The sequence below is a fragment of the Lethenteron reissneri genome, chromosome 9 (genome assembly GCF_015708825.2).
Source record: "Lethenteron reissneri isolate LAM-NWPU_2019-01 chromosome 9, ASM1570882v1, whole genome shotgun sequence".
NCBI lineage: Eukaryota > Metazoa > Chordata > Hyperoartia > Petromyzontiformes > Petromyzontidae > Lethenteron > Lethenteron reissneri.
In genome coordinates, this window is record NC_083787.1 from 8,821,974 (window position 1) to 8,893,906 (window position 71,933).

The window sequence follows — 71,933 nt, forward strand, 5'->3', positions numbered from 1 at the left end:
ACGGGTACGGCCGGGTACGGGTACGTGTACCCGTTTGCGACCCTGGTGCGGCCGGGTACGGGTAAGGAATCAAGGAATCAAAACCCGTTTGCGACCTCTGCCTCACGTGCTCCCAGCCCAAGCACCGCTCGCTCTGGAGTTACTGGAACAGGCTACCTTCGGCCAGATACACCAAACTCGACATGGGAAATCAAATTAGGCAAGTAATCGATTACTCTAGCAATTACCGCGTAAATTCTTCGACCACGGTTTGGGAAGAGAGAAGAAACACCAATCTCGCCTCCGTTCCTACGTGTGCCGCTGGACGGGAGGTGACGGGCGGGGCTTGGTGACGTCATCGGCATCACTGCCCGCGTCACGCCAGGCGTGGCTGGTAAGGGGTTTCCTGCCTACGCGAGGCAGCGGCGCGTGTGGGAGGGGAGGGGGTGGCAGCATTTTTAAAGGGCCCCGAGTAATCGATCACGGAGCAGCCGATTACAATTAGCGGAAGATGTTATGGACATGCACGCACGACGTACGCCACACACACGCACGCACATTGGCCACACTCACATACGTCAGATGCCCTCCCATAGGTATTAACAAAAAAACTACGGAGCTGGTGTTGGCCAAACGCTGCTGAAATTTCTCAGTTGGGATCGCACATCAGCAGCAGAGGCAGCGTCGGTCCCCTACTGCACAAAAAATAAATACTTGGCTGGAACCCTCCCGGAAACAAAAATCTTGAGCCTCAAGCGAGGCTTTCGCGGGTGAACCGAGCGACCACAACGTGGTGCACTGCTCACCGGCACCGAAAATGTCGAGCGCCGTGGCGACGACGCGCTCGTCGCTGAGGCCCACCTCGCGCAGCGCGTCCTCCTGCTCGGCGCACATGGCGATGAGCGCGTCCGTGATGTCGCGCACGTGGCCCTGCACGCAGCGCGACGTCACACCGACTTGCAACGGCGTTCACATTCAAACATTCAACGTCGGGACGGGACGGGGGGGGGGGGTAGCAGGACACGGGCCGTGGGTAGAACAGCGATGGAGGACGGCCGCGAGAGGAATGTGACAGAGACGAGGGGAAGGGGTCTACTGCGCAATAGCATCGGAGTCTGGTTCTGGTGGTCATGCAAGTGGAGGTCATGATCGTTGTGGTGGTGCTGCTGCGAGCCATGATTGTGGTGGGAATAGTTGTGGTGGCCAGGTGGTGATTGTGATCGTGATGGTAGAGGTGCTAGTTAGGGTGGTTATTGTGGTGGTGGTTGTGGTGATGATGGTGGTGGTGGTCATCCTCTTCACGTGGCCTCAAAGTGCACCTGGCCTGGCACAGGCGCCGTGGTAACTCAGTGTCGAATGGCGGCTATTGGCATTGGTCATCCTTTATAGCCTGACGACGGTTACGACAGCACGTGGAGCAAAACGTCGGGCATCATGTCAAACGGCGCGCAGTAAAACCCGAAAACACATCAGAGAGCGATTGCTATTAATTTCTAAATTAAAACAAAACCATTGGCATCACCGCACCTCTTGGTAGGAGTGGTAGTGTTCCTTGATGTGGCCTTCCATGAAAGCCAAGAGCCGGGCGGAGAGGACTTTGAGTGCCCTTAGCTGAGCATTCGGCACGTGACGCAAGACCGGGAAGAAATCCACGAGGTTCCCGGCGCCCGACAGCTGCGACGCCTCTTCGTTGAACCCCACGATCTGCAGGAACTTCGGGTCCCCGTGCGGGTAGCGCTTCCCGAACACGAGCGCGCACATCACGTTGGCCACGGCGCACGTGATGGAGGGCACGGGGTCGAAGCCGCCGGGCTGCGCTCCGCCGCCCTTGCAAGCGAGCAGCAGCCGTTCGGCCTCCTCGCATACGTGCTCCTCCAGCAGGCACGCGTAGCCCGCGGCGCGTGCCGGCGCGGCGCAGAAGTTCCGCAGGGCGCTCCGCGCCAGCCTCTTGTGCGCCCTCCAGCAGCCGTCGTACGCGCGGGTGAACGTCAGCGTGTCTCCGTTACCGACCAAGCTCAGCGAGTAGAACGGCGGCCGCCCCGCGAACGCGTCGCCGTTCTTCACCAGCGCCCGCTTGATCGTCTCCAGACCGCTGAGGACCACCACGGGGACGGAGCCGAGGTGAACGCGGAACACGTCCCCGTAGCGATCGTGCATCCTGGTGAGTTTGAGGTGGGGGTTGGGCCACAGCTGGAGGATGTTGCCGACGATGGGCCAGCAGATGGGGCCCGGGAGGGGCCTCGCGTCGCCGTGGCGCCGATGCGCGGAGCGCCGGCGTCGGACTAAAGCGACCGCGAGCAGCAGGCCGAGCGCCAATAATGAGAGCGTGAGCCGAGGGGCGGAGAGGAGGGCGTACTCGTCGTGTAAGCTCGAACTCTCCATGGCGTGACTTCCTGCGGGAGTCGGCCTGCTCAAGCACAAAGAGGAAAGCGACGTGAACGTTGATTACAGCGCAATAAGCGCGCGAGGCACGATTTGCACGGGAGAGAAATGATGCGCGCATTGGCAAACGTCCATTCGGCCGTAGGGTGCCCACGATGTTTTACGCACAATCAATATTTGGAGTTTTGTATTCCTTCTAAAGGAATGCTATTTAATGAAATGCGCGCTCTTCGTCTTGTTTGTTTGCATTCCTTTCGAACTGTAATTATTCACTCGCGCACAGTATTACACCCTGGAGTGAGATGTCTGTGAAGGTTTCCCTTCACGTCGATTAAACGGTACCGAGTTAGGGCTGGAGTGGTGGCAGAGGAGCGAGCACACCCTGCCCCCCTGAGTCCCGGAAATCCGAGTTCGATTCCCGGCACACGGCGAATATCGGTGGCGAGCGTTGTCTGAACCGTTCCTGTGGCTCCGCTCTTGACTAAATATGCACTTGAACGGCGTGCTTTATTTGCATGTTCATATTCTTGGTTCTTTCGGTAAAGTCATGTAGAAGGGAAATAATAATATAATAAAAATAAAACAATACAATTCTAACGACGTTTCGATTGCAACACAAGCAATCATCATCAGGTGTGAAAACCACAGCAATAATTTTTTTGAAAAAAGTGGCGGTTTTTTAAAAAAATTCTAGCTGTGGTTTTCACACCTGATGATGATTGCTTGTGTTGCAAACGAAACGTCGTGAGAATTTACTGGTTTTATTTTTATTAGTTTATTATTTCCCTTCTACGTGACTTTACCGAAAGAACCAAGAATATAAATCCCTGCAGTCACGAAAGCTTTAAATCGAAATGTATTTGCATGTTGTTTAACTTTAAATCGGAAAGCAAATGTACGATCACACACCTTCCTTGGTGCACCTGCCTTACACAAACTTTGTATTTCATTTAACAGCACTTTCAAATACAGCAGCTTCAATATATTCACACACACATACCTACCTCGGTCTTAACGATGCACCGTGATCAACATCGACAGTGCTGCTGCTTGACGTTTTGGGTCTTCACTCACCAACTGCGTGACCACAAGAAGCCCTTGCAGTGACACAAGTGGCTGATAAAAGTAAGCCGCACAATCGTGTTGCCAGGTCGAGAATATGCGCCCTCTAGAACCCAATTGAGTGCCGCTGGGATGCTTTCAATGTTTGACTCGTGGCGGAATGGTGGGCTTCAGGGTACCTTACACAGTGTTCGTGTCGATATTGCACGTCTGCAAGTACTGTACTATTAGAGCATTGTAATAACGACCACCTTCATTTCTAATTTGTTTTTAAACCATACACGGATTAATGTTCATATCCACATCAATTACAATTGCCCGTTCAAATACGAGCGTTGGACAGCCCCTGCCGCCAGCGGTATACATTCCAGGGTTCTTATAGCGTGGGTCGGTTCTCCCACATGATACAGCACAACTCTCCTGTACACTTTCTACAACGCGGTACATATTTTATCGCCCTTCCGAGGGTGATGATAACCACCACCCGCCAGTGAGACATTTCATTTGTTTAAAACCCGCGATTATTTACGCGCGACGAGCACCAACCACTCAGCCAAATGAACAATAACATCGTAATATATTTTTTATGCGTGTTTAAAAAATATAACAATTTAAAAGAACATCACGTAACTCACCGAGCGCACAGCGAGACGCACTCGGAGTGGTCACCCCCCCCCCACGCGCCGCCTTATATAGACTTGGGGGGCGTGGTCACGGCACGGTAGGCGGTGCATCTAGCGGTTCCCCGACCAATGGGGTTGCGGCCCCAAAAAAATCACCATCGACGTCATCATCAGCATCATCAGTAGCGTCACAATCCCACGAAGACGCAGAATCAAACGAGAATATGAAAAAAATATATGAAAAATAAGAAGAGGGCTTTAGCTTTAGCTCTCTTCTTACTTTTCTTCTTACGAGAGGTGGTGTTAAGATGATCAAACACTACATAGATACCCAAATAGGTGCCGGAGACAGCCTTCTAAAGAAGGGCTTCGAAATAAGGCTGCTCTCTCTCTCTGATGTCGGCCAATACGTTTCAAAGGCAATGCTTAAATAATCATTATCAGAGGATGTTTGTTTGACATGTTCACCACAAGTTAATGCAGAAACGATTCCTTGCAAAAGTTTTTTTTATTTGGTGTTTAAAAATCTTTACACCGCCTGTATTATTGCCAGATAGAGTAAGAGCTTTTCTTATTTTTCATACTTTGATATTGGCAACAAGTCCCATGATCACTATGGGGACCTCATTTGCCAGTAAAAATATGATAATTGGTTCTTTACCCTTCTATCTGGCAACAAAACTGTCAGTTTTGATATCAAATGAGAATATTTATTCTTGCTGCAGGAGGAATCTGATGAGCCATAATTATTTCACAGGTGTCCAGTAAAGGGGGGCAGGTCAGAACGTTACGACAATAAACAATAAAACACGATAGAAACACAAACTATAGGATACGATATAAATTATACGATATTCACGATCACGATATGACGATTATCGCGATATCCTCGCAACATTACAAATTGTACGTTAACGATGTTTTTGTTTTGATTTTACTTCCAGGCCGCATACTGCACTGTAGAGGTTCACTACAGAGATGTGTCACTACTTGAATATTGCATCAGCGCCTTGTGGATCTGGTGGCTCTAACTGTGTGAAAGTCACGCGTAAAGCATTCGCTAAAATGAATATAATTTTAAAAAATCGCATCTGCAAATGGGCTCAGTAACAGTGCACGATGGAAAACCATGAGTTTCCAACACCACGGCACGGAAGTGTGTACAGACATTGTTGTTGTTATTGTTGTTGTTATTGTTGTTGTTTGTTATTGTTATTGTTTGTTTGTTGTTGTTTGTTGTTGTGTTTTATCATCAAGTACAGATTAAAGCACCACGCTTGGGAAGCGACTGCATGGCGGGAGGGGGAGGAACGCGGCTATTTTTTTTGTCAGTGCACAATTTCGCTCCTGGAAGTTTCAAAAATTATCGAGGCAGAATTGCAGGAAATAGCAGCTGTCAAATTTAATATAATTTTTGAAATGTGAGCGGCATACAAAGCCGAACAAAAAGCAAATGACTCTGCAGTGATTAACTCTGAAAAGATTCAACAGACCAATCAATGCATGTGCTCTTACTCCTGCAGTTCTGGTGATGGTTTTACCCTCACAGCGAATTATTTTTTTATAAATCTCTCACAGTCCATCTCGACACTTAGTGAAGAGGCCAATTCAAGCAGTCGGCAACAACTCAGAGAATTAAAAGTTTAACCGGCTACGAATTCCCTCGCGAGCATTGATTTTCTTTTACTCCTACAACAATTCAGACTCCGATGGCAGCCTCCAGCTGCCCTCTATCCTTCACAGGACAATAACTCAAAAGAAACCCAGAACTTAGTGTCTCGCAGAAATGTCCATTCAGACGTTCCCACTGTTACATCACTCGCGCGTGTACCCAGCTCACTCCGAGGCTAACCACGCTCCCTTATACACTGAGTGGTGCGTGTACAAACACATGCAAAGGTCCCCCGTGTAGCCTCAATAGACTGTTGGGGCAAGTGCTGTGAACGAACACCTCGGTGAGTGTGCTCGCACACACATATACATACATACAAAGGCAAAAGACAAATATCCCCCGTGTAGCCTTAACAGACTGTTGGGGCAAGTGATGTTAGCGAGCATACAAACTCTGCGGTGGGAAGGATATCCCTAAAGTAATTTCTGCTATTTTGTCCAGATAATTTTATAAATGTGAATTTTGATTAATATGTTTTTTTTCTGACTTTATGTGAACGAAAAGACACAAATTCGCCAGTTTTCCCATTGAAAATAGGTACATTTCTAAATATCACTGTCCTGGTCACAAAAGCAAAGTTTGTGGGGAATAACAGCCATTTTCTATACTTTTTAGGCATAAGCATTTACGAAATAACACTTATACTACCCAGGCACAAAAATTGTGTTACATCGTGTAATGCGATCATCCTTCAGGATGCTTTACATTTGTTCTCCCCGCCTCAAGTTAGGAATCCGACACCGCGCATGTGCGAGTAACTCGTATAGACTTTGAAGTTCCGGACGTGTTTACTTTAACTGCGCTCGAAACTCGTGTTTAAAACTTGCCTCCTCCCCCAAGAGGCTTGGGCGCATCGAGGTCACAGCTGTGGAACCAAGCGGCTGCCGAGATCCTGGGATTGACCGGCGCGTGCACCCTCTGTGTGTGCGCGTGATTCGGGTCTCACGCTCACCGTGTTTGCGGGTTCTCAGCCCCGCCATCACGAATACGTGAATTTGGTTTTGCACTCGAATTTTGATTTACAATATAGGTGTAGAGGTGTAATTGCGCATGGCTACGAAAGGTGTCGTGTGATTATGCATGGCCACGGATGGCCAACAAACACAAAGGGCGGGGTTACGGCCGTACACAGGGGTGGCGCTCGCACCGACGTCCGCATGTACATCCCCCACGGGCCCCCCCTTGGGGGCAAGTCCTATAAAAGGGGATGAGCCGAAAGGCTCGGGAGTGGGGACTCAGCTTTAACCAGAGAAGAACGAAGACCTGCTAGTATAGGCCCCGGAGCTCCCCTGGCTCGCTGTCCTTCTAAGGGCCGACCAGGGCAAGCCGGTGGCGTGGCCCCGAGAGCCCAGACGAAGCTGGTCTGGTGACTCAGGGAGCCGGGATCCCAGCTTAACCAAGCTGGGACAGATAGCCTCCCCTAGTCCCGTAGTGGAGGAGTTGGTATAAGTTAGAGGGGTTAGCTGTCGAGAAATCCCTGTAGCCAAGTGACCTGTACAACTGTGTTGGTGTAATAAATAAGTGTGCCTCCGATCCTGTCGTCAAGCCTCCATATATACTTACTACATCTGGGGTCAGAAGTAAACGTCCAACGATGGACACACGAGGGACGACACGTACCAGGGAGTCGGAGATGGAAGACGCCGCGGCCGAATCTCCACCAGTGATGGCCGGGGTCGAATCGGAGCAGCCGGGGCCGAGTACGCCCGCGCCGCTACGACAGGAGGAGGGGGATGCGTCGGCCGAAGGACTCCGGCTGGCCCACTCCCGCCTGGCGGACCTGCTCTACGCCGCGGCCGCCGCGTTGGAGGAGATCACGCGGCTGGGGGCTGGAGGAGCAGCGCGGGTCGACGACGGCAGCCGGCGCGGGGCGACGTTTCCCGCCACCCCGACGCGGCTCGCGGTCAAATTTCCCGCCATCTCTACAGTACGAGCGGAGGGCGGGGCCGGCCCGCGTCACGTGTCTGCTGAGCGCCAAGCACAAGCCGTGACATCATCAACGCCGGCCGGCGCGTCAACATCAGAGCGACCGGCGATGCCATGTGCACGGCCCGCCCACACTGTATCATCGGCGGGGAGCGACGGAGAGCGTTCTGCGGCCACGGACGCCGCCTTACAACAGCGTCTGCCGCCTCTTAAAGAATTTGTCGGCGCTGACGGAGACTGGGGCGGCTTCAAGAGGCGGTTCATCGCTCATCAAGAGATGGCGAACTGGTCGGACGCCGAGGCTCTACGCGCGCTGCCAGCGATGCTGGACAACGACGCCCTGGCTACCCTCACCTCGGCGCCGAGGGAAAAGCGCGCCACTCTACACCTGGCGTTGCAGCTGCTGTCAGCCGTCTATGGGCCGCCTTCGGACTGCAGGCAGCTGTTCCACGATCGGAGTCGGGGCGCCAACGAGTCACCCCTGGCCTTCCGGACGGCTCTCCTGGCTCTGGCAAAGGCTGCTTTCCCAAGGATGGACGAGGAAGGAGTGGATGCCATGGTGGCTGAGAAGCTGCTGCTACTCGCTGACGAGCTGGACGTCAACGTCCTGGCTCAGGACGACGCGGAGATGTCGTCCCTGCTGGTCGCGCGCCACATCCACGGGGGCTTGCGGTCCCTGCGTCGGAAGGCGGCAAAGGGGGCGGCCGGCCATGCCATGGCGACCACCGCCCTCCCATCGGAGGAGGTCTGCGGGGTGGAGCGGCGAGGGGAATGGAGATCGGCGGCACCGCAGGCTCGGAATGGACCGAGCCGCCAGGAGCAGCCCAGGTCATCTGGGGCGCTCACACGCTGCTACAACTGTGGCCTGCAAGGCCACGTTGCGTCTGGATGCCGGGCTCCCCGTCAGCGCGGGGCGACACCTCGTCAGGACGCCACGCCGTCTCCTCCCAAGCTCCAGCAGAGAAATACGGCGAGTCGCGGCACCTCACACGTTTGGCCCACGCACACATCCGACACACACTCACGCGCTCAACTAAACAGGGCTCCAAATTCCCCGTCCGTCGCGCGCGATTGTTCGGTAATGCGGCGAGCGCTCCAACCGGGTCAGTGGTCGGAGCTCGCCCATCGTGTCGTTGCTGCGTCGGCGGGATCATCGGTCGTGGTCGGTCACATTGATGGGGTAGAGGTGCGGATTTTAATTGACACAGGGGCATCGGCGACCATTATATCTGATTTAATTTATAACATCCTTCCCGTTCAAAGTCGTCCCTTGCTCCCTGTTGACGTGCCGTGCTATGCCGCTAACGGGGGCTCTCTGGGCATTATTGGCCAAATCCGCGCCACTATCTGCATTGGGGACATTAAATTATCCGGCCCTGTTTTGGTTTCCTCCTCACTCGCGGTTCCGTGCCTGTTGGGGACGGATTTTCTGGCCAAAATGCCCATCCGTATCCTTATTGACCAAGGGTGCATTGAGCTCCCATCGGGCCGACGCGTTACATTTCTGTCTTCCCCCACCACGGAGCGTCGGGCGTTTGCCACCGTGCAGGCGCTCGTCACAAAAACTGTGCGCGTGCCTCCGGGGGCTCAGATGCTCGTCCCTCTTAGGTTGCGTCGGCCGTTTGATGCAGGGGTTGCGGATCGGGGGGTCTTGTTGGGTCCATCTCGGGCCGGGGTCAATGGACCCGATTTGCTCGCGGCTCAGACTATGGTGAGAGGGGATGGGGACCCCTTCATTGCAGTCCTTAATGTGGGATCGCGAACGGCCGTGGTTCCTCAAGGGACCGTGCTTGCACACGCAACGCCGGTGCCCTATGAGGAACCACTCGTGGGTCAGGTATCCACCGATCCTCCGTCGCGACCGCATTCGGACTCTGATGACGGATGGCTGGATGCGCTTTGCGCGGGTTCAGTGGACCTGTCTGACTCGCAGCGCGCGCAGCTGCGAGTTCTCCTGAGCGAATTTGCTGACGTTTTTAGTCAACACAAATTTGATATTGGTTGTACAAAATTGCTGCGACACCATATTGACACGGGTGACAGCGCGCCAATCCGCCAAAATCCCTTTCGGTTGAGTCCCGCCAAAAAGGATCATGTCAAATCGGCTGTTGATGACATGCTAGCCGCCGATATCATTTCCCCTTCCACCAGCCCGTGGGGCGCGCCGATCGTTTTGGTGAAAAAACACGACGGCTCACTGAGATTTTGTGTTGACTTTCGGCGTCTCAACAAAATCTCTGTGGCAGATGCGTACCCGCTTCCTCGGATGGATGAGTCGCTCGACGCCTTGGCCGGTGCGCGATTCTTTTCCACCCTTGATTTGCTATCTGGATTCTGGCAGCTTCCTCTGGATGACGAATCGAAACCTAAGACTGCTTTTCGTACACCGCAGGGCCTCTTCCAATTTAACCGCTTGCCGATGGGTTTACATTCTGCGCCGGCAACTTTTCAGCGGTTAATGGAATTGGTCTTGGCAGGTTTGCAATGGGATTCGTGTTTGATTTACTTAGACGATGTCATCGTCTTTAGCAAATCCTTCGAGGAACACCTCCAGAGGTTGCGTGCTGTTTTTCTCAAAATGCGGGCTGCCAATTTGAAATTTAAACCACAGAAGTGCCATTTACTCCGCGAATCGGTGCGATATTTGGGTCACATTGTTGGGCGCTCGGGGATATCCACTGATCCCGCCAAAACGGAATGCGTCAGCTCCTGGCCGACTCCCACCTCTGTGGGAGAGGTCAGGAGTTTCATTGGGTTCGCGTCGTATTATCGGCGATTTGTGGCTGACTTCGCTACGATTGCGAAACCATTGCATGCCTTGACGTCCAAGGGAGTCAGGTTTCATTGGGGGCCGGAGGAGGAGGCTGCTTTTCGCGCCCTCAGAAATGCTTTGGTGGGAGCTCCGCCGTTGAATTACCCGGATTTTTCACAACCCTTCTTGCTCGATACAGATGCAAGTAACACGGGCATCGGGGGCGTGCTGTCCCAGCTCATTGGGGGCGTAGAGCATGTGGTGGCTTACGGTAGTCGGGTACTGTCTCCAGCCGAACAGCGGTACTGCGTTACCCGTCGGGAATTATTGGCGATTGTTTATTTCATTCAGCAGTACCGCCCGTATCTGTACGGTCGGCGGTTCACCGTCCGTACAGATCATGCGGCCCTACAATACGCCCTGCGGGTTCAACAACCATCGGGCCAGTTGTCTCGATGGTTGGAGATTCTCCAAGACTATGACTTTGTCACCACATATCGTAAGGGTCTCCGCCACACGAACGCTGACGCCCTGTCGCGATTGCCACCCACTTCAGAGTGCGCGTGCCTCTTGGGTTCGGGGCGTTGTAGGCCTCCGAACGTCACCACCGAGTCGGTCCTCGTGGCCGCTGCCGATGCACCTTCGGTTTCGGGTCCTATTGAGCAAGAAGGGAGGGATTCGTTGCTGGGGTTGTCGGTCGCGGAATGGGGTCGCCTCCAAATGGAGGACACCTCCCTCCTCGCTCTGCGCCGTCGCGCCGGGGGGGTTGGCCAGGGGGTGGAAAACGTTGACTCGTGGGGGTTGTTCCAGGGACTTTTAATGCACTGGGATGGTAAAACCCGGCGCCAGCGGCTGGTGGTGCCTGCTGCTTTAAGGGGTAAGGTGGTATGGGCTGTTCATGAGCGGCTTCTGCACTTGGGAGTTCATAAGACCTTTGCCACGCTCCAGCTAGATTTCTTCTGGCCGGGCATGGAAAAGGACGTGGGGGATCTCTTGGGGTCATGCACGCAATGCGCGCAGAGGAAGCCACCTGCTAGGGGGTCCAACCCTCCGCTGCAGTCCATAAAAGTTTCCCGGGTTAACGAGCTCGTCGCTCTGGACATACTTGGCCCATTTCCCGCGACGCCCAGGGGCAATAGGTATTTACTAACGGGGGTTGAATACTTCACGAGATGGCCTATGGCCTGGCCCCTGGCGAACCAGTCGGCAGCAGCCATCGCGGAGGCCTTTGTCCAGGGCTATGTCCTCGACAAGGGTGCTCCGGAACGGCTGCTTACTGACCAGGGTAGGAATTTTTCTGGTAAACTCCTACGTGAGGTGTGCGACCTCTTGGGTACGGAGAAGGTTCGGACCTCTCCGTATCACCCACAAACTGACGGGATGGTGGAACGGCTGCATCGGACCATCACGTCCATGCTGTCCCAGCAGGTGTCGGTATCCCAGACGGATTGGGACCTCCGCATAGCCGGTGTGTTGCAGGCCTACAGAATGGCTCCTCATGCGGCCACCGGATTTTCCCCTTTCTTTTTAATGTATGGGCGCGAAGTTAACCCCCCTGTGGCGACCCAGCTGAAGCTCTCGGCGCTCCCGGCGAAGTCTAATTTGTCCGAACACGTTAAATTTAACATCGCTAAATTGTCTGAGGCACGGGAAGCGGCCGTGCAAAATTCTGAACTCCGCCAGAAGGCGAACGAGAGGCTTCGGTTGGGGCGGGTGCAGGTGGTCAAATGGGAACCAGGGGACAGGGCGTGGTTGCACTGTCCTCAGGTGCCGCTGGCAACCTCGTCGAAATTGGTACGGCCGTGGCGGGGGCCAGTGGAGGTCGTGCAGGTTTTGCGGCCGCAATGTGTTCGCGTCAAATGGGGGAGGCGCCGGTGGTATGTGCACCCCTCAAGGTTAAAACCATTTGTCGCGCCGCCCCGTGGTTCACACACACACACGCATGGCCAAACGTGTGAGGGTGTCGCCGACTCCCCGTCGTCGCTGCACTCGCCTAACCTGACGCCAACTGTTCCGTCCCCAGGTGAAACAGGAGTGACGGGCCCACGCCCACCAACCCCTCCCGGTGGGGTCGGGGGTCACTCGGCAGCGACGCCTGACTCTCTGGCACCCGGACCGTCAACAACCTTCACTGAGCGTGCCAGGACGGGCCCTTGTGACGGGCCCGCCGCGAGAACGCGCGCCAAAACGCGCAGACTGTTGTGAGGTCGGCCGTTGGGGGGCCTTGCGGACAATGGAGAGGGTGTTGTGAGGTCGGCCGTTGGGGGGCCTTGCGGACAATGGGAGGGGTGGCGTCCGGAGTGTATATATATGTGGGTTTTGGGGTGCTTATTCAGGGAGGGCGCGTCGGGATATTTTTTTTCTCTCTCTCTCTCTCTCTTCCTCTTGTTGTTCTGTTAAGGTTCTCTTGTTCTTGTTGGAAATAATTTACGCGAGGCACACACACGGGGGGTTGTGAGGGATACACCTTTATTCAGATTTTTTTTGCAGCCAGGGACGGCTGCGAGCTGTACAGGGGGGGGTGATGTAGAGGTGTAATTGCGCATGGCTACGAAAGGTGTCGTGTGATTATGCATGGCCACGGATGGCCAACAAACACAAAGGGCGGGGTTACGGCCGTACACAGGGGTGGCGCTCGCACCGACGTCCGCATGTACATCCCCCACGGGCCCCCCCTTGGGGGCAAGTCCTATAAAAGGGGATGAGCCGAAAGGCTCGGGAGTGGGGACTCAGCTTTAACCAGAGAAGAACGAAGACCTGCTAGTATAGGCCCCGGAGCTCCCCTGGCTCGCTGTCCTTCTAAGGGCCGACCAGGGCAAGCCGGTGGCGTGGCCCCGAGAGCCCAGACGAAGCTGGTCTGGTGACTCAGGGAGCCGGGATCCCAGCTTAACCAAGCTGGGACAGATAGCCTCCCCTAGTCCCGTAGTGGAGGAGTTGGTATAAGTTAGAGGGGTTAGCTGTCGAGAAATCCCTGTAGCCAAGTGACCTGTACAACTGTGTTGGTGTAATAAATAAGTGTGCCTCCGATCCTGTCGTCAAGCCTCCATATATACTTACTACATAGGAAAGGGACGTGATTACAGATGATGAAACGCTTCTGAAAGAAGATACAACAAAATCGTATTTTGCATGAATAAAGTTTAATAAAATAAAATTACGTGTGCCCCTTTGTCAATCCACTGCTGGATGAAGACCTCCCCATGCAGCGTGTTTAATATTCACCACGCTGGTCACTCAGCGTTGTTAGAGGGGTGTCCAGGTGTAGAGATCACACCCCACTCATAATTAGCCATGGCCAGGAATCAAACTCAATTTGCCAGAATCGTAGTGCAATGCACTAACCACTGCACCACCGCTCCACCATGCAGAAAAGCAAGCGAGGTTTTTTTTTTTGTTTCATTACTGTGAACTGTTTTTGTTTTAATTAGCGCAGCATAACGGTTGCGTGCATACGAATAACAAGATAACAAGGGCATTAGGGAGATGCCTCTGTAATCGTTGTAAACGTTGTCCACGGGATGTGTTGTGGACCAAGCACGCCCACACGCGTCCTCGTGGAAGACACACGGATCGCTACCACTAACAACCATCACCGGAGTCATCGCGCGGCAGACGCGGCTCGCTACTCCGGTCTCAAACCATGGACCACCCAAAGTAGCTTCGGCCGCTGCCCGCTTCTATAACTCACCGGCGGCGAACGTGGTGTCAGATGTGCGCCACGAGGCAACCGCTGAAGGCACCCACCCACTCGCTTCACTCGGCAACCTCGAAATGAACGTCAGAGCATGGCTGACGCAGCCCCATCGTACTAGAGAAAGATAATAATGTACAGGGACTCCTCCAACTTACGAATATTCAACTGAAGAAGCTGCAGAGATACGAACAAACCTGTCCGTATGTCAAATTTGCCTGTTCGGACCGAGAGTCGTAAGTTCAATTGATGGCGGTGGTGGCATCGACATCTGCAGAACATGAATAACCAGTGGCGTCTACATCTACAGGAGATTATGCAACTTTTAAAGCCATGCCCGGTTGTTTGGTCTACATGCCGTACAACATGTTTGAAATGGACAGGAGTAAAGTTGGACTTATGAGCAAATCGACTTACGAACAGACCTCTGAAACCAACTCGTTCGTAGGTATAGGGGTCTCTGTACTGGAGGGAGATGACCCCCACCCCACACGCACACTGTGGGGTTGGTACTGCTATGGACGACATCATAAACCACTGTAAGTCTGATCTCCTTCGATGAAGGAGGAAGAGCAAACGACACGAACTCTCCTCTGAAGCCCTCTCGTGGCCAGCAGACCTCGACATTGTCATTCAGCTACTGAACAGATTGCCATCATGCGCAAGAATACAATCGTGCTGTATATGTGGGAGCTGGAATGCCATTCACTCTCTGTATTTGCTGTGATTTGTAGCCATTCCCTGCGATGCCACTTTTGCGGATGAACGTGTGGAGGTTTTTCTGGGGACAGTCTGCGAAACGCAATGGGTCTTTTGTGCTTTCTGCTGAGCGAACTAGATTTCCCACTTACAAATTGATATCAAACACTACACGAAAGATAGATAGATAGACAGGACGTAATTCAAGAAATTCTCACCTGCTGGACAGGACACTAGCTTATAGGCAGCACTCAGAGACGCGGTCACATCTATGCACGTTTAAAATACATATTGAATTGCAGCACATTAGGGGACGGCTGAATAATTCTCGAATAAGTACACATCAGGCTTTAACGTAAATGGGATCAGTAGCGTGGTAGTCCACGTGTTTACACAGTTATGTTTATTCCTCAAGCAAACTCAAATGAGCAGAGGAAGAGAACTGCCACAAGTGATCTCTGCACGGGTTCACGGAAGGGTCGCGGGGCGCAGACGCCAGTCACGTGTGCGCGCTCGGGCAATGTTTTCGGAAGAACAAAAAAAACTCCCCGTCCACGTGTTTATTTTTACAGTAGCACTCGGGCATGCGGGCGCACACCAGACGAGGGAGATAACTGACTTTTTTGTGGCATTAGTTCCGGTTAAAACTACGAAAACAAGTTAATTCTACACAACGCGCTTCTTTGCCATTAATCTTCCACTGCTTGTTATTATTCTGAGAAAACGAACCCGTATTTTTGTCCATAAGAAATTAGCAAATATAATTGTATGATGCATCAATTCCACGTGATCGTTTTCGGTGAAGTGGAAAGATTAAAGGAATGACGAATTCCCAGATCGGTTTACATTTGTAATGGTGGTGCAGGGGCATGCTGAAGTTGGTTGGGGGAACACGGAACCACGTGTCTGCGGTGTGGGTTACTTGGTGTTGCGGATTACTGGGGGTGCGGGTTACTGGAGGTTCGGGTTATTGGGGGTGCGGGTTTCTGGGGGTGCGCGTTACTGGGGGTGCGGGTTACTGGGGGTGTGGGTTACTGGGGGTGTGGGTTACTCGGTGTTGCGGATTACTGGGGGTGCGGGTTACTGGAGGTTCGGGTTACTGGGGGTGCGGGTTTCTGGGGGTGCGCGTTACTGGGGGTGCGGGTTACTGGGGGTGTGGGTTACTGGGGGTGTGGGTTACTCGGTGTTGCGGATTACTGGGGGTGCGGGTTACTGGGGGTTCGGGTTATTGGGGGTGCGGGTTTCTGGGGGTGCGCGTTACTGGGGGTGCGGGTTACTGGGGGTGCGGGTTACTGGGGGTGCGGGTTACTGTGGGTGCGGGTTACTGGGGGCGCGGAAATGTGTTTTCTTCAGGCACATTGCCGTTGCTTTTCAATATCAAATTCGGCTTCGCAAAGGTGCCAACCTTCATTACATCACGTGGATGATCACCGATTCCGGCAAAGAGAATGGAACAAAAGCTGGCTAGTGTTCGCGAAAAGCGCACGGAAGGGCGCATGCTTTGGACTGACCCTGAGAGGCGTTAAGAAGACCACGCGGATTTGGGGAACGTGCACACGTTTAGGGACAACCAATGGAGGAAACGGGTCTATTAGAGGGACCCATAACGAGAAGAAACGATGGCCGATTGACGGAGAATGATGACGGGAATGGCAGCCGAGCGGAGGTGGAGCGACCAGGTGGGTCCACGTGGGCGAGACGGACTGAGGCATCGCAGAAGTGTGAGGGACGCAGTGGCACGGGGAGACTTTCATCCAGCAGTGGATAGACATTGGCTGATGATGATGGCGATGACATCGACGGACGCTTTATGCTGCATTTACAATAAAAAGACGATGATTGTTTTGATAGCGGGGGACAGTGGCGAGTGACATCCAAACCAGTTCTGGATCGGAAAGGTAAAGTATGGTGAAACATTCCCCGTGAACAACGCGGTGTGGGGGAGGCCTTCATCCAGCAGTGTAATTGATCAATGATGATATACAGTACGTAAACAACACTATAGCATTTTGTCATTCTTAATGTATTCTCAAAAATATGATCGTTTAATACATTTAAAAAATATTTTCACTGAAAGAAAGACGGAGTGTTCGCAATGACAGTGGAGTGGGACTACTCTTGAAGGTCACGTCCCAGAGTCTGATGTCCAGCTTAGAGCCGACACAAATATAAACCTTGTGCGATTGGTAAGTTGGCCACACAAAGTAGAGGATTGCATCGAGTGTGGTAAATTATTGATAAGTATGAGAGCGTGCGCGTGTGTGCCAGGAGTGATAGGGGAGCAGTGGCCTCGTGGTTAGCGCACTGCGCTACGAACCCGGCAACCCGAGTTTGATTCCCGCTCGCGGCCGACACCAGCGAACTGAACCAGTCCTGGGCCTGAAATGAGCATTGCACCTAGCGTGATGAGTAGCCATCGCCACTCGGGAAAAGTTTTTTGGTTTTGCCATGTTTGTTTGATGTAGTACAGAGTTAGAATGATGGCTTTAATCTAAGTTGTCTTGTGGTTGTTGTTGTTTGACTTGCATCCCACTGGGAGTTTTGCACAGCGTTGGTCTACGGTGCTTTTTTTCTGGAAGACTTTGCAGTTTTTTCCTAGATTTTTCTGTTTGCGCATAGTCACTTGAATATGTTTTCTTGTTTATGATTTTTGTTTGTTGCGGTTGTACCCGATTCAAGAGCCAATGGCTCACAGGGATATACCTAATAAATGAAACTGAAACAAAGGCGGCCGGACGTGGTGCTGGCCACCCACCCCGTCGCGTGCCGTGCCGGCCTTCATATATGCTGGCAAAGAGCACTTGCCCTGTCCAAGTCTACACCTACACGGGGGAACTTTTCCTGTGTCTTTGGGGGTGATGTTCTTTTCCGTTTTGTGGGGCCACGAGTGAGGTAGCGTCCACTGTTCGGGGCCAGAGCGGCGCCAGGGGGAGACGAACGGGGATGGAGGAGAGCGAGAGGACTGAAGGGATTGGGGTTCGCGACCGGACCGATTGATGCTCGCGTTGACCCTTGGGGATCGAGCCGTGGGGGTTTGAGACGGGAGGATTGACGGCGGGATGTGGGCCACCAACGCGTGACGGCCCGTCGAGTTCAATTCCGACTTTGCTCACCATCACGGCCATGGAATTGTTACACGCGAAAGCGAGTGCCCCTAGAGATCGTGGCATTCCAGATCCGCATTATCACACCGTGTCAACCCACACGGTTCACCCCGTATTCTTGTACAGGGAAATTGAGTTTTCAGTTCCATACGGCGTACAGCCGTTTCAATACGGGCCACACATTTGCGTGTCTATTTGTCTTTGTGTTTCTCCCTTGTGATGGATGAACGTTGAGATGTATAAGGGCACGAGTGGAGACCAATAAGGTCTGCACTGGTCTGTAATAAGGTAGGGGGCACTGATAAGGGGTTTACAGGAATGGTATTTAAACAGCACTACCAGCACGGCTGGGGGAGGCATTGAGTACTGTATCTGCTAAAGTCTCAGCCACCCTTCAAAATTATTACAATCAAGTCAAAACGAGCGGTAATCATCACATGTACAATTTCAAGGGTGTATTTTTTTACCATGATGTATGTATATATACTTGAATACGAGGATTATTCCAGACCGAGTAGATAACTGCACATTTTCAAACTAAATGTAGATTTTATTTTTGTTATGTATACAAAACACGGGCAGCGCGGGCTCACAGAGATGAACAAACCAGTGCAGCGTAGCTTACAAAAATATATAAAATAGTAAAAGTGTCGTCTTAACCATTACGTGTTTTATCGAGAGAGAAAACTATTTACGTCCTCTAGTGTTGTAATGATGGAATAACCTTGTGAATTACAAAAGGTTACAAGTGAAAATAACGACGGTGATTTTGACTGTCACTCAGAGGAGAGGTATTCATCTCAGCAACAGCAACCTCTGCCCGTCCTCGTGTTTAATTATCCCGTCGTCAACGTCACGTAAGCAGTTTATACATTCACACAAGCAGCAACTTAACGCCTTATTGATGGGCCATGCATATATGAGTGTGCGTGCAACACCTTCCTGCGGAGGGAGCTGGTAGGAACGTTGGGTTGCTCGGTCAATGGCCAGGGTCAACGGCGGCGTGGTGTATTCCGCAAATATGCCCGACTGCGAGGGCGGGCACAAGCCGGCGTGAGTAGGTTAAACGTTGAGTTTTATAAGGGCACCACGGGGTGACCAGCCCCTCAAAACCCAGCCCCACCCTCCCCACCCAGCCCCTCCCCACCCTCCCCTCTCCACCCAGCCCGACCCCTCCCATTTTTGGATGCAAGACGGACGGACGGACACAACAATCCCCTGTGGGCTGGTGGAACCAGGTGGTTCCTACCAGTAATATTACAATCGGTGAAGTGGAAGCGGCCCACCGCTGCTCACCACGGATGCTGCAAGAACGGTTACCCCGCTACCGCACATTGACGAGGCCTTGCTGACGATTCACCCCATCGCGATTATGCGACTCCCCACGGACGTGGAGATTTGTCTCATTTGATCGAATAATCGATTAATTTGTCTTGTCTGTCTTACCCGACTTGCCTGTACTGCCTCAATCATCCCATCGGCCTTTGTATATCATTTTCATTCACCGTAAATCATATTTTCTGAATGCACGATTTGATGCATGTGCTGTTTACATAAGAATCTATTCTGATCGACGATGTGCTTGAATGATTGTTGTTCTGTCATGGCTAACCAATGAACATTAATACCTGCTCTGACTTGCACGGGGATGAACTATATGACCATATGCTCTTTTTTGCTCGGGGACACAAACTAAAGCACAATAGTTGGTGACCAGATTCTTCAGCAATATGCACACTGGAACATGTTCCAGATGCCATCAATAACGGTGGGGTTCTACACCAGGGGCATGAGTACAGAAATTTGCTGATAAAATCGGGCAGGCAGAAATTGTAGAATGATGCAAAATGTTGTACGGCAAAACACAAACAAATTCGAAGGAAATATGCGAGCCTTAGCACGATTGGCAATTTAGAGGCGTGGCAGGAGTTGCTAGGGATTATGTAATCACTTCTACTGCGCCGGCCAATCAGCTGCCCGGAAAACATCTCCATGCAACATGACCGCCGTGACATAATCACTCCGTGCACTTTAACCAGTCTGTTGCTGAGGTAGGTATATATTTTGAATGTGTATTATATTCATTAATGTTATTAACATGAAATTGTTCATGTAATTAATTATGCCGTATTATTTTAAGTAAAATTTATTTCACTTTGACAATCGACGTGTGAATGATCCTGACCACCCCCAGTTCTCTCTTAACTTTATGTGGCTTATCGTCTTAACTCCTTTATTAAACCGAAGTGATGACAAGTCTTAGCTTGCACGATTACCTATAACTGTGTAAGCGGTTCTGCAGTCATGTCCCAGATTAACATAGCTTCAAAATTTCTTGGTCATGAATGGAAATGATCTTAACATTGAGGAAGGAAATATATGTTTCTTTTATATAGAAGAATGTGCATTCACAGCCTGTTCTGCTCGCCGTTTCCGACGGTAAACTCCGGAGAGGTGTCTCAGACCCTCGGGGTGATGCACACTTTGTAGCGAGCGGGCTTCAGCACAAGGGAGTAGATCGGGGTGGGGTCCGGCTTTGGCAGCCCCGGTGGAGATGTAGTGGAGAGGTTCTGTAGCAGCGTCGAGAGGAAGATGAAGAGCTCTTGCTGAGCCACCGTATCTCCGAGACACCGGCGCTTGCCAAGACCGAAGATCTGCACTTTCTCCGTCAGCTCCTTGTTCACTTCGCCGCTTTCGCTCGACAAGAAACGGCTCGGATCGAAGCTCTCGGGATTTGTCCAAATAGTCCTGCGCAAGACAACAGTGTTAGTACAAGTGTAGAGGTGATATGCGCTGGGATTAGAGATCGTATGCCAGCGCGTAATGATTGGCTGTGTAGGTGGTGACGTGCGCTGACGGTGGAGGATCAGGGGTCAGCGCGGGGTCGTGGGTTACGGGGTACTGATTGGCTGTGGACCGGTGACGTGCTGAGAGGGAGTGATCGGGTGGCAGCGCGGTGTGATTGGTGGAGGAGTGTTAACACGCGCTGGGGAAAACGGATCGTAGAGAGAGTGCGTCGTGATTGGTTCATTAAGGAGCGATGCTCACGTTGAAGTACGCATCAGCTCCGCCTCTCGTGAGCAGGGGCTATAAAAGGGGATGCACACAGGCGTGAGGGCAGTGTGTAACCAGCGAAGAATGAAGACGGGGATGAAGACCTAGGGCCCTGCGGTACCTAGTCCCGCTGTCCTAACGGGACCGGGACTCTGTGTAACCCAGAGGCGAGTGTAGTGTGTGTAGCCATAGGCGTAAGGTCTACACGAGCCGAATGCAGTGTATTGTGTAGCCAGGGACATAGGGTCTACACGAGTCGAGTGTATTGTGTAGCCAGGGACATAGGGTCTACACGAGTCGAGTGTATTGTGTAGCCAGGGACATAGGGTCTACACGAGTCGAGTGTATTGTGTAGCCAGAGGCGTAGGGTCTACACGAGTGAAGGGTTTCGTGTGTAGCCAGAGGCCTAGAGTTTACACGAGAGTAGTGGAGTGTGAAGTCGGAAGAAAGGAGACTACACGTTGTATTTTGACACGTAAAGATTTAATAAAAAGTGTGTTCCCGTCAAGAAGTTCCTGCCGTCAATTCCCATACTTCACAAGCACACGATTCTACTCCAGCGACGGTAATAATCAATAATTGTTTGTTTTTGATAGAGCGCCGTTCACACCAGAGCATTTCGGAGCACTTAAGATGACATAAGCGACGCACAACTCATCTCAATACTTTCAAAAGGCACCCCTAGTGGCAGCTGTCCCCGTGTGGAAGGTGGCTGCATCTGGTCTGCAAGTGGGTGTGAATCTGCCACTATTGCGGTTGCACCCAATTCAAGAGCCGAATGGCTCACAGGGCTATACCTAATAAATGAACTTGAACTTGAACTAGGGGTTGTGTGTGCGTAATTAGTATTATGCGGGTAATTAAAATTATGCTACTTTGGGCCATTATGCCAGCACACAATGGCCTATTCTTTTCGGACGACGTCAGGAATCTTTAAAAGTCCACTGTGAAGCAGATAGCATTATATCTTACCGCTAATAAACCTGCAGTACTAACCAGGGCCACCTGCCCGATTACAACCCTGGACCTCTGCAACGAGCAGCGAGCATGCTACCGCTGGGCCATGTCACCGCCCCAGTGGTGTGGAGATTCCGATGGGAAGTCGGGCGACTGGGACAGGGACATCGGAAGACTCGGTAGGTGGATGAGGGGTTGAACAAAACCACACAGGTTGGCAAAAGAGTAGCAAGCGGATGAAGGGGGGGGGGTGTAGTGAATAAGGAGCGAGTTACGGGGAGAGAGAGTTGCGGGAGAGAGTGCATTTTTGGTGAGAGGGTGGCGGAGACAAACGCAGAGACGTCACAGAAGCAGGGAGACGCGCCCCTGGCCGTGGCTACCACAGCCTACGCGTGCGTGTGTGCACACGCACGCACCGCTGGGCATACGCTCGCCACGCGGTGTATACGGTGAGATACGGTGGAGGGTCGCCCCACCGGTGTCTCCCTCGCCTAGTACACAGGAGGTCGTGGGTTCGATCCCGGCCCTGACGCCTGCTGCTGTGTATTTGGAGTTTGCGTGTCTCTCTCTCCCTGTGGTCACGTGCAATTTTGTCCGGGTCCTCTGGTTTTTTACCCTCTAAATTTTGAATCAAGGTGCGTTTAGAGTATTTGGCTACTGCTATAAATGTCCACGTGACAAGCCACTTCGTTGAGCTTTCATTTGCGGCCAGGTCGCTTCTGAAAAAGAGCTATATAGCTCAGTGGGCCTTACCTGGTAAAATAAAAAGTCTACACATGCGACACGGCACCCCGGTGTGCGTCGGCGCGCTGCCCTGTGCCGTCGCGTCAATGCAGGTGTAGGGCTGTTACAGAGGGTCTGTTTGTGTAGGGCTGTTTACATAGGGGCTAATGGAAAACAGACACAGTGGGCGGGGTCTCCGTGAGCACACGGGGTGGTGCCCGCAACGACGTCCGTACTGGACGGCGTGAGGGGGGTTTCGATCCTCTAACGGGGTATAAAAAGGGTTGAGCCAGAGAGCTCGGGGCTCAGTCTTAGAGTAGAAGAGAAGAGAGAAGACCAGCCAGATAGGCCCTGGACTCCCCCTGGGACGCCGCCCTTGTAAGGGCAGTGCAGGCTGGAGCCAGTGGCGTGGTCCCGGAACCAGAGTCAGACCTCTGGGATTCCGGGTACCGTAGCCCGACTAACCAGTGTCGGGCCAGACAGCCTCCCCTAGCCCGTTAGCGGAGGACTCAGCTAGGAAGGCTAGCTAGGGGTGAATTCCCAGTTGTACGGGTGAGGGGGCCGATACATCCCTCTAGTACTGTAAGCCCTTTGTATAAATAAATACGTGTGCCTTACCCCGTTGTCCACGCGTCTTCAACGACACTTCATCTGGCGTCAGAAGTACCAAGAACATGGACACGCGCCAAACAGCTCGAGCCAGGGAACAGCGGGCGGAGGACGCCGCCGAAATTGCCGAGCCCGAGATGGCTCTACTAGACGACGTGCAGCCGGGGCCGGATGCGGGCTTACCGGAGCATCGCCATGAAGAGGAGCAGCGGGGAGACGACCTGAGGCTGGCTCATGAGAGGCTGGCGGAACTGCTCTACGCCGCTGCCGCTGCGCTGGGGGACATCACACGGCTGGCGGCTGGTGGTCCACCGCGGGGCGAGAGGAACCGGCGTGTGGAGCGTCTTCCCGCCATTTCTGAAGATTTAAATTTTGAAATTCCCGCCATCGACGCAGCGACCGCTAGGGGCGTGGCCAACCTCAACCTGGGGTCCGACATCGCCCGCGCTGGGGCTGCTGCATCAACGACGGAGGAGGGCGCGTCATCAAAGCTGCGACAGGCGATGCCATCTGCCATTCGCGCCGAGACGCAGCCGAGTCGGGGAGGCAGCAGTCCACGGGACTCCACGGCAGCCGCTGCGCTACACCAAAGGCTGCCCCCGCTTAAAGAATTCGTGGGCGCAGAGGGCGACTGGAGCGGCTTTTAAAGACGCTTCCTCGCCCACCAGGAGATGGCTAAATGGACGGACGAAGAAGCTCTCAGCGCCCTGCCGGCGCTCCTGGACGGCGACGCGCTTGCCGCCCTAACATCGGCACCCAAGGAAAGGCGCTCCACGTTACCGATGGCGCTGCAGCTGCTGGGAGGGGTCTACGGACCGTCGGCGGAATGCAGACAAGAGTTCTACGACCGCAAGCGGGGAGAGAAGGAGTCGCCCCTAGCGTACCGAACGAGCCTCCTGGCGATGGCCAAGTCGGCCTTCCCCCGGATGGATGACGACGGCATCGACGCTATGGTAACGGAGAAGATACTCCTCCTGGCCGACGATCTAGACATCGCTGTCGTCGCACAGGAGGACGCGGAAATGACATCGCTCCAGGCGGCGCGGCTCCTCCACGCAAACCTCCTGTCGCTTCGACGCAAAGCCAGCAGGGCATCGGCGGGGCGTGCGGTGGCTGCAGCCACCCTTCCGACGGAGGAACTCTACGCCGTCGACCACCGACGGCAACAGGCGACGAGTGCACGGCCGGGCCAGGACGGGTCAGGCCGTTCCGACCACTCGTCACCTCCGACATCGCTCCCGCGGTGTTATAACTGCGGCGTCCGGGGCCACGTCGCCTCGGGGTGCCGCTCTCCTCGTCAGCGCGGGACGACACCTCACCGGGACGACGGGCCTCATCCCAAGCTCCACCGTCAAAAACCGGCGAGTCGCGGCACCCCACACGTTTGGCCCACACACACACCCGTCACGCACTCAAACACCGCGACGAGAGGGGGGCCGGTATCACGCACCATCGCACCACCACGCACCACTCCGGGTACCCATATCGAACCCGGCCAGTGGTCCGTGCTGGCCGATCGTGTGGTTGCCGCATCGTTGGGGTCGTCGGCCGTTGTAGGATATATCGACGGGGTGGAAGTGCGCATCCTGGTCGATACGGGGGCATCGGCAACTATTATTTCGGAATTAATTTACAATATTCTCCCTGTCCGGAGCCGTCCTTTGATGCCTGTTAACGTACCATTCTATGCGGCTAACGGGGGCTCACTTGGCATCATCGGACAAATTCGTGCCCAAATTTGTATTGGGGAAATTAAATTGTCTGGGCCGATTTTTGTTTCGTCCTCGCTGGCGGTTCCGTGCCTGCTGGGGACGGACTTCCTGGCCAAAATGCCGATTGTAATTTTGATCGACCAGGGGTGCATAGAGCTTCCATCGGGCAGACGCATGGCGTTCCTGCCATCACCAGTTGCGACTCGGACGGCGTTCGCGACGGTGCCGGCGTTCGTGGAGAGAACGGTACGCGTTCCTCCGGGAACGCAAATGTTGGTGCCCTTGAAGCTTCGGCGGCCCCTCGTTAAGGGTGCCGGGGCGCAAGGGGTACTGTTGGGACCGTCTAGGGCCGGGGTTAGTGGACCTGATTTACTACCGGCCCAGACCATAGTGAGAGGGGATAGTGAACCCTTCATCGCGGTCCTAAACGTGGGCTCGCAGACGGTGGTGCTCCCACAGGGGACCGTGCTTGCTCACGCAACGCCGGTGCCGTGTGAGGAGCCCGCCGTAAATTCCGTCAACACTGTCCCTGCGTCGCGACCGCGTTCGGACAGCGATGAAGGGTGGCTCGAGGCGCTTTGTGCGGGATCGACGGACCTGTCCGATTCAGAGCGTCAACAACTTAAAACGCTATTGCGAGAATTTTCCGACGTTTTTAGTCGAGATAAATATGATTTGGGCTGCACTCACTTGCTGCGTCACCATATTGACACGGGTGACAGCGCGCCAATTCGCCAAAATCCGTTTCGGTTGAGTCCCGCCGAAAAGGAACATGTCAAATCGGCTGTTGATGACATGTTAGCCGCGGACATCATTTCTCCTTCCACCAGCCCTTGGGGAGCGCCGATCGTCCTGGTTAAAAAGCAGGACGGTTCGTTGCGGTTTTGCGTTGACTTCCGGCGTCTTAATAAAATTTCGGTTGCCGACGCATACCCGCTCCCTCGGATGGATGAATCGCTTGACGCTTTGGCGGGAGCGCGATTCTTTTCCACACTCGATTTACTTTCGGGATTCTGGCAGCTTCCTCTGGATGATGAGTCTAAGCCTAAAACTGCTTTTCGTACACCGCACGGCTTGTTTCAATTCAACAGGTTGCCGATGGGCTTGCACTCAGCGCCGGCAACTTTCCAGCGTTTGATGGAATTGGTTTTGGCTGGACTGCAATGGGAGTCGTGCCTCATTTATTTGGATGACGTTATCGTCTTTAGTAAAACTTTTGATGACCATCTCCAGAGGTTGCGGGCAGTTTTCCTAAAGATGCGGGCTGCTAATTTGAAATTTAAGCCCCAAAAATGCCATTTGTTGCGTGATTCGGTGCGTTATTTGGGGCACATCGTGGGACGCTCGGGTATTGCTACCGATCCCGCCAAAACGCAGTGTGTCAGCTCCTGGCCGACTCCCACTACAGTGGGAGAGGTCAGGAGTTTTATTGGGTTCGCGTCGTATTATCGACGGTTTGTTGCTGATTTTGCAACAATTGCAAAACCCCTGCACGCTCTAACATCTAAAGGGGTTCGTTTCCACTGGGGTCAAGAGGAGGAGGCTGCGTTCCGCTCCCTTCGGGACGCCCTGGTGAAAGCCCCTCCCTTGATCTACCCTGATTTTTCGAAACCCTTTTTGCTCGACACCGATGCGAGCAACACGGGTATTGGGGGTGTGCTTTCCCAGGTGGTTGATGGCGTTGAACGGGTGGTCGCATACGGTAGTCGGGTGTTGTCTCCTGCGGAGCAGAGATATTGTGTTACCCGTAGAGAACTGTTGGCAATTGTTTTTTTCATCCAACAATACCGCCCATATCTGTACGGTCGGCATTTCACCGTCCGCACAGATCATGCGGCACTACAGTATGCCCTGCGAGTTCAGCAACCATCGGGACAGTTGTCTCGATGGTTGGAGGTTCTCCAGGATTTTGATTTTGAGACCACTTACCGTAAGGGCGTTCGCCATACCAACGCGGACGCTCTGTCCCGCATGCCAACCGCCTCGGAATGTGCATGCCTCCTGGGGTCGGGACGTTGCAGACCTTCAGGGGACGCATCGGTCCCGATCCTGGCAGCCACCGACGATGACGAGCCACTGGCTGATAATTCTATCGAACAACAGGGAAGGGATTCCCTGTTGGGGTTGCCCGTCACTGAGTGGGGGCGCCTCCAAATGGAGGACACCTCCCTCCTCGGGTGGCGTCGTCGCGTCGGGGGTGCTGGCCGGGTGAAAGGTGATTCGGGTGCATGGGAAATGGTACAGGGTCTGCTCATGCACTGGGACGCAAAATCACAGCGACATCGGCTGGTCGTCCCTTCGGAGTTGCGAGGCAAAGTGGTGTGGGCCGCGCATGAGCGCCTGTTACATCTGGGGACTCTAAAGACCCTCGCACTAATACAGCTAGATTTTTTTTGGCCTGGTATGACAAAGGATGTGGGGGATCTTCTGAGTTCATGCCCGCGGTGTGCGCAGCGGAAACCGCCGGCGCGGGAGTCTAACCCGCCTTTACAATCGATCAAGGTGTCCAGAATAAATGAGCTGGTTGCACTGGACATCTTGGGCCCATTTCCCGCCACCCCCAGGGGCAATAAGTATTTGCTGACAGGTGTCGAGTATTTTACGCGCTGGCCCATGGCCTGGCCCCTTGCCAACCAGTCGGCAGCAGCCATCGTGGACGCCTTTGTTCAGGGTTACGTCCTGGACAAAGGTGCCCCGGAACGGCTGCTGACCGACCAGGGTAAAAATTTTTCCAGCAAATTACTTAAACAAGTCTGTGACCTCTTAGGCACAAAGAAAATTCGGACCTCCCCGTATCACCCACAGACTGACGGAATGGTCGAGCGCCTGCATCGCACCATTTCGTCAATGATGGCACAGCAGGTCTCAGATTCCCAGACTGATTGGGACCTGCATATTCAGGGGGTCTTGGCGGCATATCGGATGGCACCCCATGCAGCTACGGGGTTTTCCCCCTTTTACCTTATGTACGGTCGCGAACCCGACCCGCCTGTTTGCGCCCAGCTGCAGATCCCCGACCAGCAAGGTAAAACAAAATTGGCTGACCACGTCAAATTTAATTTGGCTAAGTTAACAGAGGCACGGGATGCTGCGAGGTTAAACTCGGACCTCCGTCAAAAGGCGAACGAGCGCCTCAGGTTGGGTCGAGCGCATGTCATACAGTGGAAACCGGGGGACAGGGCATGGTTGCACTGTCCCCAAGTACCCCTGGCTACCTCCCCAAAGCTGGCGCGACCGTGGCGGGGGCCTGTGGAAGTGGTCGAGGTCCTGCGACCACAGTGCGTGCGCATTCGTTGGGGGAAGCGGCGATGGTTCGTGCACCCCTCTCGGTTGAAACCTTTCGTCGCGGCACACAAACCCACTTCACACATGCGTGGCCAGACGTGTGGGGGGTCGACCGACTCACTAGGTCCGTCCCCACCGCGCTCACCTAATGCCTTGCCGGCCGTGCCACCTCCAGGTGCATCGAGACTGACGGGCTCACGCCCGACCACCCCTTCTGGGGATACCAACAGTCACGAGGCATCAGAGGAGGCCCCGCTCCCGGACGGACGATTGCCACCTGACGGTCCGCCACCCGGGGTTCCCCCGTGTGAGGGGCCCGCCGCAAGGACACGCGCAAAAATGCGCAAACTGTTGTGAAACCGCAAGGACACGCGCAAAAATGCGCAGACTGTTGAGGAACCGCAAGATTTGTATATATATGTTGTGTTCATTGTGTGTTGTGTGGGGGGGGGGGTGTCCCCTGCCCATTGGTGTGCATTGTGGCTTCGCTACAAATTGTATATAGCGTTCTTACGGTATCCGTATTTATTCGGGGGGGGGTGCGTCGGATTGTTCCCTTTCGGGGTTGAGGGTTTTGTTGTTGTCATTGTCGTTGTTGTTGTTGTTACTGTTGGTTCCTTCAAGTTAGCGTTAAAAACGTTTTTTTTAAGGCACACGCGGGGATCCAGGGGTTGAATAACCTTTATTGAAAGTTGTTGCAGCCGGGACGGCTGCGAGCTGTACAGGGGGGGGTGATGTAGGGCTGTTACAGAGGGTCTGTTTGTGTAGGGCTGTTTACATAGGGGCTAATGGAAAACAGACACAGTGGGCGGGGTCTCCGTGAGCACACGGGGTGGTGCCCGCAACGACGTCCGTACTGGACGGCGTGAGGGGGGTTTCGATCCTCTAACGGGGTATAAAAAGGGTTGAGCCAGAGAGCTCGGGGCTCAGTCTTAGAGTAGAAGAGAAGAGAGAAGACCAGCCAGATAGGCCCTGGACTCCCCCTGGGACGCCGCCCTTGTAAGGGCAGTGCAGGCTGGAGCCAGTGGCGTGGTCCCGGAACCAGAGTCAGACCTCTGGGATTCCGGGTACCGTAGCCCGACTAACCAGTGTCGGGCCAGACAGCCTCCCCTAGCCCGTTAGCGGAGGACTCAGCTAGGAAGGCTAGCTAGGGGTGAATTCCCAGTTGTACGGGTGAGGGGGCCGATACATCCCTCTAGTACTGTAAGCCCTTTGTATAAATAAATACGTGTGCCTTACCCCGTTGTCCACGCGTCTTCAACGACACTTCACAGGCGTACGTACGGGTCGTGGTTGATCTGGTACTGGTTGATGAACACGCACGTGTCCCGCGGAATGAAGAAGCCGTCCAGCACCACGTCTTGCGTCGTGCTGCAAAAAGGCGAAAAGCACAAATGCGATCCTCGTGACGGGAACATCCAGGTTAGGTTCTGGATGTTCCATCACACTGCGTGTGTTAACCATTTCAGAAGAAGTTTTAGCACGTAATCATTGAGCTAAAGTTCATGTTTGCAAGGCCGTGACGGTAAAAGGGCATTGTTATTAATACTTCATAGGTTGCATTTTTACTCTTATACATTATCACACTAGTTTACCCAGGAAAGCCTCACTGAGTCTCAAGACTCTTTTTCAGGAGTGTCCTGCCAGGATTTCACAGTACAGTGTGAGGCTGCTGCTGTGTGATCCTAAATGCAGGTATGTTTTCAGCATTGGGACATTTGGCCAATAACAGTCACATTATAAGTGTGTGTGTCTCGCTAGGGAACTTAACAGGAGAACCCGGACGAAACCCATGCAGAACAGGGGGAGAACATACACACTCCACATACGATATAAACCCCTTTATAGCTTTGTAGTGAGTTCAACTGAGTCGCAGACGTACACTTGGAGGCAACACATTTATTTAACTCCAACACATGGAGTAACTTTCTCCTTAACAGAATAACAACCTATGGTGGTGACGACCAGGCTAACTATATTATTACATCGTAACTGGTGTAGTTAACCGGGTGGTGACCACCAGGCTAACTACACTAGTTACAACGTAACTGGTGTAGTTAACCAGGTGGTGACCACCAGGCTAACTACACTAGTTACAACGTAACTGCTACTATGGACCGGGACCAACAGCTTGGGTCCAGGTCCACGTGTTGGAGACTCGTTGAACAGAGAATGTAGATGAAGGGTTTCTTCCAGGATGAACAACAACCCTGGTCCTTCACGGGACCCGGCTGAGATTCTCTGCGGCGTGGCTGGCTCCGCCCTTGGCCACGACCACTTTCCAGAATCCTCGGGAAGGATCTGGGTCCCAACCACGTGACCACCTCTAGCCCCCACTTGGGGCCCCTTTGTAGACCGGTCACGTGTCCTCCCGGGTCAACTAGAGTGCCATGGCCTTGAGTAACCTCATTCCTCGGCCGGCACCCACACACCCTGTCCTGTAGGGGTGGCACTGCACGCAAAGCGTGGTGCCATCTCGAGCTATCAATCAGTGCTCACCGGGCCCCTCTAGGGCCGGTACTACACCCAGACTACGGTGGTATCTGCGATGTCGTTACACCGCACGCCATGCCTCTCTCGGGCCGGCACTGCACATTGACATCCTGCGATGTCACTGCAGCTTTAATAGACTTTTTGGGCAAGTGCTGTTAGCGAGCACCTATGAAGGCCGACATGGCACACGAGGGGCTGGGTGGCCACCACCACGCCTTTGTCTCCTCAGTGGCGGTGTTTACGCAACGCTCCAGGGGACTCGTTTGAGGCTGTGCCAACGTAGGAGAACTCCAGGACCGGTTGGAATAACCGTCACTGATGTTGGCCGCGAGCGAGAATCAAACTCGGGTTGCCGGGTTCATAGCGCAGAGCGCCAACCGCTGCGCCACCGCTCCCCAAACTCCAAAGACCACCCATGGAGCCTTAACAGACTGTTGGAGCAAACGCCACGCACTCACTCACAATCAAGTCACTCACTCACCACTCACTCACAGAACAAGCACACAGAAAGGTGCACAAGCGTCGCCCGCCACGCCACCCTGCACCGACTCGCGCGCTCACGCCGGCACCTGTGCGGTATGGTGAACGGCAAGTAGGAGGAGTGGCGGAACGTTCACCATACCTGTGCGGTATGGTGAACGTCAAGTAGGAGGAGTGGCGGAACGTTCACCATACCAGTGCGGTATGGTGAATGGCAAGTAGGAGGAGTGGCGGAACATTTCCGTGATGAAGGCCTCCAGCTGACGCAAGCTGCTGCGGTCGCTCGAGACAGGTGCTCGGTTCCCGCCGATCTTCTCATCTGACGGGGAAACGCGCACGCACAAACACGGCGCGACTGTTGTGCTGCCGTTCGCTCGGAACGCATGGGGTGTGGGGGGGGCAGAAGAGCAACAGCAAGGAACATTCACGTTCGCATTAAAAAATCCCACGCCCGGTCACTAATGCAAATACGGCTTCTGCGGCAGCAATGGATGCCATGTCGTCGCTGTCAATCATGCGAAGTGTAAAACGGGAATTGAACTGATCCACGCTTTTTAAATTTATTTTTTTGGGATAAACCTCGAAACAATCGAGACTAATTTCAGGCGTAAGACCCTCAAGCACGCGGCATAGCGGAGCAACTTAGATCGTCACGCTGGTGTGCGGTACAAGCATTTAACGAAGCGCCTGATCAATGTCGTTTGAGTTAGCCCACTGGTGTGAGCTGAAGGACAACCCTCAGAACCAATTAAGCAGCGATTGGATACGCGACGTTTCGCTTGATGCCACATCGAGCAACTTCAAGGAGATCCCCGCAGTCAAGATAATCAAAGAGCTGAAGTTCTATTTACGACGAGCTGCGCAGTAAGCAACGTGACCAAAATGGTTCATTTCGAAGTTGGGATTTCCTGCTGCCAAGTTGCCGAGCGCCAGACAGGGAACCGCACCGACGTACAGCGGGATGCAAACTCCCCCCGCACCTCAAATGAGCACGCTTGGCTACGTACGGTGCGAAAGAAGTTCAACACACACACACACAAGCTCCCTTCTCTCACACGCGTAACTTTTTGCACGATCATCACCGGCAGTGGAACGAGACTCCGGCTGCTGTTGTGTGCTTCATTTGGCAAGAATAAGTGACTGGAAAAAAGTCGCCCAGAGACACATCCTTCGATCTACCGCACGAGCCCTTCGTACTTCCACACGAGCCCTTCAATCTACTACACTAACCCGTCGATCTACCACACGAGCCCTTCGATCTACCGCACGAGCCCTTCGTACTTCCACACGAGCCCTTCGATCTACTACACTAACCCGTCGATCTACCGCACGAGCCCTTCGATCTACCGCACGAGCCCTTCGTACTTCCACACGAGCCCTTCGATCTACTACACTAACCCGTCGATCTACCGCACGAGCCCTTCGATCTACCGCACGAGCCCTTCGTACTTCCACACGAGCCCTTCGATCTACTACACTAACCCGTCGATCTACCGCACGAGCCCTTCGATCTACCGCACGAGCCCTTCGTACTTCCACACGAGCCCTTCGATCTACTACACTAACCCTTCAATCTATCACATGAGCCCTTCGATCTACCGCACCATGCCCTTAGATCTACCATGAACCCTTAGATCTATCACACGAGCCCTTCAATCTATCACACGAGCCCTTTGATCTACCACACTAACCCTTCGATCTACCGCACGAGCCCTTCGATCTACCAAACTAACCCTTCGATCTACCGCAAGATCCCTTCGATCTACCACGAACCCTTCGATCTATCATACGAGCCCTTTGATCTTCCTGCACGAACCCTCGGATCTATCACACGAGCGCTTCAATTTATCTCATGAACACAGCGCGGAACACATTTTGTTTGAAGAAAGTGGGACACACAGTTGCATTCAATGTCCGAGGATGTTCCTTGGAAGATGCTGTCCTCATACAATCATTTGTCCTCCACTCCTCGACCACGTGAGATGATGAGACGAGCGATCAAAGAGCCTCTCACCGATCTCCTTCTGTAGCTTCTTCTGAATGTCGGGGTAGATGCACAGGTAAATGAGGGACCACATGATGCCAGCAATGATCGTGTCAAAACCTGTGCGGCACACAGGGGACGCACATTGGGCATTACCGTTACGTACACAAAGATATACCATACCTGTCAACCCCTTATCAGTGCCTGCCTTATTAGCTCTGTCAGCCAAACGGAGCGGCCTCAATAAACGACGGATGGAAACCTGCACCCAAGAGAGCCAACCACAATTGAGTTAATTCTCTCTTTCAGGAAAGACCTTAACAGATTTTACAGTATATATGGCATACCTGTCAACCCCTTTTCAGTGACTACCTTATTACAACCAATGCAGACCTTATTGGTCACCCCTGCCCCTTATACATCTCAACGTTCATCCTACAAAGTCCCATCGCAAGGGAGAAACACAAACATTTTGAGACGGACGTACGCCGTATGGACCTGATATTTCTCAGTTTTCCTGTACAAGAATACATGTGTAATAAAAGGACTCAGACGCTTCTCGCTGACTCCGTGTCCTTTATTTGGGGTTCGCGTTCTCCTTCCCACACGGCACTCCTCCTGAGACTCTCTCCCTGGCAGCCCCACATCTGCCTTCGCTCCCGTAGCCTTCCACGCTCCTGCAGCTCCGCTGCAGGCTCTTGGTGCAGCCCTCCGGCTCCCCCCACAGCAGCTCCATCGCTGCTCCCTGTTCCTCCGTGCGTGGCGATCTAGCCACCTCCCAACGTCAGCCCTTCGTGGCCTCTATGGCTATCTTGCCATTTCCTACCTCAGCCCTTCGTGGCCTCTGTGGCTATCTCGCCACTTCCTACCTCAGCCCTTCGTGGCCTCTGTGGCTATCTCGCCACTTCCTACCTCTGCCCTTCGTGGCCTCTGTGGCTATCTCGCCATCTCCAACCTCAATCCTCCACTCTCTCTTCCACCCCGCTGGCTGGCGCCGTCATGAGCCCCTCAGCCACCAGGCTGAGGCACGGCGACCACCCAACGTGTTCACCACCCTTCACTCCCCCGACTGACCCAGATAGCTTCCTGTCTCCCCGCTATAACTTCTCCCCCACGTCACCCTGACTCCTCCCTCTTGGATCGTCATATCCGCCCCGCCCATTTACGCCCGCATTACACATGTAAACCGTATAGGTTGACAGGTAAGATAAACTCTTTGGTTCTTTCGGTAAAGTCACGTAGGTAGAAAAAATATAATAGATCACGACGTTTCGTTAGCAACACAAGCAACCGTCATCAGGTGTGAAACAAACACAGCAGCAGAGGACTGCTGACGTCGGCAGCTGCAATCAAAACGTTGTCATCTATGATATTTTAAAATCCTTTATATTAAGTTCACTTGCGCGCTTGCTTGCTTGCTTACGATCGTGCAAATCTTTCGGTCGTTTTTTAACCCACTTCCCGTGATCCAATCGAGCTGATATTTTGCACACAGACTCATTGTGCGTGACAATTAATGTTCGTGAAATGTATTTTCCAAAATTGTGCACTTTTTATGACAAAAATATTATATTTAATTACCAATTGCTTAATGGTGCCATGCAATCATCTGACCCATAGGTGGCAGCCATCTCAAGCCAGAGGACGAGAGGACTCTAGCCGCCACGCATATAAAGGATTTATAGTGAAAAACTTAGTTTTTAGGGTTATACTTGTTTCTACCTACGTGCCTTTACCGAAAGAACCAAAGAGTATGGATTTGTGCAGTCACGAAAGCTTCAAATCGAGGTAAGATATACACACACACGGCGAGGTGTAAGGTGTGAAGTAAACTAGAGCAGAGTGCTCAGAGAACTTAACACATTCGTCAACAGTGACACTCCCCAGACCTCGAAAGGAAACATTAACAACAGCGGACGTGTTGTGCACCGATCCACGTCAATGTTGTTCGGAGAGGGTGATGCTGAGGCAGCATTCCACCTGCCACTGTGACTTGCCCATCGAATGGCTTTCTCCCCTGCCACTATTCTCCATCGATCGGCGAGCCGGGCCGTGAGAGTGCGCGCCCGGTCGTTGTTTGTGCAACGCGGCGAACGATAGATGATCACCTTTGCCTGATTTCGATTTAAAGCTTTCGTGACTGCAGGGATTCATCTTCTTGGTTCTTTCGGTAGAGTCACGTAGAAGGGAAGTAATAAAATAATAAAAATAAAACATAATAAAATAATTCTCACGACGTTTCGGTAAAGTCACGTAGAAGTAATAAAATAATAAAAATAAAACATAATAAAATAATTATCACGACGTTTCGGCCACAACGCAAGCAGCAGCTTGCTTGCGTTGTGGATGAAACGTCGTGAGAATTATTTTATTATGTTTAATTTTTATTATTTTATTACTTCCCTTCTATGTAACTTTACCGAAAGAACCAAGAAGATGAACCTTTGCCTGGTTGGCGGTGTACAACTCGCACGCGCGGCGTTTCCCACTCGCACGCGTGGTCACCTGCGGCAAAAATATCCATGACCGTGGCGACCACCTGCTCGTCACTTAACCCAGCCATGATCTTGTCGTCGTTGCGCTCCGCACACAGGCTGATGAACGAGTCCGTGATGTCCCGCACGTGATCCTGCGACACGGGGAAGAAACGCGCGCGCACACAGACCGGCCAATTCTCGTCAGCGGTCGAGCGGCTGTCGAATTTATAGTTTCCGCGTTTTTACGCGGTCGTCCACGTTGGGTCAACGCCGCATTCGTATGCTCGGTGACTCCCTCCCCCAGCGTATCGGATAGCGATCGTCGTCGCAATGATTGACTCCCATCCGACGCAGTATGCGGAAACGGCCGTGAAAGTGAAGCCAGGGAATCTGTGGGCACAGCCAACGAGCCTCAGCGTTTTCATTATTACTACACGCTTTTATTTAATTCACTCTGTCGTATCCTCAAATCTTGCAACTTAATTTTAACCCACTTCCCAATGTCGTATCAACTGCAAACTTGTATACATTATGTCATACTGATGACAATACCATATTCTATCATTAAAAATAAAATATATATATATTTTTAAACAATCCTTTTTATATGTTATGTTTCGGCTTGGGTCTAATTGTCCACGCTCAACTAATGTTGGCTGTAAATCACCACGGGAACTTACGTTATGGCAAGCTTCGGGGCCACTTCCTGGAGTCGTGGAGTTCTGCCATTACGAGTACGGTACATTTCATTAAAGCTTGTTTTTAAAAAGTATTTTTTAAATATTACTTATTTAGCCAAATGTTCAGCTTAACACGTCCCTCATATTGGGGGCAAAATACAGCAATGGAACCTAATATTAACAGTCATGATCAACAATACAATTCGGGTAATAATCCTTGACATCCAATTGCTCTTGACAGTTATCCAAACCATGCTGAGACCTGTTATAGTGTCTGTGTGGAGAAAATATGGACTTCAGGGGGGGGGGGGGGGGGGCGTGAAACTCGGGCTAAGCAACGAGGATGTTACACTTGACAACGTTCATCAACGTCAGAGTGTCTCTCCATCATCAAACCTTCTGGTAGGTGCCGTAATGCTCCTTGATGTTTCCCTCCATGAAAGCCTGCAGCCTGCCGGTGATGGCTTTAAACGCCTTCAAGGACGGGTTGGGGAGGTAGCGCAGGACGGGGAAGAAGTCGAGCAGGCTCCCCGCGCCCGTCAGCTGCGAGATGTCCCTGTTGAACTCCACGACGCGCAAGAGGTGGGGTCCCCGTGCCGGTAGCGCTTGCCGAACACGAGCGCGCACATCACGTTCGCGACGGCGCACGTGACGGAGGGCACGGGGTCGAAGCCGGCCGGGTCCCCGCCGCGACACACCTGCACCAGCTCGGCCGCCTCCTCGCACACGTGACGCTCCAGGAGGCACGGGAACGGCGGAGCCCCCGAGGGCGCCGCGCAGAATTTACGCAGCGCGTTGCGCGCCAGCTTCTTGCGCGCCTTCCAGACGTCGTCGTACTGGGGGGAGAAGGAGAGCGTGTTGCCTCCGCCGATGAGCCCCAGCGTGTAGAACGCCGGCCGCCCCGCGAACGCGTCGCCGTGCTTGACCAGCGCCCGCTTCGTGGTGTCCAGGCCGGAGATCACCACCACGGGGACGGAGCCCAGGCGGATGAGGAAGACGTCGCCGTAGCGATCCCTCATCTGCGTGAGCGTCTCGTGCGGGTTGAGGCCGACCTGCGGCATGTTGCCGACGATGGGCCACGGGGTTGGCCCAGGGATGGGTTTCCCTTTCGGCGACGGTCGGTTGGAGCTCCACCTCCTCACGGTCACGTAGACGAGCAGGAGGCAGAGTGCCGAGGCCACGAGCAGCATCTCGGCAGTGAGCGACGACTCGGCAGACTTGGGCAGAAACGCGGCCTTCATGTTGTTTTTTTCTGAGATTGGATGCCTGCGTGAGTCAACACAGACCCCCCCCCCCCCCCAAAAAAAAAAATAAGACGTCAAAACATCAAGGCAAACTATTTAGTAAAAAATATTATTAAACCTTATACTTATCACTTGGTTACAGCTCTGTGGTGGAAATTGCATTTCTCTACGGTATGGCAAAATATATCGCGTAAATTTAAATGGTTTAATTTTTAAAAAGCAGTGTTGTGCTCAGAAGTTAAAAAAATCCACAATGGCTTTGACTTAGAGCCACACAATCTCACGAGCGGCAGCAACTTCAGAGTGCACGGCACACAACGGAGATCTTTCTTTGACGAGCAACATTGGGCGATCCCCGCATTACCTCCGCTGCCGTCGATGCTTTAGCAGTGTCAGAGTCCCCGAGGAGTATTTCCTTCGTACACTCTACCGTGAAAATTAGCCTGAATAAGCGTCGTTGTGCGCGAGGTTTACGCGCTGCTCCTGCTGCTGCTGCTGCCTGGGAGCTGCTGCAAGAAGAGCATCAAAGGAGGCGATTGTGGCTGGATGGGAGGCGTTGCTGCACATCGAAGATCGTGCCAGAATCCAGCGATATCAACGGTGGCCGTTTCTCGTAACTTTGTCGTTGCATTTCGCATCGTTAACGTAGTCTTCTTCTTGGTTCTTTCGGTAAAGTCACGTAGAAGGGAAATAATAAAATAATAAAATAAAGACTTAATAAAATAATTCTTACGACGTTTCGGCCACAACGCAAGCAGCCGTCCTCAGGTGAAGAACAGGTCTGTCGGAAAGACAGCGTCTGAATGGGCACCACCACGCTTGGCAGCATATATTTTATTATTTCCCTTCTACGTGACTTTACCGAAAGAACCAAGAAGATGAATCCCTGCAGTCACGAAAGCTTTAAATCGAAATTTCACGTAGTCTTCTTGTGCGCTGCTGTACCGGTGCGAATAAAGACTGCCTAAAACGTCTCCACCTGCTGTGCGACCCATCTTCTCGTCATGGGGAACTTTACAAAATCTATCCGATTAGCACGGTTGGCTACGTACGGTGCGAAAGGGGTGCAACATAGTTTAACACGTAGACTTTCGCAACCACTATTATCCATGAGGTTCTTTTGAGAGTTTGACCGCGTGAATAAAAATGTGTCGTTAAACCCGCCACAGACAATTAGTAAGGGTTGTAATATAAACAAAACATGGCAATTTGTTACAAACTGTTTGGCAATCAGTTTGGCACTCCAATACCAATACTCGCCATTCGGTGATAAGTGACGTGACATCACCACGGTGCCTGTGCCCGGCTAGGTGCACTTTGAGGCCATGTGAAGTGTCGAAGGCTCGCTCACAGGAGGTCTCGGGACAGACCCAGATGCCATGGGTTGGCCGACTGAGACGACTGGTAGATGCACCATCTGTACCCTCTACTGTGCCAACTTGCTGCCTTTTATCCACCCGGTGCTCCGCTCGTTGTTGTGAACGTCGCTCCTCCACCCTCCGTTGTTGTTGGAGGGCGACTGTCTCCAACTGCCCAGCAGCAGCGTCCTTCACGAGCCTCCTCCATAGAGGCCAATTCTGACACCGATGGCATCGGTCTTCGGCAAGTCCACTCAGCTCCACGTCCTCTCGTACCGCATCAGCTCCATCTCTCTCTCCAGCACGTGTCACAACAACGCCCCAAAATATCTTGAGTCTCAATTGATAACAACACTTGCCTTCGCGTGATATATCAAGGCGAATATTTACACGTAGGAAAGTTCCCTTGTTGACAAATGCCTTTATCAACACCGACGTGGCCGTGCGAACGTGAACGCGGCCGTCACCGCTCAAGGCCAGGAAACCTCATGGCACAACAATCAACTCCTGCACCTCTGTGCCACAAACACACCTCTTCGCTATACTGCCGGCGTTCAACTTCAGTTGCGGCGACGTGAAGCTTGGCGATTGAAGGGGGGGAGAACATGTGCAGTAAGTTTGTATGTACCCATATGTTGAACTTCTTTCGCACCGTACTTCGTGCTTTATCGGAGGTGCGGGGGGAAGATCAAACTAAACACAAAGCGTTTATAAAGAAATGCGTTTTTAATCTGGATGATTTAAAAGTGCACGGCTCCCCAATGCGTCTTCCTCATACTAGAAGAGAGATACACCGGTGATCGCACTCTGCTGGACTGTGCATCAAAACGTCGCCAGTTCCACCGTCCAGAGGTAAATAAGGCGAAGCCCTGCAATTCCTTGCTAGGACCTCCACGAGAGGTAAATCTGGGGGGGGGGGGGGGTATTTAGCCTACTCTTCCACGCTGGCGAGGCATTCTTGTTGGAGGTAGGAGTGCCCACACTTTACCCCACCACACGCGCCCAGCCGATCGGCCGCGGTGAAGCCACTTGCACTGCTGGATGGACAACACTTCCACATGGCAGTCAACCCCTTATCAGTGCCCCCTACCTTATTAGCGACTAACTCAGACCTCAATGGTCACCCCGTGCCCTTAGAAATCTCAACGTTCATCCTACACAGTCCCATCACAAGGGAGAAACACAAAAAAATGTACGTTTTTTTTGCTGTACGCCAAACGGACCTGAAAACTCAATTTCCCTGCACAAGAATGCGGGGTACCGTTTGGGTTGACACGGTAGGCATCCACGGCACGATTCTCTGTGGTGCACCCCGTAGGACTGCACAACGACCGCTCCGGCCTCTCTGTGTGCTGCAAAGGGCCACTGCCGGAAACGTCTCCTACAGTTTACTTTTTTCCCGTTTCAAGGCCGCACGCACGCGGCGTCATTGACGAATGCGTTGAGTGTTTATTTTATTGTTGTTATCACCTCTGCCAGGTGCTATAGGCTCGCTGCTGCTCTGCGTGTCACGCCGCAGAGTGCAGCAGCAGCAGCAAGGTCAAATGTGGCGCTGTACTTCTATGCTCACCGCATTCACCAACCGGCTATGAACCGGCGTGGTGAAGTATGGTCAAGATGAACAGGCCCTCAATCCAGCAATGGATTGGCGCAAGCGGGCGGTGCGCTGCGCTTGGTGTGACGATGGCAGGGCGTGAGGGGTCGTCCCCGCACTGCGCGAGGCTTGGCATTGATCATCACGCGCTTGGCTACGTACGGTGCGAAAGAAGTTCAACGTACGTACATCGTCGTAACCGCGTTGTGTTGTGTTGCGTGATGTGGGGAGTTCGAATCTCCCCGCGCACGGCCAACACCCAGTGACGATAATAATCTGAGACGGTCCTGGGGCCTCCACTAGGTCGACTCAGCCTCAAATGACATACCTGGCGCGGTGTGTATGCATCGCCACTAGGGAGTGTAGCGTGCCGGTCATCATAAGTGCTCGCTAACTCACAGCACTCGCCCCAACGGTCTGTCAAGGCTATACGGGGAATCGTTGTCTTGTTTTGCGTGTGTGGCAGGGTAAACGTTACTCACAGCGAGCGAGCGAGTGGGGTTGGTGTGTGGGGGGGGCGATGGGATGCCGCGTTTAGGCACGAACCTTCACGAGGCGAGGAAGCTTCCCCTGCTCCGTCTGCCGCATGGACCGAGAAATCCCCCGCCGCCCTCTGTCTCTCTCTGTCTCTCTCTCTGTGTCTCTCTCTCTTTGTGTCTCTCTGTGTCTCTCTGTCTCTCTGTGTCCCTCTCTCTGTCTCTCTCTCTCTGTCTCTCTCTCTGTCTCTTTTTTTTTTACGATCAGTGGAAACAAGAAGATGCTCGGTGTAGTCGGCACTTTGCTTCGTTCATCATTTCGTAATTTTTTTTTTATAACTTTGCTTTATGTAACTCCCCACCTCTCGCTCACTCTCTCGCTCTCTCTCGTTCTGCACGCAACCCTTCTCGCAGTCCGACGGCCTCCGACGGGTATCTCTCTCTGTCTCTCTCTTTGTCTCTCTCTCTGTCTCTCTGTGTCTCTCTCTGTCTACCTGTCTCTGTGTGTCTCGCTCTCTTGCGCAGGTTGAAGAGCCACCCACCGGTGCTTCTACGGCCGCCGCTGTTGATTCTACCGCTGCCACCGCGCCTCTGCATCTATAACAGTTGCGGGACACGCCTTTCCTCCTCTCGCCACCCCCGGAGCCCTCTCCTTCGTCCCATCCCCACTCACCAGGGCCACTGGTCTCGTTTCCACAACTGCGATCGCAACATCACTGCTTCGACTGGCGCGCCTTACGCGCGGCGACCCAACGCTGGACGGAGACGTTCGCCACCGCTAAAGGGCCCTTGCTGCTGCTTGCTGCTGCTGCTTGCTGCTGCTGCTTGCTGCTGCTGCTTGCTGCTGCTGCTTACTGCTGCTTGCTGCTGCTGCTGCTTGCTGCTGCTTGCTGCTGCTGCTTACTGCTGCTTGCTGCTGCTGCTTGCTGCTGCTGCTTGCTGATGCTGCTTGCTGCTGCTGCTTGCTGCTTGCTGCTGCTGCTGCTCCGGTCACCGTCCCAAGGATCGCACGGGCAGATCCGGAGGAACGCTGCTTTTGGCGAGCGCTGTTGGAACGGCGTGGGCGTCCAGGCGTTAAGACACCGCATTCGAGATACAAACACCGGCACCTCCTGGCTTTGAGGAATCCAGAATCAGAAGGGTAAATACAACCCCATTGAGCTCAGAAGCTCCTTTACAGGGAGCCACTCGGCCATCAGACGACATCAAAGAACCGCTACTCGCACCCCAGAGTGATCAATACATCACGTACACCCTGTGTGATCAATACATCACGCACACCCAGAGTGATCAATACGTCACGTACACCCAGAGTGATCAATACGTCACACACACAGCTCGTCACGTGGGTGGGGGCAGGAGCAGGTGAAGCACCTCGGGCTCGAGGTGGGTGGGAGTGGAATAGGGAGGGGGCTGAGATCCAAGCGCACTTCAAAGCCACCGGACCGTTGCCCCAATTAGCGGATGGCTATTGACTGCAAATGAAAGACATATCTGTGGATTTCCCCACAAGTTTTTCTAGATTTTTTCAGTTGAAGTTTTTCGTTTGAATCTGCGTCAACTGATTTACTATTGTGCCATTCGTCATCGGCAATGGTCATTCCACTGCTGGATGATGGCCTACCCCAAAAGCCACCGTCACCTGTCACGATCCTACGATGCAATCATTCACCCAGTAGCTGCCTCTACCCAAGTTGATGTCATTCATTGATAGACGATGCCATTGACGGAGTGAAACGTCTCATAAACGCGAATGCGCACACACGTCACCCTTGTCATGCCGCACCTCCGAATAGCGCGGTTGGCTACGTACGGCGCGAAAGAAGTTCAGCATACATACTCTGGACCCATCACGGCATGCACGGTGGTGTTGCTATAACATTGATAAAGATGTACAACCCTTTGGGACTCCGCTGTTGGATGATTGCCATCTGCGGTTGTTGTTTTTTGTTCTACCCCATCCCGCAAAAGAAGCTGTTTTATCTACCAGGTAAAATCTACAGAGCTATTAGCTTTTAAAAAAAAATACCTGGGCATTTCTTGCAACCAAATACTGTAATCTAAACGCGTGTTTCTATATACGGGAGCCAGGGTCGGGATCGAGCCCACGAACCTTCTTGCGTACCAGGCGAGAGAGATAACATCTCACCAACTTGCACTGATCAAACACTTTTTTTATTTGTATTATTCTTGAGCCACGTTGGTAGTAGGCAGGTGTGAGATAGCAAAGCTGTTCTTCAAAATGTCATGGCGTTCATCAAACGTCGCTCGCAATGAACAAGGAGGTGGTTCAATCTTGATTTGAAGCTTTCGTGACTGCAGGAATCCATACTCTTTGGTTCTTTCGGTAAAGTCACGTGGGTAGAAAATAAAATAAATCACGACGTTTCGGGCGCAACACAAGCGTCCATCATCAGGTGGGAAAGCGTGGTCTGCTGCTCAGGCAGACTGTTTTGAAACATTACTTTACAGAAAGAACCAAAGAGTAAGGAGGTGTCTTCTTGGTTCTTTCAGTAAAGTCACGTAGAAGGGAAATAATAAAATAAGATAAATAAAGCATAATCATATATTCTTTTATTTATTTTTTTCTTATGTTTTATTTGTTTTATTTTATTATTTCCCTTCTACGTGACTTTACCGAAAGAACCAAGAAGATTAATCCCTGCAGTCACGAAAGCTTTAAATCGAAATTTAGTAAGGAGGTGGTTATGTTGCTGCTGCTGCTGATGTAAAGCACTTGCGGGGGTGGTGGGGGGGAGTTCAACGTTTGAGGCAGGGCTGGTAACCATTCATCCACCTCCCCACTCTCACCGCCGCCCCACCACTCCCACCGTTGCTCAACAACAAATCCACGCGGCTGAAATGTTACATCCTCCTCGCGGCGAGCTCAGAGTGCGCGGAGCGAGGCGAGCCGATGCCCCCCCCCCCCCCCCCCCGTGTGCAGGGCCCCTTCCACTGGCAGCTCTTTCGCACCCAGGGCCGGATTCAGATGTTGTAGGCCCCTGGGCCCCCCCTCCCCCCCAGTAATATATTCAAAAGGAAAACAAGTTCAAGTTCATGTACTAGGTGTAGCCCTGTGAGCCATTCGGCTCTTGAATCGGGTGCAACCGCAACAAACAAACAAAAACATGAACAAAAAACATCTTAAAGTGAATATGTGACTAAGTGCAAACAGAAAATCTAAGAAAAGACAGCAAAAGATTGCAAAAAAATCACCGTACACCAACGCTGTGTGCAAAAATCCCAGTGGTATGCAAGTCAAACAACAACAACAACAACAACCACAAGACAACTTAGATTAAGGCCATCAGTCTAACTCTGTACTACAACAAACAAGCATGGCTAAACCAATTCACTTTTCGAAATCACCAAAATGAAAAAGCAATCATAGTTAAAGACAAATATAATAACGTAGAGAAATATAATGTATTTTTACAAGGCTAACAACAAATGAAAAATCTGCATTCACAAATAAAATAACTTTTCACTTCATCTCTGGAGGCCGCTCCAGCTGGCGGATGCCTTTGGGCAGCAGCCCCCTAAAGCCCCCCCACGTGACTTCATCCCCGGCCCCGTTCGCACGCGACGCGCCTCGCGTGCGAAGGGCACCGAGAGGCAGCCGCCGTGTCCCTGTTACCTGCCGCGCGTTTATTGCTCCGGTTATCTTACAGCAAACACCAACAGATTGCACCCCCCCCCCCCCCAACACTCACCCACTCGCCGCTCTGTTATCTGCGTCCCCTTGTGTCAACTGAAGTACTGTGCGCGCGCGTGTGTGTGTGTGGGTGTGTTCCGTGACCTCCGACACTTCACGTGGCCTCAACGTGCACCTAGCCTGACACAAGCGCCGTGGTGACGTCACCGCCACTTAGTGGCGAATGGCGGTTGTTGTTGTTGGTGGTGGTGGGGGGTGGCAGTGTAGTGGTTAGTGCGTTGCGCTACATACCCGGCGACTCGAGTTCGATTCCCGCTCACGACCAATACCATTGACGATTATCTGAACCGCTACTGGACCTCCCCTAAGTCGACTCAGCCTCAAATGAGTACTTGGTGTGGTGTGTAAAGATCGCCACTAGGGAGACAAAGGCGGCCGGGCATGGTGCTGGCCCACCCACCCCCTCGTGTGCCGTGCCGGCCTTCATAGGTGCTACTCGCTAACACTTGCCCCAAAAGTATCTTAAAAGGGTACACGGGCAATTGTTGTTTTTTACTAATGTTAAACTGGGGTATAAGCTGGTGCAGGGTTGCCACCTCCCCCCCCCTCTCCGAAGGTACAAAAAAATAACTGGAAGAAGAAAAAGAAGGGCAGTCTGACGATACCGGAATAGGCCAGAATGCGCGTCAGTACCCGACTAGCAAAAGCCCGGAGTCCCATATCGTGTCCCGTATCGTGTCCCCGGGAAGACTGAGTCCCCAGGACAGCAGCTCCCTCAACTAGAGGACTAATCCCTGGAACACCAGGGCAGGTGGCAACCCGAGACTGCTGGTGTGTTGCAACGCTTGCGATCTTGTGAACCCGTGGCCAGCGTTGGTGGGTCAATCGGAGATCGCGTGCGTTAAATACCCACCCGCAATGCATGGCGATTGTTGTGTGATGCGGACAGCAAATCGGGTTCTAACAGCTTTGAATTTATTCTATTCGTTAGCGTTGCGTTGCTTTTACAGGCACGCTCTGGTTTCATCCGAGAAAAAAACACATCCCGACAAACAGTGTTGAGACTTAGTGGCTTTTAGGTGTTTATCCACCGATAATGAAACGACGCGTGGATGAATCAAGATGATTTACACTTTTCTGAGAACACCACCGATGCACTGAAGTTCTCTCGGCCAGGTGAATGTTTGCGAGCTGTTCGTATTTGTGTTGGCAGCAGGAGGCCCCGAGGGGGGCGTTACTCCGCACGCGTTCTGAACGGGGCTAAACACCCTTGGGTAATTTTTTCCGATTTGGCTCATGCTACTCTGTTGCAATTTGAAGACATTCAGCACAGCGGTTCCTTTGGAGGCCACGTTTTTGGAAGGGCAACGACTGTTGAATCCAGCACGTGGGCTTTCGCAACTAAGTATCATAACCCATAATTGAGTTTTTGGGGCAAAACACGTTACTAAAATGTGTGTCAAGATGTTCAAACGCCTAATAGACATCTATCACAAGGCATCTCAATTGAAAACGTATTTCTCTCATTTGAAAACTCGTTTATTTTTTACAGTTTTTTTGTGTTTAGTTTTTTGCCCTTTCCCCGCACCTCCGATTAGCACGGTTGGCTACGTACGGTGCAAAAGAAGTTCAACATACATACTTCAAGTCTGAGTTAACCACACAACACACAACATGCTCGTGTTCGTTTGCCTGTTTTACCACAAAGCGTGATGTGGGGTTATGCATACTTGATGCCTTGTGATAGGTGTCTATTTTGGTATTTGAACATCTTAACACCTCAGTTTAACCCTTAGCTTTCGCGACCAATATTATTCATGATAAAGGTTTTTGGGTTAGATCGCGTTATTTATTAATGTGTCGTAACCCTCCCATTCTGGCGAATTGCCCGATAATGCTGGACGTAATTACCAACAAAACGTCGTACTCAAAAATTGTAAATGCTGTGGATTCACTCTTCAACACACCGATAGGCTAAAGTAGTGAACTACTTGTCTTTTGTCAACGTGACACATTTTTTACTGTTTGGCTATGTCGGGTGGTGGATGGTTACGACACATTTATAAATAACGCGATCTAACCCAAACACATTTATCATGAATCTTAACACTGCCTGTATTCTTGCTAGAAAGGGTAAATAAAGCCTTTTCTTTTTTAATCACCTTGATACAGACAAAGAGGTCCCCAGAGATAATCGGTGTGTCGTAGAGCATTCTCCACCCGACACAGCCAATCGATAAAGTTGTCACGTGAACAAACGTGCCACAACCAATTGCAGGCTTCAGCATCACCGGTGAGTTGGAGAGCAATCCACACACACGTTGTTGATTGGCTGTGCCGGGTGGAGGAGAGTGCACGACAAACGTTTTACTCTGACCCTGCAATCAATTTATGAATCAAGCACTCTTGACTCATATGAATGTGGCTCTGAACTTTTAACAAAACCCAATGTATTGTTGGAAATACTGCCTGCAAGTGGTGTGGCGCATAGCATTTGTCATAATTACCCCGAGGCGAATAACTCTCACCCACTTTGGTTGATCAGCACAGATGGTTATACTGGTAGGAACCTCCTGGTTACACCAGCCCACAGGGGACTATTGTGTCCGTCGTGCAGGGAGGGGCTGGGTGGGGAGAGAGGGGCTGGGTGAGGAGGGTGGGGCTGGGTGGGAGGGGAGGGTGGGGAGGGGCTGGCTGGGGAGGTTAGGGACGGGCTGGGTGGGCAAGGTGGGGAGGGGCTGGGTGGGGAGGGTGTGGTTGGGTGGGGGGTGGGAGGGGTGGGGCTGGGTGGGGAGGGGCTGGGTGAGGAGGGGCTGGTCACTCCGTGGTGCCCTTATAAAACTCAACGTTTCACCTACTCACGCCGTCTTGTGCCCGCCCTCACAGTCGGGCATATTTATGGAATACACCACGCCGCCGTTAACCATGGCCATTGACCGAGCAACCCAACGTTCCTACCAGCTCCCTCCGCAGGAATGTGTTCGCCAGGTGTCCGCTGGAGGGTCATCTGACAGGCTCGGTTATGCACGGCGCAGTGGTTGGTCGCATCCGCGACTTTAGCAATGAAACAGTATGTTTCTTTCTCGGAGGACTTCCTGCAGCGGTCATGTTCACTGTCACTAATATTTCGTGATATTTTTTTCATGGGAAATGTAGCAAGGCTTATTTTCAAACCTTTCAGTTGCCTGGAAGGAAACCAACACCTTTGATTCATACTGCAGAACGGAATTTTGACTGCACAGAGTACCCATGACAGGTTACCCTTGAGACGCCGAAAATTTTTATTTTATTGATATCTACCAAAGAAAATGCATTGCGTGCGTTTTTAAAATGTATTTTAATGAATGTTTAGAAAGCTGGACATTGCAAGACCGCACTCTCCCTGCGAGACTTCTAGACCCACCTCGAGACAGTAGAGTACTCGGTGACTTTCCCATTCCTCCAATGGCACTGATGTTTTAACTGGCATCACCGAAGGAGTTTTAACTTTTAGAAGCCACGTATTGGTGCGTATCTTCTATTTTATGTACTGTACACATGTCTGTGTGGGGAACGGTGGGGCAGTGGTTAGCGCGCTGCAGTACGACCACGGTGACCCTAGTTCGATTCCAGTTCACGATCAATAACAGTGGCGATTATTTCAACCGATCCTGGGCTTCTCCTAAGTAGACTCAGCCTCAAATTAGTACCTGGTGCGGTGTGTAGTAAACATCGCCACTAGAGAGACAAAGGCGGCCGGGCGTGGTGCTGGTCTCACACCCCCTCATGTGTCGTGCTGGCCTTCATAGGTGCTCGCTAACAGCACTTGCCCTAAGATTTTGTTGAGGCTATACGGTGGATCATTGTTATTGCGTGTGTGGACCCCTATTATGGAACATCTGCGCCGGTTAGAAAGATTGAGGCTGGCCTGCCTACGATCCATCCTGGGTTTGACCATGCTTGATTGTGTGAGGAGCTCACGCATCGTTTAAAGATCTGGATACATTCCCATCAGTGAGCTCTCCGGCAAGCAAGGCTGCCTTGGCTGGGTCATGTAGCTTTTATTCTCAGAGACCCTGAACTTCGCCTGCATGACCACAACAAATGGCAAATTATGCATTTACAGGATGACGTATTTACATTCCCTGGCCTTGGCCACTCGCCAACTTTAAACGGAACCAGGTTTTCCAAGCCTCTTGCTAATTGCCCTCGGTTATTTCGCTTTTGTTTGTTGTTTAAGTGAATGTGTGTGCTGTGTGTTGAACTCAGCGGGGAGCGATTGTGCAGCGGTTAGCGCGCCTCGCGATGAACCCCGACGGACCGAGTTCGATTCCCGCTCACGGTCAACATCGGTGACGATTATCTGATCCGGTCCTGGGCCTCCCCCTAGGTCGACTCAGCCTCAAATGAGTGCATGGTGCGGTGTGTAAAAAGATGGCCACTGGGGAGACAAAGGCGGCCTGGCGTGGTGCTTGCCACCCACCCCCTCGTGTGCCGTTTTGGTCTTCATAGGTGCTCGCTAACAGCACTTGCCCCAACAGTCTGTGAAGGCTATCTGGAGAATCTTTGTCTTTGTGTATTGCGTATGAGGAGGTATGCGAGGGAGCGGTGGCGCAGTGGTTAGTGCGCTACGAACAAGGCGACCCACGTTCGATTCCTGCTCACAGCACAACACCAGTGGCGATTATTTGAACTGATCCTGGGCCGACCCAGCCTCAAACGAGTCCCTGACGCGGTGTGTAAACATCAGCACTGGGGAGACAAAGGCGTCCGGGCGTGGTGTTGGCAACCCACCTCCTCGCGTGCCATTCCGCACTTTCACAGGTCGCCACTCGCGAACGGCCCTTGGCCCCAACAGGCTGCCAAAGGCTACACGGGGGACCTTTGTCTTTGCCTGCGGTTCACAGAGGCGCAGACCCCCATGCGATTGCTCCACGATGCAGACGCAACTCCATGTGACCTGTCACACTTCCCACCACCCCCCCCCCCCCAAAAAAATGGTTAAAGATAATCACAACACTATCGTGTAGGCGAGACAGTATAACACATGTGACTGCTCAACAACAACAACAATGCAGCACGAAAAATACAGAGAGGGACAAGACAAAACGAGAGAAGTGTACTGGGATGTAGCAATGAGACATCACAGGGAAGAGTTGGACGCCCTCCCCCACTCACTCGGGTTGCCACCTGTCCCGGAGTGGGGCCGATGGGCGTCTGTGGTTGGAGTTGGTGGCAGCGATTGATTTGTGCCGAACTCCGGAACCGGCATCGCCGTGCTTTGGTGGAGCTGGGCTGATGGAGGAATGACGTCCGGGGTTTGGGTCCATGGCCAGCAGAGAGTCTTGTACGATTCAAGAGAGTGCGGCTGGTAAGACGTCTCAGGGATATTTGTTAACTTTCTCGCAGACCAAAATTCAAGGGGAATGCAATTACACAGGAGGCGTTGAGATGCTCAGAGCCCAATAAACGTCTAGGTGTGTTTGCCGAATACACTCCATAGAGCAGTGGTTCTTAACTGTTAATGCAGCCTAAACCCCTTTGGTTTTCAATCGTAAAAAAACTGTATAATGTTCATAAATGCAGAGGGTTTGATGAAACAAAGCAGTTGTACGTACGTGACCGTGCGTAATTTGTGTTTTCGATGATTTAGCTTCTTAACAATTCTGGCCGTGTCTCAAACTCCCCGAAAGGACATCACGCATCACCAGGGGGTGCGTGTCAAGGCCGTAATTATAATATATATTGGGGGAGACAATGTATCCCCCCCAATATTCAAATATGCTCAAAATGTCCCCCCCAAATATATTGCTATAAAATAGATTTCTGTTTATGTGATTGTGGTTATGGTTGTACTTTATGAATCCCTAATCTCTGCCATTATATACAATGAAACAAGAAAAGGTAAAAAAAAAACAGAAGAATGGAATACAATACACTATTAGACATTATTGTAAAAAAAAAGTCCATTCCATGTGTTAGTGAATTTTTTTTATATTTTAGGCAGGAAATTAGTTTTCAAATTAAGATTTTTTTTTCACAATTAACAGGATAATTCGTGCTTGACCGCGCCACCAGCGAGGCACAGAGCACGATTGTGTTGGCATTACTTCGTTTAATCACATTACCACTGTCAGAAATGCCTCTGAAGTCACTCTTGCCTTGGGCAGACGAGTGCGTGAGTTGAAACCGAATTTACCACGCGGTTTCCAAAGAGTCAGTTGTGTGTGTGTTGAGTCGTGTGTGGTACAATTTAATCGGAAGACCGGCAAACAGAATTAACAAAACACCAGCCCTGAAGTGCTTCATAAAATTACAGAATGAATCTAGTTACAGAATTATCTTAACAAAATATTGTTCAGGAAAAAACATACATCTGAAAATACAATTCCTTTTTGTGAGGTGGAGAATGTTGACAAGACAGAGATGAGACATTGACCAAAAGAGACAGAGGAAGATGCCACTTAGGATGAAGACAAAACTTAACTCTAGAAACTTAAATTTCGATTTAAGGCTTTCGTGACTGCAGGGATTCATCTTCTTGGTTCTTTCGGTAAAGGTCACGTAGAATGGAAATAATAAAATAATAAAAATAAAACACTATAAAATAATTCTCACGACGTTTCGGCCACAACGCAAGCAGCCGTCCTCAGGTGGAGAACAGGTCTGTCGAGAAGAAACTTATAATTATTAAGCTCATGATGTGGATATGGTTAATCCCACGTGAGTCCCGTAGCAGTTGCGTATGGAATGCAGTCTCCACGGTGTGATCGTGCTACGGGCGCCATGGCACAAGACAAAAAAGTTTCCACTCGGAAACTCTTGGCTTCTGAAGCCGCTTCAATCGCTTCCTATCCTACAGCACGACAGCCGATGCATTACCCTCTGTGCCGTGCAAAGTGTCCATCAGCATGGCAATATTGTACAACATTCATTAAGGGGCCGTCCATAAATGACGTCACGCACCTAGGGGGGGGGGGGTTCAGACATTTGTGACGATGTGTGACGAGGGGGGGGGGGGGTTGAGAAATGTGACGTCACATCAAAATGCGCAACTTTAAATAAATATAGACAACACGTTCTACTTAATTAAATATACTTTTTAATGTTTTCTCCTACAACATCAAAGTGCAGCGGCACATTAAATACGCACTACAATGACAATAGTTTAAAGCGATTTGAAGCATGTTTCATATTTTTGGGGGGGGCAGAGCTTTGTGACGTCATATTTGAGGGGGGGTCTGACTTTTTGTGACGCCGTGTGACGATGGGGGGGGGGGGGGGTCAAAAATCGTCCAAAATCGCGTGACGTCATTTATGGACGGCCCCCTAACCCCTCGGCGTTCAATTAAGCCAAGCGTGAGTGCCAAACCACTTAAAATACGAGCACGCGTTGTTGTTGTTTTTTGCGTGGTGACGATCGACCGCCAATGAGTTAATCGGCTCACGACTCCTGCCGCCGCTCCTCTCGAGAACCTGGCCGCGTGGCCGGGGATGATTCGAGGGGTTGCTGGCTGAGTGCCCCGAGTTTGGATGTCCGCCTCGGGGCAATGACCTCCCAACACCGCACCGCTCACTCGCGGTCACGTGCGTCTCGCGGTTAACATTCACAGAGCAGCCCTTTTAGCTTAATGCGACGGTAACAATAGAATGTGTGTCGGGTGTCACGGGGCGCAAGGGCCGAGGAACGCGTGACCCGCGATGGAGGGGTACTTCGGGATCACGACGGGGAAGAGGACACCAAGCTCGCCATTTACAGGGCGAGGAAGGTGGCCCTGGAGGGGAAATGTCCGGCCAGCAGCTTGGGCATTTTCCGCGCTTGGTTGGAGCCCCCAGGGTGTGTGGGCTGGAGTTCCGCCATGCACGGCTGACCCACGCCGTGCCGGCCTTCAAGAAGCAGTGGGCGATGGAGGAGGCCGTGTGCTCGGTGGCAGATGACGGGGAGCTCTGCATGCTGATATGAGCTACCCGTCGGAGGCCGTCGGACTGCGAGAAGGGCTGCGTGCAGAACGAGAGAGAGCGAGCGAGAGAGCGAGAGAGTGACCGAGAGAGTGAGCGAGAGGTGGGGGTTGACATAAAGCTAAGTTTAAAAATGTAAAAAAAAAATTACGAAATGATGAACGAAGCAAAGTGCCGAATACACCGAGCATCTTCTTGTTTCCACTGATCGTAAAAAAGGAGGGGTGGGAAGGAGTGGAGGGGGGCGAGGGAAGAGAATGGGCAACGGCGCGTTCACGGCTGCCGTGGCAAGCCGCAAGCATCCTGCACGTGTTCGTTTGTTGTTTAAACCCAGTTGCTGCGCAGAAGTCCAAACACCCCTAAAACAACACGCGGTCAGCAACAAGCAGCAAACTCAAAGTTGTAATCGGTAAGAGCGTGAACGCTCAAACCTATGATGCAATTGTTAAAAGGCACTTCTCTACGCAAGTCTTTAATGTGTTGGAAGAATTGAAGGTTATAGTTAGGCAGCGATTATGGGGAGTGGCTTCTGAGATAAAAGCTTAAGGTGATGCTATCCGCATATCTGATTAGCACGGCTGGCTACGTACGGTGCGAAAGAAGTTCAACATACATCTGCATGAAGGATTCGGAGCTGGTGAACGTGACTGGAGGCACGATATCAACACGATGCTGGTGCGATACGAATCTGTATGGCAGCAGCTTAAAGTCTCCGAAGCCAGATACGATCTCCCAGCCAGCAAGCAGCCTGGCCTGCCGCAGACCCTCACTCAACCACTCTGTCACGACACCTGTGTGTGCACGGCGCTCGTGGTTATTTCGTCACGTTTGTGGGTTCGCTGTGAAACGTCAGCGGAGGAGGCACTTGAGGTGCAGGTCTCTACATTTATTGGAAAAAAAAAATACCACTTTGAATGTACAAGCGGTACACGTTGAAGCCTCTCAGCAGAGACGGCGTTTATTGACGATTGCAAACGCTGCTCAGAATCTGCAATTGGCTCTGTCAGCCAAACGGAGCGGCCTCAATAAGCGACGGATGGAAACCTGCACACAAGAGAGCCGACCACAATTGAGTAAATGTTTTCTTTCAGGAAAGACCTTAACAGATTTTACAGTATATATGTCATACCTGTCAACCCCTTTTCAGTGACTACCTTATAACAGAGCAATTCAGACCTTATTGGTCACCCCGTGCTTTTATAAATCTCAACGTTCATTCTACAAAGTCCCATCACAAGGGAGAAAGACATTTCTTTGCCCACATTGAAACGGCTGTACGCCGTATGGACCTGCAAACGAAATTTATTTCAAAAAGAATGCGGGTAAACGGTATAGGTTGACAGGTATGTATATATTTTTTTTTATCTTCCAGTAAACTCACGTTACCAATGCCTCTTCGCTCTTGGTGGAAGGGGGGGGGGGAGGTTACTACGAATCGAAGCCAGCTGTGGTCGCTGTTCAATTGTTGAGGCTAATGCCCCCCCTACCGTCGTGACACGAGGCCGGCACTGGGTCAGTGCTGCTGGGGCTGGCGTTGACAAAGGCGACATGGGGATAGAGTGGGCCGCTTCGCCGGCTTATGGCGTTCAGTCTATTTGGATGATAACCCACAAGCAATGCAGTTCAGCAGTTGGTGGGAATCGCGTTCAGACGTTTACAATAGCAGTGGTCGATGAAAGAAACAGCTTCGTTGCTTCCTGCAAAATACACAGCCTTCCCACTGCAACGCGACGTCTCTCAAGGCTGTGGATTTTGACGCGGCCTTGTAAAACAGCGACAGTCGGGACGGCAAGGCACTTGGGACCCAGAATGGCCCAGTGGCACACGAAATGAGGGCGACTCGGAGAGAGAGAGGGCGACTCGGAGAGACAGGATGACGTGGAGAGGATGATTCGGAGAGACAGGGCGACTCTGAAAGGACGGAGGAATCAGAAGCCGGATTGGGAGAGCAGCAGCGGCAGCGGCGGCAGCGGCGGCGGCGGCAATAGCAGCGGCAGCAGCACCAGTGGTAGCAGCGGCAGCAGCGGTAGCAGCGGCAGCAGCGGTAGCAGCGGCAGCAGCCACAGCAGCGGCAGCAGCAGCACCAGCAGTAGCAGCGGCAACTACGCCGTGAGGAGCTCCGCGCCAACACGTGCCGAGCTCTGCTTGTCGTTATCGTATCATCACGTTAGCACACGATGGTGTCAATAACACTTCTATTTACCAAACAAAAAAACACGATATGTTCATGAAATAATACTTACAAGGATTTAGGTGAAGTCGAAAATAGTTTTTGTGGAGGAACAAATGTCAAACGACACGGTGCATTTCAGTACTTAGACTATGTTTTTATTATAATTGTTATTATGTACATTCCAAAAAAAAGATTTGTCAATATATTGCAGCCATTGGGACAAAACTAATTTATACATCTCGGTGAAATTAAATTACAATTAAAACTTTGGCTTCATCAAAACACCGACGCATCAGAAGCCACCGACCACCGGAGCAGCGGGCAGCAGATCTCAGGGACGCGCAAACGCACCGAACGCCTTCAGGAAAATCGTGAGCACGGCAGAAGGGCACGGTTGTTGACACACGGGGGATCGACCTTCGTACATTGATCCGTAAACAATACCGGCTCCCCCCCCCCCTCGCTCTGTGCGGCAGTAGTAGTCGTATTAGTAGAAGATGCATTCCAAGAAAAGGGGGCACACAAAGCGAAAACCGCACGAGGAGGGCAGCTGCCTGCCGAGTCGCACGCACAGTACCCACAGTACCCACAGTACACACGCACAATTCTGTCCCACGCCCGACCGCATAACCGCACGAGTGAATTCCAACCGCATAACGCGAATTCTGGGTAGAAAGAGGTTAGCCGCATTTCATATACAGCGGGGAATTTGCAAAAGTGCTGATATTTGTTGCTTTGGAAGCTAATAATAAGTCGTTCCTGAGTGATGTGAGTGGTGGTGGCTTAACGATCCGATTTAGAAGAAAGCACAGTGGGGTGGAAGGAGTCAGTTGACTATTGATAAATACAGTTCAGTTTTCCGATGGGTCTAAGTTTATTTAGAAAAACCACGACTCAACCGTTCACATCACTGTTCCCATGGGGGCCTCATGTCTGCTAACCACAAGAGGTGGTTGAGACAGATGTGCACGCTATATAGAATAGCCACAATCCCCAGCCTCAAACTGCCACATGAAGGGGTTGGTCGGTTGGCGGATCTGGCACTGCAAGAGGTGGTTGAGACAGATGTGCACGCTATACAGAATAGCCACAATCCCCAGCCTCAAACTGCCACATGAAGGGGTTGGTCGGTTGGCGGATCTGGCACTGCAAGAGGTGGTTGAGACAGATGTGCACGCTATATAGAATAGCCACAATCCCCAGCCTCAAACTGCCACATGAAGGGGTTGGTCGGTTGGCGGATCTGGCACTGCAAGAGGTGGTTGAGACAGATGTGCACGCTATATAGAATAGCCACAATCCCCAGCCTCAAACTGCCACATGAAGGGGTTGGTCGGTTGGCGGATCTGGCACTGCAAGAGGTGGTTGAGACAGATGTGCACGCTATATAGAATAGCCACAATCCCCAGCCTCAAACTGCCACATGAAGGGGTTGGTCGGTTGGCGGATCTGGCACTGCAAGAGGTGGTTGAGACAGATGTGCACGCTATATAGAATAGCCACAATCCCCAGCCTCAAACTGCCACATGAAGGGGTTGGTCGGTTGGCGGATCTGGCACTGCAAGAGGTGGTTGAGACAGATGTGCACGCTATATAGAATAGCCACAATCCCCAGCCTCAAACTGCCACATGAAGGGGTTGGTCGGTTGGCGGATCTGGCACTGCAATGCTCAGACCAATAGACGCTCACCCACACTGCCATCTCCGACTGCCAACCGATGCTTCTCCCGTCACCCAAACGATCTCTGCGATATTCAAAGATGCACATTGCGGCAAACGTTGCTACACATACATGTTTACATTTTCTGAAATACATGTAAGTGTATTACAAATACTGTGCTCTGTTTCTGTCCGAGAGAAGATGACGTCAGTGATAAACAAACTCTAATATTCCTTATAATTGCATGTGGTTTTTTTTTTCCATAAAAATTCACAGAAGTACACATTTGAACCTTATCAGTTGCGGCGAGTCTCAAAGTCAGTGCTCGGACCGCTCAGTGCAACGATGGCAAACGCCCCCACCCCCAATCCCAGATGGGGCCTCTGAGGGGGTCCTGGTGATGCGGTTTGTGAGCTCCAGATGGTGTGACTGGATGCTACGTTGCTTAAACACATCTTGACATTAAAGTCGATTGTCTCACATTTTATCTTAGTCTGAATAATACTTATAATTTTTTTTGCCAACGACCAGGCATTAAGATTGGCTGTAAACGATGCTGGGAGTTTAGAGTGTACCCAATGCCCTCTTGTTGACATGAGTGCCCCAAGTGGCGAGCTGTTGTGGGCACGAGCTAAGGACAAACGCACGCGCAAGGGGAGGGAATTCAACTGCATCGATCGGGTCGACTGCTACGTTGCTGATCAATGTACAAGGTCACACTGTCAGCTCCAGGCTGGTGATGTCTTCAACCCGCTATATATACACACACACTTAAGGTCTGCAACATAGTGCATGTTTTGTCCTGTTCACATGCAACCCTTAACATTGTTGCATTACTTATCATTCGTTATTGGCCTGTACAGGCATTGGTAAGAATAATATGAACTTCTACTGGCTAAAAGTACCTTCTTCGGCCCATCATCCCACACCTTCGTTTATGTTGAAAGTCAAAGGGTAACGCGTGTCACCGGGGTAAGCAAAACACATTTGGCAAAAATGAGAACGAGTTCCGACCGCTCCTGCCCGACGAACACATCTTATATACAGTATATTCTGATTCACCCCGACGCAGGCATGAGATCAGCTACCTCCCTTAAAGCGCGGCCCTGGGCCTCACAATCGTGTCACCGTCGTCGCCTCTGACGTTACATCGCGAGACTAAAGTTTACGACTGCAAAGCCGCCGGAGTGCGTGCCCCTGCGAGCGGAATGGTGGCTCGTGCTCCTCAAGTCCGCCCCCCCCCCCCCCCCCGGCGTGAGCGCCCGTGGTGCCTCCGGGCGCTACCGGTCGCGGATGTCAAAGAGGCTCTCGGCATCGCTGTCCGAGTCGTTGGCGAGGCCGTTCCGGAGCAGCAGCTCCACGGCCTCCTCGCGCTCGCGCACAGCCGGCTCCACCTCTGCCGGATGACATCGAGCAGCCACGCACAACGAGCAACAACTGAACAACAAGCCCACGGCTCAACAACAAGTACGCAACTCACCAAGCCTACGAGTCAAAGTGACTTTCTGCACAACCACGCGTGGGGATAGCGGTCGTATCCTGTTCAGGCGTTGACATGCCAAGTTGCGCCGTGGTGAGCCAGAGTCTATCCACAGCTCACTCACAGTTGGGATCCGATTTAGCAAGTAGCACCTATAAAGGTCAGCAAGGTGCACAAAGGCACCGGGCCGCCTTTGTCTTCCCAGTGCTGACGTTTGCACACCGCAGCGGGTACTGATTTAAGGCTGCGTCGACAGAGGCATTTTTGCAGAGGCCAGATCGTGGATGAAAGCCACAGACGCCGGCCGAGGAGTGAATGCCGCGGTTGTGGACCGGAGTCCGTACCAGGTGGCCGCAGCGCCTTGAGTGCCACATGCAGCGAGATGCCTGCCAGGCACACTCCGAAGCCCACCCAGTTGAGCGGAGACATGATGTCCCCGTTGATGTGCGTGGCCAGCACCAGCGTGCACACCTCCTGAAACACCAAATGGGACGCAGACATTACTCTCCAGGGGAACGCAGGTACCCGCGCCCGCAAGCGTACAGGTGCGCACGTAACACAAACAGTTGTCGAGGAAGAGCAATGCCCACGCTGATAATAGAGCCGGCTCACAATGCCTGCTCAGAGCAAGATTAACAATCTACGGGATGAACGTCTTCTTAACACCACATGATCCGGAGGATCAGCTTACAGGGATTTACCAAATCGCACCCAAGTTAAACCTACGTCAATACCTGCCTCAGCAATCACCCTGCGCTTGCTACAAACATCGTTCGTTCGTTTCTCAATCCGCTTGGTCCTGGTGTGGGTCGCGGCGGCAGCATGTGGAGTAGGGTGGTCCACATCTCCCTTTCCCTGGCCACAGACTCGCGCTCTTCATGGGGAATTCCCAGGCGTTTCCAGGCCAGCCGAGCGACATCGTCCCACCCAGCGTGTCCTGGGCCGGCCCTGGGGTCTTCGCCCAATGGGACGTGCTGCCCGGTAGAGGTCCAGGGGGAGTCTATTGGGGGGCATCCTTCCAAGGTGCCCGAACCACCTCAACTGGCTCCTCTCGATCCGGAGGAACAGCGGCTAGACTCTGAGGCTCTCCCGGATTACCGAGCTCCTCATCTGATCACGGAGAGTGAGCCAGGCAACCCACCGGGGAAACCTCATTTCGGCCCCTTGTGCCCACGATCTCATCCTTTCGGTCATTACCCAAAGCTCATGACCATAGGCGAGGGTGGGAATGTAGATCGACCTGCTACAAATATACACGTGTTAAATATGCTATCTTGACCCGTTGCTTTGGCTCCGATTGCTATTTGTTCCCTAGCTGATCTCAGTTTTCATGTCAGTGCTGTTGTCATTTCGGTAAACCATGTCACTTTTGCATACGAGACAATTGTGGTTGAACAAAAAAAAAAGGCCAATTAATTATTCCTGATCCAGGGGCTGCATCAAGCGGAGCCACGGCGTGCCCACTAAACGACACGGCGCTGCACGCCATGGGGGCTACGCCACGGCCAACGCGGCCCTAGCTGAGATGGCTGGTTTACTCGTAACAAAGACAAAGATCCCCCGTATAGCCTTACTAGACTGTTGGGGCAAGTGCTATTAAGCGAGCACCTATGAAGGTCGGAACGGCACACGAGGGAGTGGGTGGCCAGCACAACGCACGGCCACCTTTGTCTCCCCGGTGATGATGTTTACACACCGCACCAGGTACTCATTTGAGGCTGAGTCGACTTAGGGGAGGCCCAGGATCGGTTCAGATAATCGTCACTCCTGTTGACCGTGAGCGTGAATCGAACTCAGGTCACTGGGTTCGTAGCGCAGCGCGCTCATCGCTACACCACCGATCCCCATCGATGGTGGCGATGTGCCGCCGCCGTCGTCTGTCGCGCTGCTCACGCAGGAAACGAAAATCGTCGTTCCGTCTCTCTATCAGTCGTCCGCCTGGACACATTTCCTCTCCTTTGGCGACTATTCCGTCACCAGCCCTGTCCAGCGGCATATGCGTGTATCAGGCTTAGTGGTGACGCGGCCCGCCCAAGGCCCATTTACTTTCGTTTATCGTCGGCGGAAGCAGTAAAGTGACAATTGGAATTAACAGAGGCAGCAGAGGGAACAAGTGTATCAGAGCATAAACGCAAATCAGAAACGTCATATTGACAATGAAAACAGCGGTACGTGCTCTCCAAGCAATCGACCATTGGAAAAGAACAAGACAAAAACACCTCTACATATATATATATATAAACAAAGCATAGCAAAAAGCAACTGGCCTTGAAAATGCCGGAAATGGAGAGAGTGAGGCCGGAGGTTTGGGAGACCAGCAGGAACTCGGAGAAGCTGAGGCCAAACGCGAGCACGCCTCCGAGCGCCAGCGTGCCCACCGACCACAGCAGCACCTCGCTGTCATGGAAGCCAAACAGCTTCTCCGTGCACGCCAAGCTCACACCTGCAGGCGTGGGGGGGGGAGGGGGGGGCAGACAACACGAGAGAGGTCAGCGTCACACCAGCAACGCACCAACGCTTGAAGGCAGCACTTTTATTTTTCTGATTATAATTCACACTTGCCGAGCCAGAAAATCCTCGACGAGTCTCAAAGCTCTTTTTCAGGAAGGACCTGCTAAGTTTTTTCAGTCGGAGGCGATGTTGCTGCGTGTAATCCCAATTGAGTAATTTGCAAGACATTTTTCCACATTGGATTGGGATGTTTTGGCCAATACCAGGAAACCAAAGAGCCAGGAGAAAACCCATGAAGAACAGGGGGAGAACACACAATCTCCACTCACTCACTCTGTAGAACAGGAGGAGAACACACAAACTCCACTCACTCACTCTGTAGAACATGGGGAGATCACACAAACTCCACTCACTCACTCTGTAGAACAGGGGGAGAACATACAAACTCCACTCACTCACTCTGTAGAACAGGAGGAGAACACACAAACTCCATTCACTAACTCTGTAGAACATGGGGAGATCACACAAACTCCACTCACTCACTCTGTAGAACAGGAGGAGAACACAAAAACTCCACTCACTCACTCTGTAGAACAGGAGGAGAACACACAAACTCCACTCTGTAGAACAGGGGGGGGGGGGACATACAAACTCCACTCACTCTCTGCAGAACAGGGGGATATCATACAAACTCCACTCACTCACTCTGTAGAACAGGAGGAGAACACACAAACTCCACTCATTTACTCTGTAGAACAGGAGGAGATCACACAAACTCCACTCACTCTGTAGAACAGGGGCGGGGGACATACAAACTCCACTCACTCACTCTGTAGAACAGGAGGAGAACATACAAACTCCACACAGAGAGGTGCCCGAGTCAGGAATTAAACCCAGGCCGTTCTTGCTGTGAGACACAGGTGTTACCACTGCGGCACCCTGACAGTCAAACGAAAAAGAACGGACAAACATCTCCGCCCTAATGATATCAACAAAACAAATAACTTTTCCTGGGCAACTATCCGAGTAACTCACTCGTACAGTACACACTGAACCTACCGTCACGGTACCGCGAAGGGAGCGCACGTCACAATCGCTGCAACAGAAACAACGAGGACGTGTCATGGGCTTCACCTTCGTTGTAGAGGAACAGTGGGAAGAGAGCGGCGAGCATGAGGGGCTGCAGGTGATACAGAGCATCCACGGGATTGTGCAACCCTGCAAGCCAGAGACAGGAAGTCAACCATTGCCACCGCTGTCACGAGCAAGCAAAAGTCACACCGAGCTTATTCAAATTCACTCCAACACCTCGACACGCCACACACACTTGCACCTTGATCGGTGGCTGACAATACATCTGCAGAGTAGAATACGTGGGAAAAGCCCTTTTATACTGGTAGGAACCTCCTGGTTACACCAGCCCACAGGGGATTATTGTGTCCGTCCATCCGTCGTGCATCCAAAAATGGGAGGGGTGGGGCTGGGTGGAGAGGGGAGGGTCGGGAGGGGCTGGGTGGGGAGGATGGGGAGGGACTGGGTGGGGAGGGGAGGGTGGGGCTGGGTGGGGAGAGTGGGGCTGGGTGGGGGGTGGGAGGGGTGGGGCTGGGTTGAGAGGGGCTGGTCACCCCGTGGTGCCCTTATAAAACTTAACGTTTAACCTACTCACGCCGGCTTGTGACCGCCCCCACAGTCGGGCATATTTGCGGAATACACCACGCCGCCGTTGACCCTGGCCATTGACCGAGCAACCCAACGTTCCTACCAGCTCCCTCCGCAGGAATGTGTTAAACAACCCACTGATTTCTAACAACCCACTGATTTCTAACTTTATTCTCAGCAGGCGATTGAATATTGTAACAGCGATGGATCCAAACCACTCTTTCAGAGGAGTGTTAAAAGATGTAATAAAGACATTGAATAAGCGCATTGACAATGGTTGGTGCATGGACTTTGAACGTAAATGTAGCATTCTCTACAATTTCTCCCTATTAATTTAGTGGGATATCTACAAGTGGATCACGCGTGTAAAAAAACTGGAATTACAATGGGAATGCCACCTGGAGCAAAGGTGGTGCTGAAACAACCCGACGGTATTCCGCCAGGTGCCACCTCTGCTGTGTAATGCCTCGGTCGCAAGTTAACAGAGTCGACTGTTGAGAAACTGGATGAATGATGTGGAGATGGGGGACCCATTCCATACGCCTTGAGCAAAATACAATCACACGTTTCTGCAAAGTGCATGGGGACTTTCACACTGCACCTCGACATTGCTAAAGAAATTGCATGGGACGATGTTGAAGTGTGTTACTCTGGATCGACTGTTAAGGAATCGTGTCCTGCAATCAGCAGAAGGCGACAGCTATACCAAAAACGCAATGGCAACTGACATCATTGCATCTTACAAAAAATAACATTTACACAGAGCCTTTTGTCAATCCACCATGTCAGTCTTGGGGGTGGTTTGATCATACTTCACCACGCCGGGCCATGCGGGTCGGCAAAGTTGTGGGAGGGGGTGGAGGCAGGATCGGTTCGAACACAGCGGATGTTATCCACGGCTGGGAATCGAACCGAGGTTGTCCGCTTCATGAACTAACCACTGCATCACCGCCTCTCCCCCCCCCCGTCATACATTAGAGCAGTGCTTCTTAACCTGGGGTGCACTCGCCCTCTGGGGGCGCGAGGTGCCCTTTCTGAGAATCATAGGGGTGCAGATTGCAGTAAAGAACCACTGCATTAGAGAGGTGAAAGTGACACACTTGTAAACACGCCCGCATGTGTGTCGGCGGCATGGTGTGGGGGGGGGAGGCGGTGATGTGGTCCAGCCATGGCGCATTTGCGGCTTGTTGCGTAAGTTTGCGGTTCGACTCTGGCCGGCCGGCCGCCCTGCTTAATACTGCAGTGCATTATAAATACTACAACTGCTTACCACTACGTGGCAACTGCTTCACATGCTCTGCAAATTTACACAAGTGGGATTACACAGAGCAATATCGGCAACTACTGTGGGGCGCAAACCACGGCAGCAGATGTGGACATGTGATGATGCACAAATGGGAAATTAAATACACTTCGGGCTGTGCGCGGCGACTGTGGTCACCGCCCAGAACAGAACCGTGGAGCGAGTGACGTGGATTCGGTGCCCGATTTACAAACACAAGGGAGGAGGTACACCACAGTTATTCACTCAGTTACCCCCGACGCAATCAACTTACTCAACGGCCTCATAGTAAAATTATAGCTGCAGCTCTACACCCACGTCAGCCGTACAAAGAAGACTGTGAAATCTCCAACGTAAGGAAGCCACTGGAGCTATGCACTTTTAAATCTAGAAGGCTGTCTCATCTTTAGAAGGCTGTGTCTGACTCTCGTGTTTTAACATCTTAACACCTGTTGTATTGCCAGAAAGGTTAAAACCTATTCTTATTTAAATCCTTTATATTAAGTTCGCTTGCTTGCTTGCGCGCTTACGACCGTGCAAATCTTTCGGTCGTTTTTTAACCCACTTCCCGTGATCCAATCTAGCTGACATTTTGCACACAGACTCGTTGTGCGTGACAATTAATTTTCGTGAATTTTTTTTGCAAAATTTGACACTTTTTAGGAATTTTTTTAAAATATTTAATTACCAATTGCTTAATGCTGCCAGGCAATCATCTGACCCATAGGTGGCAGCCATCTCAAGCCAGAGGACGAGAGGACTCTAGCCGCCACGCATATAAAGGATTTATAGTGAAAAACTTTGTTTTTACGGGTACATTTTTTTTTTCAACGTATTCTTTTCATGATTATGTCGCACGTGCAACATGCGGTGGGGGGGGGGGGGGGGTAGGGCGGGGGGGTGTTGCGGCCCACAAACCGAGCTCTGCCTTCTGAGTGAGGATCTGGGTGAGCGTCCAGCGGATCCCGCCGATGAACGAGGCGGTGAGCACGAGCAGGAAGCCCTCCAGGTTGAACTGGGTTGACTCGTAGGTGAACATGAAGAGGCCGCCCGCAATGAGGCTCACCACCACGATGAGGCTCGGCCGCTACGCGACAACAACCGTCGCAACGTCACAACGACAACCATGGTCCAAACGAGCACAGGGACACCGTGGCCAAGGTACACGAGGCCTCCACCTGGAGAGAGGTTGCAAGGTGCGGGAGATCTCCCCCTTGTGTTCGCTCGGAGGTCCGCAATGTTTCATTCACGGTAAGTAACTATGCTAAGTTTGTGAGAAATTCTGGATCGCTGCACTAAACATCGTTATACACTTCCCATGCCGCTAGACAGACGCTGACATTAACGCGACGATTTTGAGATGGCTCTGAACTCTGAGCTAAAAAAGTCCAAATAAGCGTGAATGTAACGAGTTACGGATGATGAATTTGTAGTCGGAGGGAGTAGTGGTCAATAAATGATCAAGAAGAAACAGTATACTCTCTGGTTCTTTCGGTAAAGACGGACGCTTGTGTTGCGACCGAAACGTCGTGTTTTCTTTTGTTATTTTTTCTACCTACGTGACTTTACCGAAAGAACCAGAGTGTGGATTCCTGCAGTCACGAAAGTTTCAAATCAAGAAGAAACAGGTGTGAGATTGAACCGAGCAGGAACACTGGCTAAAGAAAGTAACTATCAGCAGAACGCTGTCTCTCCACACACAAATACAAATATTCATGAGTCCATCAGCCCATCGGCTTTCTAGACCAACATCGATCAGCATTTGTTTAAGTAAGAAAACTGTGGACCGGTTTAAACATTAGAGGTCTTATCAACAGTTAGGCCCGTAAAACAAATGCTGTGGGATTACCAGCTGTAATTGAAAAGAGCACTCGAAGTTAAATATGGGGCCCCATATACATGCCGTTATGAAGTTCTCTTGCCAACATGCGGCAATATAATTTTATGGAGTTCTCTTTCAATTTGCCAACTTCACCTTTATGCGGGGTTATAAATAGATAAATCACCTTACAAGACCCTCTTTAGTCATGTATTTATTGTGATTACTACCTCTGACAGCACCACAATAAGCGTGGCATACTTGTAGATAAGTGGGGGCATGTGGAGGCATGTAGAGCCGTGCAATGTCGCATGAAACTAAGAGTGGTGTGTGTGCCAACAGGGTACTCACAGCCCTCTCCAGCCTGAACACGATGGAGAAGAGGAGGATGAAGATGATCGACGTTGACTTGGTCATGGTGTATCTGGATGGGACCAACAAAAAGAAACATCAGAAATTACATTCGCAATAATAATTTAGTGCATTACGGTATTCGTGATATTCCTATAGCTCAGTCTGCCAGTAGGGAGGGGGTGAGAATGTTGCGATGGTAATCCCAATTGAGTAACGCAGGTACATTTTAAATGTTGGCAAATTTGGACTGTGACCCTAGCACACAAGGACTTATTTTTTCCGAATTACATCAACTGTGTCGTGTTCTGTTACTACGCACAGCGCAGCCTGCTGGATTCAAACCACGAAACTCTGCAACAAGCGGAAAACGAGCTACCGCTGGGCCGTGTCACCAAAAATAAAATCTCATTGCCAAGAACACTCTACACCCTGACCTTACTAAGTAATTATTTGAAAACTCGACGACAGCCAATGGATATATTTATTTCATACACAAATAAGAATTAAAGTTGCATTTTTGAAGTGGTATGAAAGTGAGAGAAAACTTATTTTCCGTCACTAGAAATGACTTCCTCCAAAGGCGGATCTATAAAACTTCCCAAAAGATAGTAATGCTCCCAGAATACCAAGGTCCAATGTTAAACACAATAACCATGCTATTTTATCTGATAAATATCGAAACCCAATAGAACTTTCAGGGACTCGAGAGAGGGGGCCAATGCCTCCTTGAAACCACCACTGCCCTCCTTTAGTCTTCACATAGATTATAAAATATTGATATTACATGAAACATCAATGCTGAGGATGTTAAAGTATGGTACAAAAATAATCTTCACATTCCACCGATCGTGCATTCACGTCAGCTTTTAATTCTGGCCATATTGGTTTTATTTGCAGTTGTATTTCCTTAATATTATAGCAAATGCATTTGTGACATACTTTGAATTCATGGACCTGCATTCTGTAACTCTCAACGAAACCTACAGTGGATGCCATATGGATTCAACTTTTCCAAAACAACGCTCCACAAAGACATTTCAGCACATCGAATGCCTGTATGAATTACAGGCCCATTACCAAATTTCTTTGAGTGTGCCAGACCTCATCGGATCTCGGAAGCTCAGCCTGGAAAGTGCTTGGATGGGTGTTATAGGCTACATGGTGGATAGTAGAGGGCGGTGCAGCAATACCCATTGTTGTACATGCTATGAAGAGGCCCCATTGACCAAAACGTTACCAATTACATTTTGCTTTTAAGGCAGTGTTGTTGACAAGTGCATTGAGTTTCACTGTTGTACTGTACTTTCTACGCACCCGCATCCATGCAACCCGCTTCACCATCCCGCACAGACCAGCAGTGGATTGACAAAGGGACTCTACGTAAAAAAAATAACTGTACGCGTATGCGTGCATATATGCAAACGATGTGTGCATGCACAAGCACGCTCGTGTTCGTGCCCATGAACGTGTGGACTCGTACACGTGAACGTTCAAATTGATAAGACATCAACGCTCTGACTCACAATGAAATTGTAATGAACAGGAAACTCCAGTTAGACAGGCCAATATCCAGGGCGCTCGCAATGGCTGAAAACAAACAGAAGAATGATTACATATTAAACTTGTTAATGCAGGAATGTTTTGAATGTGGCAAACTTGGACACTGACACCAGCACACAGTGCAATAAACATCAGTCAGTGTTGCAGGCCTCAAGGCCATGGCCACGGGGCAACATGAAGTATCGTTCTCATGGTCTGTCAGGACGCTGGAAAATATCTCAGGTCCAATGACCAAGGTGCACATTTCCCAAGATGGTGGAAAGACATTTCCCGCAAATATTCGAGTACAAGACACAGGGCAACTGCTGACAACCTCCACAGATTGGACTGTTCTATTGCTCAATGTTGGTGTGAAGTAGATTCTGACAATAATTAAAGCCTCTACATCATTGGACCTCCTTTGCCAGTACCAAAATATAATAATAGGGTTTTTCCCCTTTTTTTCTGGCAACAAAACGGAAACCTTTTTACAAGAATTCATGTCTGCATTAATCACAATACTTGCAGTCAAATGCAAACAAAAAACACGCAATGATAATACATGCATTGTCCATGACACTGATTGGTCCTCTGGTCGAGCACCAATTGGGTCGAGGCTCAAAAGAAAGCCGTCCCTTGATGTGGACCAATCAGTGTCACGGACAATGCATGTATTATCATTGCGTGTTTTTTGTTTGCATTTGACTGCAAGTATTGTGGTTAATGCAGACATGAATCCTTGTAAAAAGGTTTCAGTTTTGTTGCCAGAAAAAAGGGGAAAAACCCTATTATTAATAATTAAAGCCGTTCTTGCACCCTGGCCATGTGCTATTTGCCTGCCCATAGAGATAAAAGTAGGGTACGGGTACCCGTTTGCGACCCTGGTACGGCCGGGTACGGGTAAGGAATCAAAACCCGCTTGCGACCTCTGCCGTCTCACCCGTGGGCCCCACGCGCTTGAGGTACTCGGGCCAAGGCAGGGCCACGCGCTCCCGCTCCCCGGCGCACTGCATCATCGCTCGCACCAGTGCCGAAAACATGAAGTTCATGGCCATGTGCACCATGGTCATGGCCAGCGGGAAGTGGAAACCCTGGGGAAAACAAACAGATGGGGCGTGGCGTCGGTGACGGGCACGGTGCAGTCGCTATCACGTATCGCGTTCCCATTGTGCTGGCGGCCCCTTGCTGCGTGGCGGCACAGAAGACGTCCCTTTGGTAAATCTTGACAGCAAACACAATGTTTGCGTGACGTTGGGGAATGGGCACCCTGAACAGGATGTCACAGGGCTACTTTTGTTGTACGTTTTGGTTCTGAAAACATTCACATGAATGAAGATGGAAACAAAGTTGGTGATCTTAACTAAATTTTATCACAATTTGCGATCGGCATCAAGGCCTTAACGAGCCAAAGTACACGTCAGATCTGTCGCAGAGCAACCCTTCATGTTGGTGGATTGCCTACGGAAGTGGGTATCACAGAGCTACCTCTGAACTACCTTAAAGTGACCCCTGGGGTCCACAAATAGCAGAGTGCAGCACTTCCCACTCGCTCTGCACTACGAGAGTGACATTTGTCACATGCAAGTAAAAACGTTGATAATTGTTTTTTTTACCATTCTATCTGGCAACAAAACTGACACCTTTTTTTACAAGGAGTCATGTTTACATAGACCACAATACCTGCAGTCATAATGCAAACAAAAAACATAAAAAGGTGTCAGTTTTGTTGCCAGATAGAAGGGTAAAAAACCAATTATCATATTTTTTACTGGCAAATGAGGTTCCAATGGAGTAAAAACGTTATTTACACTTTGAGAGATAGCATTTTAGCCAAATTAATCGTGAAAACCAAATTTAATAAGATGCCCTTTTTGATGAGGTAAAGAAAACGAATCAACCAGCAACACTTCAAAACCTGGTTGAATCATTGGTAGCTGCCCAGATGCGATCCAATTGTTGTCAGATCAGCGCTCAGATTCCTGAATCACGTAGCTACTTCATCCCCGTCACATCTTTGTGGGCTCAGCACGTCTCTCAGGTTACCGAGCGTACAGTGTCCGTGCGTTAGATGTCCAACAATTCACCCCTCACTATTCCCGCAATTAATATTTTGCCTTGATTCAGGGTCATACGAAATCAACTCAAGAATCAATATACTGTCTTGTTTGTTCAGTCTCGTCTGCACCATCTGAATGTCTTGTTTGTGCCATCGGTAAGGATACATGTACATTTTGTAGGAGTTTGCACAAAAGTTAAATAATTAGTTTTAACAAAGCAAGATTCGTTTCGTGAATTGCAACAATAATAATCGATGCTCGGCAATGAATCCTCAGCGTTTCAGTCGACAGTTGCACGTATATACCTATTTGTTAACAAGGGTCATCCTTTAGACACCAGCCAATGCTGTCCCAACAGCGGACACACAACTGCATTCAAATCAGTGTGTGGATATTGCTGAACTTCTGTCTCCGATGTATCTCACTGATGACAGTAGCCACTACAAAACATTACTCTGGTTGTACAGTACCTGAATTTTTTACACAGCGACATATTGGCCAACTGCCTTTCACCATCATAATGCACACGTGTAAGTACCCTTTGTTAAGTTGAAGGGATATGCATCCCCTCTGTTGGGCCTGCGTATTGCAGGGTTTTTACATTAAAAAAAACTGTTAGCCTTGCTTCATGTGAAGTTTCACGCACACAGGGAATACAATGTACTGTAAACTCAATCCTCACCAACTTGCCAAATTTGTTTGTGAGGATTGTTGGATATTATCATCTTGGGGCACCGGTTTGAGCATGGCTTCAAACAATGGCCCAGGCTTTCCAGTCTCAGCTGGGGAGGGCGGGATGATGTATTAAAATCATGAGGAGGTAACCTATAATGCACAAGTAATGGCAGATCACTTGACCAGTTTTCCTGGAACACAGACCTGTGTTTGCTACACAAGCAGAGGAATCCACTGCTAGATGAGGGCCTAACCAAAGCCTTGTGGGCTGTGGGTTGTGCATTGTGGGAAAAAGAACGCTTTTATTAAGCCACACCATCTGCATTCCAGTTAATCTATGAAGCCACTCCCATTTGTAGGTAACTGGACACAATACTTGAGTACTCTGGATGGATTTGAATATTTGTCATGAGAAAGCCCTGTCGTTTTTAGTACAAAAATAACATGTATATTTCAATGTAGGCTTTCACGGCCAATATTATGATTCGTACTTGCTTTTATTTAGCTTTTCAACGGATTTGGTTTTTCAGAAAACCAGGAGAATGTTAAAAAGCATGAGTTTTTTTGACAATGTTTATACGTAGTTTCGCTGGAGATTATATCCAGCAGCATCAGGTGTTAGCAAGAACTCAGCTCTTGCGTGAAAGAGCTTCACAATCTGGATCCCTAATAAAAATAGAAAACTCCAGCTTTATAACACAATAAACCATAATATATTTATGGATAGCCTATTTTCACCTGCACTACAGAGATTCACCTTATTGTGATAAACTAACCTGCCAATTACAACCAACCAGCAATCAACTCTTAATAATTAAAGTAGTTCACCAGCATGTCTGCCCTAATGATACGATGGCACCAACTAAAGGCCCTGGATCAGGAAGCTCTTTCACGCAAGAGCTGAGTCCCATGTCAGACAGGGTACATCAGGGCGAGGGCCCTCACCCAGCAGTGAACTGGGCTGGTATCCCCTTCATCAAAGGGCTGGGAAAAGGGCTAGTCTCACCTTCATCAAAGGGCTAGTCTCACCTTCATCAAAGAGCTGGTCTCACCTTCATCAAAGGGCTGGTCTCACCTTCATCAAACGGCTGGTCTCACCTTCATCATCCACTTGTTGTAGAAGGTGATGCCGATGGAAAAGCTGTAGTAGAGCACCACGAGGCCCAACGTGAGCAGCGTGCGGCGGCACAGGCGGCACCAGTCGGCGCCGCTGAGCCGTCGGGCCGGCATGCAGTTGGCAGTAGAGAGAGCCTGGCCCGAGCCCACGCAGCTCTCGGCGAACTTGAGACGGATGGAGACGCGCTTGCGACCCGCTCGCTTCCCCTTCGTCATGATGCCGCGACGATGGGTCTCTCAAAAATGAAATATTGAGGCGCACTCGCCAGTTATATAGTCAAATCGCACTGATTTAATATACACGAGGCCCGGGTCTTCTTTGTAAAGTAGTTAGCATGTTCAAAGTCTTCAACAGGGAGTCACTTGCCTTGAAGGACTTCAAAAAAGTGTGTGGTACGCAAATCCCCTTTCAGATGAAACGTGTCTGAAAGAACCCCCCCCTCCCCCCCACACATTGGGTGCTCGTGATATTGACCGATGCGTCTCAACACACCAATATCTTGTCACCTCTTGCCAATGCTTAATTCACGATGTGGCGTTCCTATTCAACCTCAGGTTGCGTGTCACGACGCGTCAAGTCTTCAGAGGCTAGTCCGTGTCGCCGGACCGCCCTTTGACGTGTTCATATTTTCGGCTGAGTGAGCACGCAGAGTCAGCAGATGAATTCACTTCTCTAGCCAGTGGAAGTCGCTTTCAGCCTCACGGTATTTCACGCAGTTACAAAAGCAGTCGGGTCCTAAATTGACTTTCTCTCTCTGGCTGTGCGTGTTCCAAGTCTTTTCAAATATGCATGCACGTTTTGTCTTGACCGCGATTCAATGCCACACAATAACTTCACTTTTAGATATTATAATAAGAAGAAAACCCCGACAATCCTGCACTTGAAGGGACATTAACTCGCCCTTTAAGAGTAGTGCTGGCTCTCACACGGCCAGCTGTCAACATTCGCGCTGTGAAGTGTGCAGCTAACGTCAATAACAATGACAGCACCTCTCTGAAGCCACGGCCATCCGTGTGACAGGCGACTAGACTTTGCAATAATAAACACGAGATAATAAT

The 71,933-nt window shown here is 51.3% G+C and overlaps 3 protein-coding genes across 5 annotated transcripts in view; all 3 read right to left on the bottom strand.

Annotated features, from left to right (window-relative positions):
* Positions 1-4,078, bottom strand: part of LOC133339491 (cytochrome P450 1A1-like) — an 11,088-nt gene extending 7,010 nt beyond the window's left edge. The window contains exons 1-4 of one of the 3 annotated variants that reach the window (XM_061547630.1): positions 4,059-4,078; positions 3,366-3,458; positions 1,507-2,386; positions 786-909 (exon numbers count right to left, since the gene is read on the bottom strand). In XM_061547630.1, coding sequence (XP_061403614.1) covers positions 786-909; positions 1,507-2,361 — 979 coding nt within the window. In that variant the 5' untranslated portion in view covers positions 2,362-2,386; positions 3,366-3,458; positions 4,059-4,078. The other 2 variants (XM_061547631.1, XM_061547629.1) reach the window with 2 other exon arrangements.
* A 14,994-nt stretch (positions 4,079-19,072) lies between these two features.
* LOC133339527 (cytochrome P450 1A1-like) lies at positions 19,073-41,493 on the bottom strand. The gene is given in 8 exon segments (XM_061547634.1): positions 19,073-20,638; positions 29,515-29,601; positions 31,399-31,522; positions 33,218-33,307; positions 35,693-35,816; positions 36,741-36,934; positions 36,937-37,610; positions 41,087-41,493. Coding segments are annotated over 7 exon segments (1,557 nt in total). The 5' UTR covers positions 37,586-37,610; positions 41,087-41,493; the 3' UTR covers positions 19,073-20,349.
* Positions 41,494-54,921: 13,428 nt separating this feature from the next.
* Positions 54,922-71,933, bottom strand: part of SLC35C2 (solute carrier family 35 member C2) — an 18,065-nt gene continuing 1,053 nt past the window's right edge. Inside the window, exons 1-9 of the mRNA XM_061547655.1 lie at positions 70,857-71,933; positions 67,967-68,117; positions 67,011-67,074; positions 65,485-65,557; positions 64,233-64,401; positions 61,508-61,591; positions 60,190-60,365; positions 58,267-58,396; positions 54,922-57,838 (exon numbers count right to left, since the gene is read on the bottom strand). The exon at positions 70,857-71,933 is cut by the window's right edge and continues 1,053 nt beyond it. Of these exons, the coding sequence (XP_061403639.1) occupies positions 57,723-57,838; positions 58,267-58,396; positions 60,190-60,365; positions 61,508-61,591; positions 64,233-64,401; positions 65,485-65,557; positions 67,011-67,074; positions 67,967-68,117; positions 70,857-71,090 (1,197 nt within the window). The 5' untranslated portion in view covers positions 71,091-71,933 and the 3' untranslated portion in view covers positions 54,922-57,722. The remainder of the gene's footprint in view (positions 57,839-58,266; positions 58,397-60,189; positions 60,366-61,507; positions 61,592-64,232; positions 64,402-65,484; positions 65,558-67,010; positions 67,075-67,966; positions 68,118-70,856) is intronic.